This window comes from Salmo trutta, chromosome 33, assembly GCF_901001165.1.
Source record: "Salmo trutta chromosome 33, fSalTru1.1, whole genome shotgun sequence".
In the NCBI taxonomy this organism is placed as follows: Eukaryota; Metazoa; Chordata; class Actinopteri; order Salmoniformes; family Salmonidae; genus Salmo; species Salmo trutta.
This window is the reverse complement of record NC_042989.1, coordinates 8,821,007-8,893,095: the sequence shown is the minus strand read 5'-3', so window position 1 is coordinate 8,893,095 and position 72,089 is coordinate 8,821,007. Positions and strand designations below refer to the sequence as shown.

Here is a 72,089-nt window from a genome sequence, read left to right as displayed (position 1 = left end):
ACTTTTGAAGTAGCCTAATCAAATTAAAACATTGTGATTAGTTGTGTTTATGCCACACTCAAAAGGTAATACATTTAAAAAAGTTAAATTACAAATATTTAGGCTATATTGAAGCACTAGGTTCGATATATAGCTGTTTGCATTAGAAAGGAGGCAGAACGCGTTAAGCTTTTCTGAATAACTGGGCCTGCTAGGAACATAGGCCTATGTGGACGACGTGGGAGAATTATGAACGACAACAGACAGCACATCAGTATCAGAAGTAAAAATACAGTCTGGCGTGCCTTTCTGTAATCTGTCGAGTAGACCCACAACTGCTCCAAATGGAATGAATGCAATAACAGGGATTTTGCGCCATTATTCAAATGACATTTTCACTGCAGTTTACAGTCTTTTGTGCTCACTTGAAAACACGAATGCAATTATTCATTGGATTGTGGGGTTGTAGGATAATTTGATTGTCCCTAAACAAGATCAATAGGGGAGCTTTTTGAGCTGTGTGTCTTCACTGTTCTTTCATGCATAATGATGCACCTGGCCACTCCGGTGCCTATCAGCTATTCCTCTATCTTGTGAATTTATATATATTTTTAATAATAATGAATTCCAATGCGCATTTGAAGATGTTAGAACAGCAAAATCACTAGTCCATGTCAATCTACTATCCCCCATAGTAGAAATGTTTACCTATTCTATTGGGCACACTGTTAAACATTTCCTGTCAAATTTACAGTAACTTACTGGCAGAAGTTGGCCAATAAGTTACTGTTCTTTATTTTCCAGTACATCTACTGTAATCCATTTTATGGTAATCCATTTTACGGTACCAACATTTTTACTGTAATCTAATTTACAGTATATTACTGGAAGCGTCATATTACCCAGTGTTCTTTGTAAGTTTTAATTTTTGGTCATTTAGCGGCACTCTGGTCCTTAGCAACTTACAATCTGTGCATTTAACCAAGGTTGATAAAAAAAATGATTTCACAGTCATAGCAAGTAAAATCTCAAGTAAATATTCGCAAGTAAATATTCAACCATTAAAAGGTTTAAGACCCGCTACCACACTGATCTATTCCCTATATACATTTAATTGTTAGCGAACTATTACCCCATATCACTTAAATTGGTATAGCCACTTACAAGGCACGCCTTAAAATATGTTAATGAGCCAGCGATTCTCCTCCCACAATATTTAAAAAAATATAGTATGTGCAGTAAATATAGAAAAACAGAAATACAGTATTTTAGTGTTGAATTGTATTGAAAATAAAATCAGCAATTGCCAATAGTGAATATTTAATTACACACTGAGTATACAAAACATTAAGAACACCTGCTCTTTCCATGACAGACTGACCAGGTGAATCCAGGTGAAAGATATGATCCCTTATTGATGTCACTTATTACTGTTAAATCCACTTCAATCAGTGTATATGAAGGGGAGCAGACTGGTTAAAGAAGGATTTTTAAGTCTTGAAACAATTGAGACATGGATTGCGCATGTGTGCTATTCAGCGGGTGAATGGGCAAGACAAAAGATTTAAGTGGCTTTGAACAGGGTACAGTAGTAGGTGCCAGGTACACCGCTTTGTGTCAAGAAATGCAACGCTGCTGGGAAGTGTGGGAAGCATTGGAATCAACATTGGCCAGCATCCCTGTGGAACGCTTTCGTCACCTTGTAGAGTGAAATGTAGTATGGTACTGTATTCTGAATTACAGTAAATTACTGGCAGCAATTGGCCAGTAAGTTACTGTAGAGTTTCATTACAAGGTTTCGGTGAGGTTTAACGGCTGTTGCATTATCCCTCCCAACTGAACTATAGTATAAATCCATTACACTTTATGATACAAAATGGGAAAAGGGAAAAATACCTTACCAACTAAACCTACACTCATTAAAACCCATCACCTTATTCCACTACATTAACCCTGTCTGATTCTACCCCAGGCCAACAGCCTGAGAGGACAGGACAGTACCACTCAACACACCCTGTATCTCTTCTGAAGTCAAATCTTGTACGCCCAAATACTTCTCTGCAGCTGCCACCTAAACATCTATTTTCTGTGACTTACATTCCAACTTTGCGGTACAGTTGATAACCATTGCTATGAACGCTAAGAAGCCAACCAACTGAAACAGGTATCCCGCTGTCATGGCACTGATCTAGTATTCACAGGGATCATCTCAGAATCCCTCACCCTTTATGCACCCTCCTCTACTTTCTTCACTGCCTCAGCATAAGACATCTTCTGCACTACTCTGACCCTGGCCACCTCAACCTGCATCTCTCGCAACGGACACCTTCGATCCCCAGCAACATGGACACCCCTACAGTTGACCCACACATTTTTCCACTGAAACGACACATTTCTCTGTCCCATGTCCTCCTGCACACTTACCACATCTTGGAATCTCCCTCCTACACACTGCTTCAACATGCCCATAAACGTTGCATCTGAAACAGCGCAGTGGATTTACCACAAACAGGATAATTGATATATCCTAACATGACCTTGTCGGGAAAAGACTAAAGACTCTGACTCAAAACTCAAAAGGACTGATAGTGACTCCTCTGTTTCACCACGCTCACCACTGAGTTTGCATCGCACCAAACAGCGGGCGTCACAAACAACAGGAATCTTCAACTTCAATTGCTCCACCTCCACCTCCAGACTTAACGCTACCCCAGAAATCACTCCTTTCAATTTCAACTTCATGTTACCTTCACCGACTCAACAGCCTCTTTTCCACCCAACCTGAAACCACCCATGGATCAGCCAAAATCTCCCTCCCACTGGACCAAACGTATCTTTATCATAACCATGTCCATCAATGCAAGGCTCGGGCTCCTCACAACACCTTCTACCCCTTCTATTTCACCTCCAGAACTCAAACTGGCGTCCGGCTCACTCTGAACTTGACACCAATCTTCCTCAACATACCTTCTCCCTTGTTATTGCTAGCTTCAACAGATTCAAACCTATCCTCTGCCTCCCTCAGTATTTTCAACCTCCTTCCTCTTTCCCTCCAATCCTCCTCCTTTAACCAATTACCTTACTCCTTTTGAAAATATTAAACTTTTTCAAGCCAAAATCTTTTTAGCCTCCTTGAGAGACATGGTAAGTCCCTCCACTTCAGAACACTTTCTAGTTCTAACGTCATCTTCATATAATTCCTAAACTACAGTATATTACCGTATTCTGTGGGTACAGCATTCTAACTCATGGGTGCAACAAATACAGCCTCTTACAAGGCACGCCTTAAAATATGTTCATGAGTCAGAGACTTTCCACGCCCACAACATTTTCCTACAATGCAGCATAATTAATACTGTAAAGCACAATTATGGTATTTTACTGTGCATTCTACGGTAATCTATTGTATTCAGTTCATACACTATCATGCTGTTGATCAATACTGTAAGTTACTGATACAATTACAACAGCTAACAGTGCAGCTTCTCGTTCTGTGCAAAAAAAGAAATAGCCTAGCCCAAACAAACTCTCGAACAGTTGTGGGACGATAGATCCCAAATGTATACAACCAGTAGGCCTAGGCTACATTAAATAAAGTAATGAGGCTGATGCAACAGATGAGAATGTTTAGCTTTACATTTTTATCAACTATTTATTCATATTATAAGCGCAGCAATGTGCACAATGCAGTAAGCTACGCATGAATGTTCGCTCCATAATGCAATTAGAGAGAAAATAATTTGTCAAAAGTGCACTGCACATGCGAGCGGTTTCATGAGACAGAGATGAAACTATTCCTTAGAAATTTAGAAAGAGTGGAGATATAAAGATGCAACTACTAGCATGGGTTGCTAATATGACTAGGATTGTGCATTTTGGATAATGGACAAAGAAAGAAAGGTAATTTGAAAACCAATAGAATATTTACAGAAATAGGCTACTGGTTTCAATGGTATAGGGAAGTCTTTATAAAATAATTGCCTCCATGTTTGATCGTATTTTGTTTAGGCTACTTTGAAGAAAGGTAAATATGTCTCATAATCAGAGATGGGCAGTATTTCTATTACATGTATTTGAAATATGTTTTTTTAATTACCTCTGAATATTTTGTAATTTGTATTCAACAGGGCTGAACTACACTCCAATGTATTTTGTAACAAGATAGTTTAGAGGGATGTAATTTGTATTTAAAAATACAATATACTTTTCAATACCATTTTTTTTAAAGCGATTAACCATTTTGTGGCCCCTTTTCACCTTGCACTGACAATTGCAAAACATGCTGAGTATTATTCCAATGAACTCCACCCTGAAAGAAGGTTTTGTCTAGAAGGGATACAGCTTTTGTCAAAATTGACTTTTAGTAGTGGGTTTAAGAGAATTTATGCAACATATTCTAGTTTCTGGGCCCGAGTAGTAGGCAGTTTAATTTGGGTACGTTTTTCATCCGGCCGTGAAAATACTGGCCCCTATACCTTAACAGGTTAAGAGAATGAACGTGATGGTTAGGAGAATTAGGTTAAACTGGATCCCATCTAGACATGACCACGAAACAATGCCAATAATAATACCCAGTGTGCTTTGCAAGTTTTCACATATACATTTTCATTTTGGTCATGTAGCAGACAATTTTTTTTATTTTTCATTTTAACCTTTATTTAACTAGGCAAGTCATTAAGAACAAATTATTATTAACAATGATGGCCTACCCCGGCCAAACCCGGACGACGCTGGGCCAATTGTGCACCGCCCTATGGGACTCCCAATCCCGGCCGGATGTGATGTGATGCAGCCTGGATCATCCAGAGTGCATTCAACTAATGTAGATAAACAACAACATGTCACAGTCATAGCAAGTTAAACGTTTCTATAACCGTTACTGAGAATGTTGTTGCTATTCAGAGCTGGCTACTTGCAAATGTATTTCTGTATTTTAAAATACAAAATACCATTTTGTAATTTATTTTCATAGATTGACATTAATGGTATTGTAATTGTATATTGTATTTTGACAATTTTGCCCATCCCTGATCATAATATTTAGTAAAACATTCAGGTTTCAAACAATTTAAGTATGTTTTCAAAATGCATACTGCCTCTAGCTCATTGTAAAGTGGTATGTGACATGCTGAAGCCTGCCTACCATTATACAGTGCATTCGGAAAGTATTCAGACCCCTTGACTTTTTATACATTTTATTACTGTATAGCCTTATTCTAAAACGGATTTTAAAAAAAATAGCCTCATCAATATACACACAATACCCCATAATGACAAAGCATAAAACAGGTTATGAATTTTTGCTAATTTATTAAAAATAAAAAACAGAAATACCTTATTTACATAAGTATTCAGACCCTTTGCTATGAGACTCAAAATTGAGCTCAGGTGCACCGTGTTTCCATTGATCATCCTTGAGATGTTTCTACAACTTGGAGTCCATCTGTGGTAAATTCAATTGATTGGACATGATTTGGAAAAGCACACGCCTGTCTATATAAGGTCCCACAGTTGACAGTGCATGTCATAGCAAAAAGCAAGCCATGAGGTCGAAGGAATTGTCCGCAGAGCTCCGAGACAGGATTGTGTCGAGGCACAGATCTGGGGAACACCATTGCAAACACCATGCTCTACCAACTGAGCCACAGGGAGGCCAGTAATTGCAGTAATCCAGACGGGAGATGACAAGTGCCTGGATTAGGACCTGTGTAAGGCAGGGTCGTACTCTGCGAATGTTGTAGAGCATGAACCTACAGGATCGGGTCACCGCCTTGATGTTAGCTGAGAACGACAGGGTGTTGTCCAGGGTCACGCCAAGGCTCTTAGCACTCTGGGAGGAGTACACAATGGAGTTGTCAACCGTGATGGCGAGATCATGGAACGGGCAGTCCTTCCCCGGGAGGACTGGTGATCCGTCATCCACACTGATATGTCTGCCAGACATGCAGAGATGCGATTCGCCACCTGGTTATCAGAAGGGGGAAAGGAGAAGATTAATTGTGTGTCGTCTGCGTAGCAATGATAGGAGAGACCATGTGAGGATATGACAGAGCCAAGTGACTTGGTGTATAGCGAGAATAGGAGAGGGCCTAGAACTGAGCCCTGGGGGACACCAGTGGTGAGAGCACGTGGTGCGGAGACGGATTCTTGCCACGCCACCTGGTAGGAGCGACCTGTCAGGTAGGACGCAATCCAAGAGTGAGCCGCGCCGGAGATGCCCAACTCGGAGAGGGTGGAGAGGAGGATCTGATGGTTCACAGTATCAAAGGCAGCAGATAGGTCTAGAAGGATGAGAGCAGAGGAGAGAGAGTTAGCTTTAGCAGTGCGGAGAGCCTCCGTGACACAGAGAAGAGCAGTCTCAGTTGAATGGCCAGTCTTAAAACCTGACTGATTTGGATCAAGAAGGTCATTCTGAGAGAGATAGCAAGAGAGCTGGCCAAGGACGGCACGCTCAAGAGTTTTGGAGAGAAAAGAAAGAAGGGATACTGGTCTGTAGTTGTTGACATCGGAGGGATCGAGTGTAGGTTTTTTGAGAAGGGGTGCAACTCTCACTCTCTTGAAGACGGAATGGGAACTGCGCTTCAATTAACAGTTGAGAAATAAAAATAGAAGCTAATTTTAATCGTGGCTATCCAAACTGTTTTTAACATGTGATTTCATTTAGAATTGTTGCGCAACGATTGGGCTAATTAAAGCACATTTCACTCCAGCAGCAAACTGTAACAGCAGCTCTCTTGCTGTCTGACAGATTTTCTGCTTAAACTAGGCTTTGTATCTGTATGTTGTGCGTGTGTGATAAATAAGAATAATATAGCGCCTAACGAAAATACATATGCTCAAATTTAATTCCACTAAATTATGCAAATTAAACCGTAGACCGATAAGCATGACCGGTCAAATGCCTTTACATCTACTGGTATTTTCATCAATTAATAAGCTAAAAGCATTATTTTACAGTGGGATTTGTTTCTTCTCATGGACAATTGGCCGTGGCAATTTTTTTAGTTTTTTTTTTAATATGGGGTGGGGCGTGCGTGTGAGAGAGTGAGTGAGATACGTGCATTGCGGCATGTGTTTGTATGTGCATGTGTCCCTGCATGTATGCGTGTGTCTGTGCACCTAGCTACAGTATGAGTAGCCTACCTTGTGGAAATTGCTGCTAAAGTTGGAGCACAACGCCAGAGATGGAAACTCGAGTCTGAGACTTGTTATAAATATATCTGATAAGCTGGTCTATTGCGCAACACTTATCTGCTGATACAAAAGACACATTCTGTGTTGAACTGATACTAGCTATACACGCACACCCAGAAACAGATTGGCCGAATTAGACCTTACACAGCACTGATAAAACAGGAAATGACCTGATCACAGGGGTCAACGTCCAGTCTCGCAATAATATCTTGTGACTACAGAGATACACAGACAAGGACTCAGCACAAAGTACACACACACACACAAACCCATCCCAGAGGGCTGGGTCAGCGGAACAAAGAACACACTCATGGACCAATGGGGAGTCGATCCCGACCCGAGACCAGATCGTCACTCCACTCATCGACCAGTCAGGAGGACGAATCTACAAGACTCAACATACGTCATTACATTACAATCATGTTGTATAAAATAGATGCACACTATGTGTAGGCGCTCGCTTCCGCTAGTTCCATAAGAGCTAAAAGAACGAGTCCGTGCACGTTTTGCCAAATATCTTTGTCTCTTAATAAAGCTGCCTTACGATAATTGAATCCACCCGGTCCAGCGTCTTGACTTGGTCTCCTTCTCAAGTAACTGTTCATCAACAGACTCAGACTCAAGTCGCACTTAAGTCGCAAAGAAAATGACTTGCGACTTGACTTTGACTCGTGACCAATTGACTTGAGACTTGACTTGGACTCTAGATGAGAGACTCGTGAACAGTGCAAGTCAGTACTGGGATAAGTTTTTGTTGTGCATTCTGTCAGATAACATGGAACAGGCGGCATTGTAACAGAGAACGTAGCTTAATACAGAGGGCTGAAAAGCGTTCTAGAACGACTGCGTTCCGCAAAAAATATGCAGACAAGTACGTATCTATTTCAATATTTGATTGTGCGGACATTGTATGCTATTGCTCTATAGATCGGAACATTAAAACGCAAGCAAAAGTTAAGCTATCGTTTATCTTAAGTTAACTTTGTTAAGACAAGCAAAAGTTAGCTATCGTTTATCATAGTATGTGAAATCATGTCATATTTAAATAATATTACTTAAATTATATAATTATGACAGTCTGGCAACTAACTTGTCCAAAAAATAATGTAGGAAATGTCTGTTTATTTTTGTTATATTTTTTTAAGCGGACATGGTTTCACATTGACTGTTGACCTAGTGAAGCGTCTTAGTAAACTTAAAGAACAACTATTACGTTTTTTAAAATAAAAATAATAGGTTATCGGACTAGTCTAGGTGGAATTATTAAAAAGGAAAAATATTTATTACATTTTTCTGGCCACTATGATGAAAAAAGAAGACGTTTCTGCGCCCTCCGAAATGCAGTAAAAAAAAATGTGTGCCTATGATGTACGAGAAGGTAGACATCTGACTAGTGCCCGGAAATATTATGTCAGAGAGCAGTTATATAACCCTGCATACCACTGCTGGCTTGCTTCTGAAGCTAAGCAGGGTTGGTCCTGGTCAGTCCCTGGATGGGAGACCAGATGCTGCTGGAAGTGGTGTTGGAGGACCAGTAGGAAGCACTCTTTCCTCTGGTCTAAAAAAATATCCCAATGCCCCAGGGCAGTGTTTGGGGACACTGCCCTGTGTAGGGTGCTGACTTTTGGATGGATGTTAAAACGGATGTCCTGACTCTCTGAAGTCATTAAAGATCCCATGACACTTATTGTAAGAGTAGGGGTGTTAACACTGGTGTCCTGGCTAAATTTCCAATCTGGCCCTCAAACCATCACGGTCACCTATAATCCCCAGTTTACAATTGGCTCATTCATCCCCTGAAACTATTCCCCAGGTTGTTGCTGTAAACGAGAATGTGTTCTCAGTCAACTTACCTGGTAAAATAACGGATAAATAAAGTTAACTTTAGCTTTCAGCTATTAACAAGCTAAAATGTTAAACTTTTTTGTGTGTGGTGGTTGCTCCAAATCGTATGGACACAGAGTGTTTAGATTTCCGAGCACAACTTTTCAGGCTTGGGTGAGATTGTTGCAGGTGAAGAGGCTTGACTTCACTGCTGCCTCTGTGCAGCCCAAACACTCTGTGGTGTGTGTGGCGCACATTTCACGAATGAAGACTATGTGGCTAGTGACATGATTGAGTACAACATAGCATTCAGGACCAAGGATCGGTGCTACCTCATGATAGGGGTGCCGTGTCTGCACTCTTGTTCATCGTATGAAAGGACGCTTTGACCAGTGTTGCGAAAACTAACGTTATGAGATGAGGCATGTACATTTGAAGTCGGAAGTTTACATACATTTAAGTTGGAGTCATTAAAACTCGTTTTTCAACCACTCCACACATTTCTTGTGAACTATAGTTTTGGCAAGTCGGTTAGGACATCTACTTTGTGCATGACACAATAAATCTTTCCAACAATTCTTTACAGACAGACAATTTAACTTATCACAACGTATCACAATTCCAGTGGGTCAGAAGTTTACATACACTAAGTTGACTGTGCCTTTAAACAGATTGGAAAATTCCAGAAAACGATGTCATGGCTTTAGAAGCTTCTGATAGGCCAATTGACATCATTTGACATGTATTACTGTCGAAACTTTCTTGAAAGGTTAAGAGGTGGGTTGTCAGATAGCTAGGCCTACTTATTAGCAGAGCTTATTAAATGACATCTCTGCGATATGCATATCACTCTGAGACGTAATATACTTTCTGTTATAGCCTGGTCCTAGGAAGTAACTTAGTATAAAATGAGAGTTCGAAGCATGAAACTTCTTTCCACTGAAAAATCCCATAGACCATATATAATTCGTTTGTGTCCTTGTACTTCCATCTCAAGTCAGCAACAACTATCCATCATGTTGTTCATCTGCAGGTTCACTGAATTCTGCAAAGCAAAGGTGGCCAGCACAGGGACAGAAGGACAGAGCAGCATTGACTCATTCTTGACCACCACAGGTGTCCATGTGTACAGCCAGGGCCACCCCAGGCAGAAGACCATAACAGAGGCTATACTCCAAGACCTGATCATTTCCTGCAACCTGCCTATGTCCTTAGTGGACAACCCCCACTTTAGGCATTTCGTATCAGTGGTAGTTGACAACTATAGACCAGTAGGTAGGCCCACAGGACCAGGCGCCTACATGACTTAACACTGAACAAAGAGGCTACAATCAAAAGTGCCCTAGAGAAGACAGAATCAGTGTCTGTCACTAGATATATGGACTGGCAGCCCCATGAGGGGCTCCATGGGAGTAATGGCCATGGAAGAGAAAATAACTCACAGACTGGAGTCAGTTCTGTTGAGCTGTGATAGATTCACAGGGTCACACACTGGGGAAAGGATCAGTGATACATTTGAAGTAATATTTGGTCATTTTGGCATAAAACATCAATTAGATTATATCATATGTGATAATGCTGTAAATATGAAAAAGGCCTTCACAGTTTGTTTCTCCAAAGCAAGCAATGAATGATGATGTGGATAACCCCAGCCTATGGGAAGAATTTGGTGAAGAGTACATTGCTGATGTTGAAGCTATCCAAACCAACTGCAGGCAGCAGCGCTTACAGTGCTTTTCCCATTCATTACAACTGGCAATTAGAGATGGACTAAAGGAAACAAAAATCATAAACAGTGTGATGGCTAAGGTAACTAAACTTTGCAGCTTACTAAATACTACCTGTGGTCTGAAAGAAGCATTTGAAGCTGAGTTCAGAGCCAATCGTGTCTACCAGCTAGAATTCCATCCTCCGGCTTGTTAAAGTAGTCACCAATCTGAATCAACAGAGTCAATACTCTACTTGAGGCCCAAGGACACAAGGAGTTCTGCTTTATCCCCAAGGGAACGGAGCCAGCTATTGGAGCTAGTGGACATTTTGGACCCTTTTGTCCAGGCCTCCGACCTTACTCAGGGGGAGAAAGTGGTGACTCTCAGTGCTGCCCTTCCTTGTGTACTGTTACTCAACTATCATCTGCAAAGTATACTGAGCACAAGTCGTCACCTAGTCAGTCTAGGAAAAGCACTGCAGCGGTCACTCAAACGGCGATTTCAGGGGCTGTTTGTGAATGTCAGAACTGAGCACTCGGATGACAGGCAACAAAACCTCCATTTGGTGACAATGTATACATAATGGCTGCGCTGCTGGACCCATCTTTCTGTCTGTTCTGGCTTGATCATTATGTCCTCATACCACATGAAGATAAAGCTGAATTGAAGGAGAGTCTGATTGGTAGGCACAATGCATTGCAACATGCAACATTTTCTATGTCACTTTTTTTTTATGTATACTGTTATATTCTTGATCATATACATCATTTAATGAATTTTTTTTCAGACCTTGTTTTGGCTGAGGCACGGAAAGTCACCGTTAAGGAGAACAGTAGTGGTGAAGAAGAAGAACAACCACCTGCCAAAACCTCCAGAATGTTCTCTGGCTACCGCAACAAGATCAGCAAGAAGAAAGGAGACATACAGTCATCTGTCAGAGCAGAGATTATTCGCTACATTCAAGTATCTTCTGATGAAAATGATGTTGATTGCTTGGATTTTTGGAGAATCCATGCAAAAGACTTTCCAAGGCTCAAGCACGTAGCAATGACAGGTTTGGCTGTGCCTGCCATCTGTGCCCCAGTGGAGAGAGTGTTTAGTCATGGAGGCCTCATCATTTACCCTGATAATGCCAGGCTCAGTGCAAGAACGCTGACAAACTTGATCTTTCTGAAATGTAACCTGTCTGCAACAGAAATGTTCTCTGTCTTAGGGCAAGGGATGTAATTTGCTACTTGTGACAGGAAATTGTATTTCTGTTAAGTGTCCAGGTCAGTAAGTATATTTTAGGGATAAAGGTCATTACGTTTGATATATAGGACACTTTATTAGTGCAGTTATTGAACAGCAGTTGTCAGTCATTTTGGTTGACGTTCTGTCACACCCTGATCTGTTTCACCTGTCCTTGTGATTGTCTCCACCCCCTCCAGCTGTCGCTTATTCTCCCCAGTGTATTTATCCCTGTGTTTCCTGTCTCTCTGTTCCAGTTTGTCTTGTATGTTTGTCAAGTCAACCAGTGTGGTTTTTCCCTGTACTCCTTCTTCTCTTCTCTTCTCTTCTCTTCTCTTCTCTTCTCTTCTCCTCCCGGTTTTGACCTTTGCCTGTTTTCTGGACTCCATTCCTGCCTGTCTGACCATTCTGCCTGCTCTGACCTCGAGCCTGCCTGCCCTTCTGAACTGGTTTTGACCTTTTACCTGTACACAACCATTCTCTTGCCTACCACTTTTTGGATTAATAAACGTTTAAGACTCAAACCATCTGCCTCCTGTGTCTGCACCTGGGTCTTGCCTTGTGCCCTTATAACACTCATACTTGTAATTTATCTTCCATCACCAACAGATTTTCTGTTTGTGTGACAGAATGAAGTGAAATATAGACAATGTCTGCCAAACAAAATTTTTTTATGTTACCTGCAAAAAAAATGTGTATATGACCCCCTTTCAAGCAGCCTCTTATTTACCACTTATTGTAAGTAGACCCCTTTTATACATATCAGTGGGTGACTGGCAAATTGGGAGGGGTGGGTGGGGGTGTTAAACCATGGGGGCTGTGTGCAGTTCAAATTAGTGAGGTGTTAAACAATGGAAGTGTTAAAGAATTTACCTGCAAAAAAGCTGAGAACTATTCCCACAGACCTGAAACCTGTATTTTGGTTACAGGGTCTGAAAATGCAGTAATCATGACTAGGTCTTTTATTTGTCCATGTTTTTTACCCCCTATGCCTTTCAGATATACGAAAAAGCTGGTATAAAAATGCAGGCATGTTAAATTAGTGGGATTTTGGTCTGTGTATGAATGGGGTTTTTGAAACTCCTATCAGATCAGTGGGTATTAATTTAAAGCTTCAAAGAATATGCTTATGTGAGGGTACAGTATGTGTTCGTTTTGCCTGCCACTCCTGCACTGGGAAGAATAGCATGAATGCTGCAGGGTGGGGTCCTGCATCATACAGTGTTTGATTCATCACCGGCCTCATTCTTAAAAGTAATATGAGAAAGGGGAACAGAATGTCAGACAAATCCTGGATCTTGTTCCTAATTTGTTCCCTTGTGTTCTATTAATTCAGTTTATGACGTTGAGGATTGGTTTAAATTCAGCCTGCCCATTCTCACAGGCCTGCTGTGGTTCATTGGTGATGCCTTGATAATGTTAAGGGATTAGCTGTAGGTTGCTATGTAGGTGGGTATAAACGTCACACCTAGTAACAAACATAAAGATCCTATATATCACAATGCTAACAAACCTCACCCTGAATCCATGGTAAACACAGAACAGATCTGTCACTCGGAGTGGGTTGTTGTTTGACTTCTACAAACAAGGGACACATTAGAAAAGTCTGCTTGACAACATTCCTGCACCCACACCCACAAGCCATAGAAACTGACCTTTGTGGTTGGGGCTGTCTGCAAACAGATCCTCCCAGAGGTGCAAACATGTGTACACATGGAGACTTTCCATGGAAACTTTTCCCTCATCATAACTAAAAAGTGAACAGATAACTGTAAGAATCTCACATTACCGTTATTTGATAGTTGTACAGTACAACTTGTACTATAAAAACATAATTCTCAAATCAACACATGCAAACCTGTGTCATGTTGTTGTACATACGTTTCATGCAGGTGGGAAAGTTGCTTCGTAGGGCAGGGATCATCAACTAGTTTCAGCCGCGGGACTATTTTTTTCTTGAGAGGATGGTCAGGGGGTCAGAATTTAACTACAAATTATTTGTAGATTGCAAATCGGCCACAAGAAGCCCAAACAGATATAACATTTGACTAAAACATAAACATTTCAAACCTTGCTTACATTTGTATACGTTCACATATATCTCTATATTATGCATGGGAATACTTTGGAACAGATTTCGAAAATTAAAATCACTTGGAGCTGATTCGCTGGTGTTTTTACAGTCTTTGATATACAACAATAAAAATAAAGAAATAAAACATTATTACATTTTTTTGCACAGAAAACTTGTGGGGCCTCATAAAATCCACCACGGTCCAAATTCGGCGCACGGGCCGCCAGTTGGGGAACCCTGCATTAGGGTGTGGTCTCCCATATAGGGATAAGGGAAATAAAGGCATGGCCTTGGGGGAAACCCTGTATAAATACGCCCTGACACGCAGCTTCTCCAATTCTAGTATATGTCTGCCATATGAAGGGAGTAGCGTGGTGACATCAATGCACAACAGGTATGTCTAGGAATTCAGTGTTCATGTGTCAGTTCCTTGTACTCTAACATGGAGATATTCATCTGCATTGATATACTGATTTGTCCTGAGGACTGAGTTTGGAAAACACTGTTTAGTGTGGTAGGTACTGGACCAAAATGGCTGAGAAATTTAGCCTCATGGTTCAATGTTGATGTGGCACTTGACCCACTATGCTGTTCTTTGCACATGTCATAATGCTGAGTCTACCTTTTTTAATTAGTGGCAATGCAAAATGGTATTTAACAAATGGTGGTTGGAGAGGTTTTAACAGACACCTGCCGTTCATGTGTTGTGATCCCAAACTTTACATGATGCACTGAACATTCCACTAAACTCTTAGCAGTTCTGACAATGATTGTTAGTCTCTCAACATCCTGTTGCTCTGTTTCATGTGCATGTTTTTCTATTGCAGTTCTTGTCTTCACACTGTCTTCAGTCTGATTATGTAATGGTGACAGCCTGTTAGGACTAAGTAGAGTTGAGACTTCCCCCCTCTCATCCTTATTGTAGTTAGGCTACACTGTACACACAGAATCCAGGAAGTAGGCTAATATTGAAATGTGTATATTGACGTGAATACCTTGGCTGGTTTACTTTTGAAATTAACTTAATGTGTGTAGGGGTGTTATGGCTTTGTCCCACTGTAGCTCAGTTGGTAGAGCATGGCGCTTGCAACGCCAGGGTTGTGGGTTTGTTTCCCACAGGGGGCCAGTATGTAAAAAAAGTTATAAAATGTATGCACTCTACTGTAAGTCGCTCTGGATAAGAGCGTCTGCTAAATGACTAAAATGTAATGGCTTTGTCTGCTGAAATAAACATGGCACCTCACTTCAAATAAAATTGTATTTGTCACGTGCTGAATACAACTACTGTAGACCTTACAGTGAGGCTTACTTAAAAGCCCTTAACCAACAATGCAGTTAAGAAATAAGTAGTAACAAGTAATTAAAGAGCAGCAGTAAAATAACAATAGCTAGGCTACATACAGGGAGTACTGGTACAGAGTTGGTGTGGGGGCACTGGTTAGCTGAGGTAAAATGTAGATTTAAAGTGACTAGGCATAGAGTAGCAGCAGTGTTGGGGGGGGCAATGCGAATAGTCTGGGTAACCAGATTTCCAGACTCAAAGTAGGTCTGGTCTGACATGTGTGGGGTGAGGATAGGATGGGTCTTGGGTTGCAAAATGCTGGTAACCTTCCTAAAAATCCATGGTTTGAGAAGTCTTGGTTGGTGACTTCCCAGATGTCATGCTTATTGATGTCATTCCAGGAGTGTTCCAACCAGGATTTCTGAAGTGGGGGAAAAAGAGAATTTGGGGCAAGTTACTGGAATTCAGCAACACAAAGGGTGTCTCCCTGTTTGATATGGTCTGACATGAAGGCATTCTTACAATGCTGTCCAGAAAGCGGTACTCCTTATCAGTAATGTATACACAGTGCACAAAACATTAATGCCTTCCTAATAGTTTCACCCCTTTTGCCCTTAGAACAGCCTCATTTGTTGGGGGCATGGACTCCACGGTGTTGCAAGTGTTCCACAGGGATGCTTCCCACAGTTGTAAAGTTGGCTGGATGTCCTTAGGGTGGTGGAACATTGATACATGGGAAACTGAGTGGAAAAATCCAGCAGCATTGTAGTGCTTGACACTCAAACTGGTGTGCCTGGCACCTACTGTACCTCATTCAAAAGCACAAATATTTTCTTGCCCATTTGTTTGTGCCATTCAGAGGGCAATCTCTTTTTAATAGGGTGGAGCAGCTTTAAAATTGCAGATTGTGGCTTCTATCAATGCAATTGTCTGCATTTCCAAACCACCATAATTTTTCACAAGTATAATCCTTGTCTCATGACTTAAATCCTCCTTTAGCCTGTCTCCTCCCCTTCATCTACACTGAAGTGACTATAACATGTGACATCAAATAAGGATCATGGCTTTCACCTAGTCAGTTTATCATGCAAATCTTTTGTACACAGTATCTGTCATAGCTATGTGAGAAGACTGGTATGGTTCCAAAGATTGAGTTGGGTGGTGGATAAAGTTTAATGTAGACTAACATATATTTAAGTGTACTTTCTCTCAAGACCTGCAGTTGCAGTATTTAAAACATACAATTCATATTTCTCACCCTCTTTTTCAGATAAAATGAATGTAAGTAGTTTTCTTAATTCTGTCATTTGTTTAGTGCAGGAATAATCATGCATCTTAAATAAATCAGGGAAGTGCCTTGAAACAGTAAACGTGTGCATATCACCAATCCTCTCTTCCCCTTGCTCCCCTGTAGCTGTCAGATGCTCTGGGTGGTGGACCGGGCTCTCCAGGCCAGAACAACCTGCAGGGTGGTGGGGGCATGTGGCCTGGTGGACAACCCAACCAACCAACATGGCCAGGACAGCCTGGTGTTCAACCGGCTTGGCCTGGTCAGCAGCAACCAGGCCAGCCCACCCCCATGTGGCCTGGACAACAACCAAACCCTTCCCAACCCTCATGGCCGGGGCAACAATATGGAGGTGGAGTACAGCCCAGCCAGCCAACCTGGCCCGGACAACCAGGGCGAGGACCGCCCAGCCAGCCAACATGGCCAGGGCAGCCTAGCCAACCTACTGCTCCTCAACATCAATCACTGGTAAGGGAAGACGTTTAATCCTGAAGATATTGGTTATGATTTGAAAAACCAAGAGCAAGGTTCATTATTGTTGTGGCAGACAGCGATCAAGACCTCTACTCTGATATTTGTGTAAGCCTGTCTGAATGAAAGGGCTTTTATTATTATTCTTTTCTCTTCTCAACGGACCCATTTTATTTCCTTTACAGAAAGTGCCATATGATCAGAACCTGCCAAACGGATGCTATGACAATATGGTCATCACCATTAACGGGACAATTAACCACAATGCCAAAATGTCAGTATTCACATCAAAATATAGTTATAATTTAGTGTACTTGTGAACATCTCCATTGCAGTCATTTCCACATGATTCTGAATGTTACTATGATTTCAGTCTTGTAGCCAATTATAGGTACTTGATTGGCATACCCCCTTGACATGTCTGCAAACCTCTTCTACTGTAGCCTGGGTACCAGTCTGTTGCTGTAATCTTGTCATATCAAACATGTCTGGCATGACAAGGGGTTAAAATGATTGCACAAACCAGTTTGGAACCAGGCTACGCTCAAGATCAAATATGGTTCTTTTGTTTGTCAGAATGTGACTCATAAGTATCTACCTCGTGATGTAGAAAGAGACTAATGGGAGGATTTGCATTGATAATCAAGCAGTGGCTAGTTTTTTAAAAAAAAAGTGGAATTTAAATCTTTGAACAAGGTTGGCAGACAGTAGCCTAATCCCAACAGGGCATCGTGACACATTATTTATAATTCTCAACTGATTACATTTTCAGTCATGTAATGACAATGGGTGAGGTATGAACAAATTATGAATTCAGTGCCAGATAATACCTACCACAAATCACTAAAGTCAAGAGCACTAACTACGGCCATAGTCTTGGAGCCCATCCATCACCATGGAAACATCTGAGGGCTGATGAGATGGCTTGCACAACATGCATTCCTCATAAAACATAATGCTGTTTGACTTATAATAGACACTAGTTAAACGCATTTGTCTTTCACAAAATCCTCGCTCCACCATGTTATTTGCCTGGTCACAGATCTGATTGTGCGCTAAACTCTATTGGTCATTGTCAAGACAAACTAAATAGTTTATGGAAATGAGACAAGGAGTTGTCATTATAGCACAGACTGGCACATAAGCTACCATGCTCTTATTTAATGTAAATGTCAGGGTAATCTTGACTAATGTTACGATCTCCTTTTAGGTTCACATTGAACCTGACCAAAGGGAATGACATTGCCATGCACATTAACCCTCGCTTTGATGACCAGGGCAAGAAAACGATTGTGAGGAACAGTCTGATTGGCAGTAAATGGGGCAAAGAGGAGAGGGAACACAACCACTTCCCTTTCACTCAGGGCCAGCCTTTTGAGGTAAGGGATCTACATTCCTGTTCACTTCATGTGAACCAATCAGTTCTGCAACTATGATGGTTGGGGTCATTGAAAATGAGTTGTGCACTATATAGGGAATAGGGTGCCATTTAGGACAGACTTGGACACCCCTGTATTGATTAGATTTTTTTCAGTTGTCATTTTAGGTTTATTTATGAATGTTGTATGATCAGTATAGTGACATTCATTTCATATCAACAGTCTTTGATTTTGCATAATAGTTTGGTCCTGTGTTTTTCCAGATGAAAATCATGTGCACTAACAATGAGTTCAGGGTGGCAGTGAACAACTCGCACCTCCTGGAGTACAAACACCGCATCCGTGACCTCGACTCAATCAAACACCTGGGTATCTACAATGACGTCACCCTCACGTCTGTGGAGATCGATAACTTTAATATCTAGCAGGTTTGGTTCCAGCCATAGAAATAGAATGACTAGCATGGCCTAGCCTCAAGTTATTTCTATGATTCAAAAGACTTCCCTTGTCTTTAAACAGAAGTACAGTAGCTTGACTCAAGCTTTAAGCCACTAGGACTCACATTCTGTACTAGGCCAGTCTGTTCTCTGTTAAAATATATTTTGAGAAGTGAAATTCCCTTACGGCAAATTCATATACTTTGGTCTTCAAGTAATTTGTGTAAACTGGTAATGTATAGACTGTATGCAATAAATGTGGTGTTGGCATATTTTTTCTCCATGTAGACACTACAGGATGTCTTGAGTGATTGTATAATGCATCCCACTAGGTGGCAGAGTTGATACGTAAATGTTTGAGAACCACAAGTCTAGTATTTGGATAGGCTGGGGGAAAAAACTCATTGTAGCCTACCTGTACACAGTGGAACTTAAACACCTAGGCTATTACTTTACATTAGTAAATGATGCACTGTCAGTCAAATCCTTTTAACCCTGCAAACATGAGCAAGTTTCTAGACTTTGCTTGTTGGTCAAGTGGTGATTTATCTTCAGCACTTAATGTTTACTTGGAGGAAAGGGTCTCTGAGCAATATTGTTGACGATCGTCTCAAGTGACGCACTGACTTTACAGAAGGAGTACGTTGACAAAATCAACACTGCATCTTTTCACTAGCCACTAAACAAAATATGCTATTTATACCACTGAAATTTCTGCTTTGATTAACTTATTTCAGTTCTCTATTTACAGACTAAGGAGTGCTGTGTCTGTCATTAGTGTTTCTCATGTTTAGTGATGTGTTGTCACAATGTGGCATAACTTGTAAAACACTCCTAGAACTCTCACAATGGCTTTTAATTTGTGATCACAAACATTACAGCCCTTGCTGCCCTCCACGGCAATGAACCCCTTGGATCACTTAAGATGAGACTGCCAAGATGCAGTTAGACATGCCACATCATAGGGACTTTGCCCCCGCCGGCTCTTAATCTACCAGCCAAACCACATCTAACTACCCCCCCCCCCAAAAAAAACTGACAGTGTCAAGTAGACAGGGGCAAATGGGTGTGTTGACTGTAGAGGCAGTCATGGCTACACTGACTTCAACTGCGTGGCTCATATCTCCAGGAGAGGGTGTGACCAGTCTGTGGAGCAAATGTTTACAATATGAAGTGTACAATAATACACAGCTCCATGGTACCTTAAGTTGATGTACACTTGAGATACACACAGGTGTTTTAAGAATGCTTCCTTGACAAAGGTACTCGCAGGCACACTGATCTGTAGGGCTAGGCTACACACAATGAAAATGGGTTATCCTCACAGGAAGCTTGTCTCGAGTTCAAAGCGTGTATGTCTTCTAAAATAAGATGGCACCTTGCCTCCGGTATATGATTCAATAATGAGTATAAAGATTGATCAAAGCCACTGGAGGGGAAACATTGACAGATCACATTCCTCTCTACAGCAGGTTACCAGAGGAAGCTGGCACATGCTTACCTGACACAATGTGTTGTGGCCTGTGGGAAACAAGTAGTGCATCCCAAATGGCACCCTGTTCCCTATATAGTGCACTACTTTTGGACTTCAGAGTCCTATTGGCCCTTGTCAAAAGTAGTGCACTATAAAGAGAACAGGGTGCCATTAAGGGACCCAAACAAAGACACCTTAGTATCCTGAAGTCAGGTCACTGATACATTTTTCATGATGGAAACTATGGACAGTCTCGATGGAAACTGAAAACGGATGAATTATTAAATGACACTTATGCCCATGTATAAACTGCTGTGAACTTCATAAAGGTTGGAACATTAAATTGCTCTCAAATCGTTTTTGTACCTGCTTTATGGAATGGCTTAATATGGATTTCAGAACTTGTGATGTGTCCTATAATTTTGGCTCAACTAATCTATTTTAAAAATGTCTAATTTGTTTCCTCAAGTGAGCCTAGGCCTATTCCCAAAATGTAAATGACCTATAAAAGTGATCAATATTTGTTCAACTTTTCATGAAAGATTACTGTATGTTCAATGGAAAGAAGTGTAGTAGGACGATCAACCAACGTGAGTCGAGGTGCAACCAAAAAGTGCTGACTCACCATGTATGTTCAATGGCTGAGTATAATTTTGTCTGTAATTTGCTTATGCATGAAGTTCCGAATGTTCTTTGATCTTTTTGCGCGCGCATGATCGTTTGGCGGACGCTTTGAATAAGCAAGCCAAGCACGTCAGAACGCTGCGTGGACGTCCCCCGCGAGTAGTTTTGTAGTAGTGACTGGTTAGCTATCCAGCAACTGTGATTAACGACGTTCGCACCAATACGGCCGAAATGAGAACGATGTGACTCATTTATTTCATAGTTATTAAGACCGTATGGATACGGTTATAATTTCTTGTAAGGATTCTGCTGAACAGTGAAGACGGCGCTGCTTTGCCCCGCAAGTGCTCCTAACAAGAGGATTGGAGACATTTCATTTCCGTTTTTTCTCAGCAGCAGGTCAGCTTGAACCTTTGCTTTGGTACTCTAACTATGGCTAAAATAGGTAGCTAACTACATGGATTAATAATAACAAATTCTAGCTAATATTGTTCAACTGAGTTGACACATTGCTGTGCGTAAAATGTCTCGTCAAGCTGCCTCGCTAAATTAGTCAGAACAGAAATTGTGTAGCTAACGTTAGATGACTAGTAACTAACGTTAGCATTGTTAATAGCTGAGGTGGGTGGCGTGGAAGACTGCTCTGCATTTCACTTTAATATGATAAGGTAATTGGTTAGTTAAATATGTCCACACAACGTTAACTAGCTAACGTTCTGGACTTGTTTTGTACGGAATTAGCATTACCATTATAAGTTTCTCACCATGGCATAGGTAGTTAGCTGCTACACCCTTGATTCAAGGCTTGACTGCGATGTTGTGTTCCTGTACATTGGTGGAAAAGGCCTTTTTCAATTGGATCAACCGTTTGTTATAAACGTTGACATCTCGTTTTGCTTAAATTTAACGAACTAATTTATAGCTATCATTAACTAGTTAGCTATTTATCAATCACCTTGGTAACTTCCACCTTGTTTTGGCAATACGTTAGCAAGCTAACAGCTAGCTAGCTAACGTTAGTAAGTCTCGGCACAGGCAGCACAACAAGCTCACACATTTGTTAGCCAATTCGAACGATGGAAACACGGATGGTCGTTTTGTAAACATGAATGTGGCAATGTGTGAAAATATCTTAATTTGCTGTTGTGTGTCGCGGTGTTGCTAAATAGTCAAACAGCTAATTTCCTAAGTTATTAATTTATTAACATGGTTAATACTAATCAATGTGATAACATGCCATTCTAAAATAGGCACGTTTGTATGTCGATACCCACGTATCATGATTTGCAAATGTGTCATTTCGCAAACTTGTATCGTGTGGAAAAATTGAACGGTAGCAAAGTTGTAACTTGACATTCAATGCGATTTGCAAACATGCAACTCGATTTGAGGATGAATAGACCCTTTTCCAGTACTAACGTCACGCAGAGATGCGGACGACGCTTGGCTGCAGTAAGATCGCCATCTGCGCCCATTCAACACAGTCTATATGTACGTTATTATTACTAAACAAAGTAACTTTTTGGGGTTCTCATACGCTTACAATTATGTTTTGATTCTTGCTTTAACAGTCGCTAAGATTATAGTTGGTTGTGATCTTTGCAAAGTAACTATTTTGGATGCAGCAGTTGTTAGCTAGAATGCTAACGCGCATTGATATAGGCTGTACCAAACGCTAGCCAAAGAGCCATTTTACTGGTAGTGTTTAACAAAAAAAGTAATGCAGTTGATTTGCGATGATGAAACAAACATTATATTAAGCATGACATTCATACAAGCCTTGAAATCCAATTATAATCCAAAAGTAGTGTGAAATGCACTCAAAGGCATTTTGGCGTTCTATAACTCCCCTTGTTCTGCCACCAACTTCCACACATCGCAGTCCTGCGGCAATGTTTGTAAAAACACAGAAAGAGGTCTATGCAACTCATTAATAACTAAACTTGCGAATCTTTTAAATAATACCTGTTGCCCATGTCGAATATGCTTGCTCAGAGTTTTGACACGAATGTGAGGTCTAACCAAATTTTTTGTAGTTTGAAATTCACTGAGGGACCTTACAGATAATTGTTTGTGTGGGGTGCAGAGATGAGGTAGTTATTAAAAAAATTATGTTAAACACTATTGCACACAGTCCATGCAATTTATGTAACGCAATGTTTCTTTCCCCCCCCCCTTAAACTTAGAAGGCAAATAATTTATCACAAACCAAATATAAGTGTTGATATTAGTTATTACTTCAACATTAGTGCGTTTTTGATCAATTTCTAATACATTTAAGACTTTTTCTAGTAGATTTCTAAGACCCCTTTTCTATCTGTTTGACCAGAAATCAAAGCCTTTGCTTATTTCAAATGTTTAGGATGGGAAATGGTAGAAAAATGTATGCCTTAATTTCTCAAATATACTCTTAGCTTTCATTTGACACCCAATTTGACATGTTCTTATGAACTTCACATGTTGGCGCTCATATGGGTCCTTTATGTGGAAATGTCCATCTTTAATAGGAGTGAAGAACTTTCGATAACAGTTGTGCTTTAAAATGCATCACTTCCCATTTAAACTGTGAGTCTTAAAATGACAATCTTTTGAAGAAGTAAACAGCTGCTTGTTGTGAAGTGCTAAAGGTTATGGCACACGTGATTAGTTCTATACACTTGTTTGTCCTGCAAATACGCTTTTAGTCCAAACTTTGTACTTAGGCCTGGACTGTGATTTAACAAGTCAATTGTCTGAGAGGTGTTAAAGGGTATGTTTTTGCCATGTGGCATGTTCAGTGTCACAGCAGTGTTTTGCTAATTTGTACAGAGTGTAGTTACAAGATTTTCCTACAGTGCAGTACTCAAAATGGGTTGGATGATGAAGCCCAATAAGCCATTTGGCAAAAAGCATGTTCTTGAACAAAGTCGCCATGAGTTCTTGTGACAGATTTCTGTTGTACAATGATGCTGAAATCTTCCTATTTCTACCGATTTTCATGCTGCTGTCTACTGTGACTTGTAACTATTTATGATTTAATTCTTCATTCTGTTGGTTGTGGTTTGGGATGAGGATGTAGGCTTAGTGAGTGATTATTGAGCGAGTCATTCAGTGGTTAATTGTACAGCCAGAGAAGGCTTTGGCACTTCCAGGGAACTGAAGCAGATGTTTCAGGGTGGATGTTGTCTCCATCGATTTCAATATTGTACAGCAGCTCCATAACCTCTCAACTACTGTAAAACATTGGGAAAAAGACACAATAACAAACTTCAGCTGTGCGCAGTAGATCGCCTGCTGGGTGTCGACCAACGGTGGCAATTCAACATGTAGAATAGTTGGGAAAGTAACTAAAAATGAAGGCAGCTGTTCTGTGGTCAGGGGCGATAGGACAGCCACCCGCTGCTTTTAACCGTTCATCGGCAGTCTGTTTGGCCTTTTAGTCAGTCAACCCATCAGAAGAACCCATTAGCCTAACTGTCCAACATCAATCATCTCACATGTTAGGCCTATAGGCCCAAATGTGTGCAAATGCACAATGATTTATGCTTTAAAGGGACGCTGACCTTAATGGTTTGGCCTTGTTTTTTTTCCTTGCTCATTAAGTGCTTGCGGCCATGACTGAAGCCAAACGTGAGTTGTCTTGGGGGTGTGGTTTGATGTGAGTGTGTCTTTGCCATTCAATCACAACAAACCAAGGGCAGTACAGTTGTGAGTAGTGACAGCGAGGTAAGCAAAACTAGCTTTGCTATTGTAGAGAAGTTTAGGACTTCTTCTGTCCTGACTCACCATATCAAGATGGTCAATTTAATTCAGTTCAATGCGTTGGCTAAAGCCTGCGCTGACCTGTATTTAGGCAAGCTGACAGCAGCTAGCTAGTATAGCTTGGGCATAGTTGCAGCCGGCTAGCCTAACTAGCGGATTTATTTGAAATCCCAGTTATGCCAAAATCGCAACAACCAGTGTCTGAAATGTTCACATACGGTAACAACTGCAAGTTCACTGCCCTGTCTTCAGTCTGCTATCCAACAAAGCAATATTCTATAGCTAACTGGCTAGTTTTTGTCTCCTTACGTCTGCTAGTAGATATTTTCCAGGCGACAAATCCCAGAACTACTAATCTCCCTACAGGTTTAGGCTACATGTGGACATTGCACAAACATCACCCAGCTTGAGTGTCGATGTGCTTATTGGCAAACAATCAATGGGTGTGTTTGTTACATTCAAAACATTTTCTGCTGTAATTATCACATTGATGTGCTTATAAACGCCTACACTTTACCTAGCAAATCAAAATAAGTTGTGTAGAGTACAACATCAGCTGTCTAACCAGAACTATTATGCCATTATACATCTATGGTCTAAGGATTTGGCTGTCAAACCAGTAACCACACAATGACATTCGCAGCTCTCTGGGTAAAGTTGTCTTCAATTCTCCAGTGGGTGTGCATGAAGTCCCTTCCATCTATTACAGGTGCAGTCAGTTGTCAGGAGGGGTGGAGTGCATAACACTCCATCCTGGATATGGCAGCATTTTGCTTCAACTCATGAGTCCAGCAGGCAGTCCAATAACTACAGGCAGATGTGAGATGCAAGAGGATTGCACTATTTTCATACTGTAGGCTATACTGACCAATTCAAAGCTTCCCCCAGGAGAGTCCAATTGCTGAACTTACAGTGCTGTGAAAAAGTAATTGCCCCCTTTCAGATTTTCTCTCTTTGCATTTTTTTGACACTGAATGTTATCAGATCTTCAGCCAAAAACGAATATTAAAGGAACCTGAGTGAACAAATAACACATTTGGATACTTATTTCATTTAACTCTTTACACTCGTACCCTTATACGGGTTGAAAATGGCAGTTGGACACTAACAAGTGCCTACATTGAAACGTAGTGGCTCTACAGTAACATGCTATACATGTCAGAGCTCAAATTTTCTGGTTCACAGCGCAGTATTGGTTTTGACTGACTGTTCTGAACTTGAGCACCGCAAGCGACAAGAAGTTGCCCCCATCCTTCCTGCTAATTGGGCAACTTTGCAAATGTTTAGTCTGAGTGATGGAAACGCTGTAAATAAAGATGACTCAATGTATTTTGAAAGATGAGACATTGAGGATTATGTTAAATACCGCTTTGTCATACAAGCAAGCCAATGTGCACTTTACATTTCCATATCATAAAACTCCTGTAATATACAGTATCAACGTTTATTAGGTCTGTCCCTGACAACAACAACAAAAAATCAAAGTCAACCGAGAGTAGTCTGTTCTTTCACCCAAGTGTTTATTTGACATATATACACTCTGTTTTAATAAAATCACTTATATGCACTGAGCTTGTCTGATGCTTTAAGTGCACTGTTTGATGAAATAATTAAGACACAAATGACTAGAGGGAGTCTGACAAGTGTATTTGATCGGGCTCAGACTTGCTGCGCTGTAAAAAAAGAGAAAAGACAGTGAGTGCCTGTGACTAGCACCTGTTCTCTCTCTCCTCCCTGCTGCAGCAACCACAGAACATCAAGTGTTTTTTGTTTTGTGCAATCCATGTTGCTGAAACTGCAGCATAATTACAGCCGTTTCTGGCTTAAGTTCTGTTACTCAAATCCTTTATTTGTTTAGGAAAAACATGCCCTATTCTCTCGCCTGACCTACAGCCTATGATAATCACATCAATAAATTGGTTATAACAAACTCCAACACCGTAACACATGTGACAGCAAAACGGGTGAATGTTTACTGGTTGCTCAGGAGGGAAAGGGGAAGTCAGATGTGTGGAATAAATTTGACTTAGTTGTGAAAACTACTGGACATCTAGAAAAATAAGGTAGGTAAGGAGCAAGTGCTGCGCGCATAATTGTGCCAAATAGGTGCTGTTAGATAGAAATAATATTGTAGACCATTTTGGAACAGTATAAACAACACTAAATCAATTCTAAGCGTACCTTTTTTTTGTGAAGCCTTTATTACAGCAAAGACTAAAAACAGTCGCATGCAATTGCTGACATGGAACGTCTTATTTTTTTGTTTAGTCAAATTATTCAAGGCTCCCTTGTTTTATTTTAAAACTAAAATGCTTGATTGCATTTCAAATCATGAATGACTCGTATGCTGTCTGATGACATGAATGATCGATAAATTGTAAGCAATACCAGAGGCTGTTCTAATGGAAAACAAGTGTAAAGCCTTTATAACAGCATGACAAAAATTCAAAGGGAAAGGGGGATACCTAGTCAGTTGTCCAACTGAAATGTTTCTTCTGCATTTAACCCAACCCCTATGAATCAGAGAGGTGCGGGGGGCTGCCTTAATCGACATCCACATCTTCGGCGCCCGTGGAACAGTGGGTTAACTGCCTTGCTCAGGGGCAGAATGACAAAACAGCCGAAATTGCTTTATCCGACATGTTGTGGTTGACTATGTTTAACATAGAAAGAGCGGGTGTTCTTAATGTTTTGTATACTCAGTGTATGTGGATGACTTATAAAGTCAGGTACGTTTAACACTTAGGCTATTGATTATAGACCTAATTAAGTTGTTTTCCTCTCCACTTTTCTTAGACAGTTAAGGCAAGGGCTGTTTTCTCGTCTCCTCACACCGCTCCTGCCTCCACCGCATTGTCCTCAACACCAATATGCTAGTTAACTTTGCTATTGTGCATAAACACTGTAGCAACATGGTCTAGGAAAAGGCAGCAATTCAACAGTGCACTGTTTCAGAACCGCGGACAGCGACCGCTATCCGACGCGGAAGGAAGTGAATTTGTTATAAAATAATATTTGTATTTGTGTTGCACCGTTGTTCTTACATAATATAACCATATACAATTTCAGTAGCACGTTTTGGAGTGATGGACTGTGCCATCCACACGGCCTCCCCAATGGATTAGTCCACTCGGACAAGTACGAATCAGACTGTTTTGTGTACCATGAAAAAAATTGAGTATGCAACTGGCTAAAGGAATCTCGATCAACCAACAGCATATCGACCAAACAGTCAAGCAGTCGACTAGATGGTGTCAGCCCTTTTCTGATCACTGTGTTGTCATATCCTGGGTTGTTCTGAGCAGAATGAGCCTATGCTTGTCGTATTGGGAAGAAATTTGGTGGGGAACACACTTCTGCGTGCTCTCGTGACGCAATTCTATGCGCACCAAAATTACCATCTGCTTCTCTGAATTGCCTTGTGAAAGCCTAAACACTGTGAAATCGTTTTTTGTAACTTAGCTAGCCATGTTGGCAATAGAACACGCTTTGAAATGATACCCACCTGACCAGATTGCGATTTATAACAGACCATTTTTGGAATGCATAAAGGCGGGGATGCAGGGCTGTGCCCCCCCCCCCCCCCCCCCCCACCAAAAGAAAAAACACAAGTCTGCTTGCTCTAGTTCTTCAACAGCACAGCTAGGAGAGCTCAAAATAGCACGCTATAATTGAAGGCTTTTTGAGTCATAAAAGTGCATTGAAATGACATAGGAAGTGTGCACACTTTGGAGAGGTGTGGGGCCACTTAGAGACACCAGTTAGACCTCTCACTCAAACCCTTGACTTATGCTGCACCTTCCCCAAATAACCATGAATATTCATATGTTGCTGAATGTATCCAGAGTATTTTAAGATTTCTTTATCATCAAATGTGGCATAAATGTAAAATGCACATAAAATCAACCGTGTAATGTTTGCATTCAGTCTTGTCAGATTAACTGTTTTGTCCTCACCTTTAGTTTTATCCAATCTCCAAACTGTGACCTTGTAATTGTTACCATGGTTATGCATGTGCATTTCATATTTCTTCTGGAAGAAACATTTCTATTTATCCCTATTCATATAGGCCAATTCTCACGAGTGTGAAGGGTTAATTAAGAAAGGTATGCAACACCCAATGCCTCTGTGTGAAAAAGTAATTGCCCCCTTACACTAAATAACTGGTTGTCACCTTTAGCTGCAATGACTGCAACCAAACACTTCCTGTTGTTGTTGTTCAGCCTCTCACATCGCTGTGGAGGAATCTTGGCCCACTTTTCCATGCAGAACTACTTTAACTCAGTGACATTTGTGGGCTTTTAAGCATAAACTGCTCATTTCAGGTCCTGCCACAACATCTCAATGGGGTTCAGGTCTGGACTTTGACTAGGCCATTTCAAAACTTTAAATATTTAGTTTTTCAGTCATTCTGATGTAGACTTGCTTGTGTTTTGGAGCGTTGTCTTGCTGCATGACCCAGATGTGTTTCAGCTCAATGGCGGATGGCCTGATTCTCTCCTTTTAGAATTCTCTTGATACAGAGCAGAATTCATGGTGACTTTAGTAGTGACCGGGAGTGCAGATCCTGAGGCAGCAAAGCATCCCCAAACCATCACACTACTACTGTGCTTGAACATTGGTGAGGTTCTTACTCTGAAATGCAGTGTTTGGTTTTCGCCATTCATAACTGGACCCATGTTTGCCTAAAAGCACCTGGATGATCTTCAAGACTCCAGGGAAGAATGTTCTATGGAGAGATGAGTCAAAAGTGGAACTTTTTGACATGGGTTATGTCTGGCGAAAAACCAAACACTGATCATAATTCTTCCACAACCATGTGAAAGACTGATCGACAACTACAGGAAGCGTTTTCGTTGCAGAAATTGCAGCTAAATGTGGCACAATCAGTTATTTGTATTTATTATGGATCCCCGTTAACTGCTGCCAAGTCAGCATCTACTCTTCCTGGGGTCCATCAAAATTTAAAGCCGTTATACATTTTTAAAAACATTACAACATATTTTACCTGTGTGTGTGAATAGTGTGTATGTTATTGTGTGTTTTGTATTCATGTTTGTGTTGCTTTTTCTTTTTTTTAAATCAAATTTTACTGCTTGCATCAGTTACTTGATGTAGTCATGACTTTATGTAGTACTGTACGCCTCCCATAGTCTGTTCTGGACTTTGGGACTGTGAAGAGATGTCTTGTGGGGTATGCATGAGTGCCAGTAGTTCAAACCGACAGTTCGGTGCGTTCAACATGTCAATAATTCTCACAAATACAAGTAGTGGTGAAGTCAATTTCTCCTCCACTTTGAGCCAGGAGAGATTGATATACATATTATTGTTAGCTCTCTATGTACATCCAAGGGCCAGCAGTGCTGCCCTGTTCTGAGCCAATTGCAAATTTCCTAAGTCCCTCTTTGTGGCATTTGACCACACAACTGAACAGTAGTCCAGGTGCTACAAAACTAGGGCCTGTAGGACCTGCCTTTTTGATTGTGCTGTTAAGAATGCAGAGCAGCGCTTTATTATGGACAGACTTCTCCCTATCCTAGCTACTGTTGTATCAATATGTTTTGACCATGACAGTTTACAATCCAGTGTTACTCCAAGCAGTTTAGTCTCAATTAACACACTAATTACAATGTTTAGTGAATGATTTGTCCCAAATACAATGCTTTCAGTTTTGGAAATACTTAGTGCTGACTTATGCCTTGCCTCCCATTCTGAAACAAACTGCAGCTCTTTAAGTGTTGTAGTGATTTCAGTCACTGTGGTAGCTGACGTATAGTGTTGAGTCATCCGCATACATAGACACATTGACTTTACTCAATGTTGTTAGTAAAGATTGAAACAAGGGGCCTAGACAGCTGCCCTGGGGAATTCCTTATTCTACCTGGATTTTGTTGGAGAGGCTTCCATTAAAGAACACCATCTGTTCCGTTAGACCGATAACTCTCTATCCAGAATATAGCAGAGGGTGTAAAGCCATGACACAAGTTTTTGCCGCAACAGACTATGATCAATAATGTCAAAAGCCACGCTTAAGTCTAAAAACGCCCCCCACAATCTTTTTATCATCAATTTCTCTCAGCCAGTCAGTCATTTGTGTAAATGCTGTGCTTGTTGAATGTCCTTCCCTATAAGCGTGCTGAATGTCTGACAATGCTATTTTACAGTAAACAAATTGAATCTGGTCAAACACAATTTCTTCCAAAGTTCTACATAGCGTTGGTAACAGGCTAATTGGTCGGCTATTTGAGCCAGTGAAGGGGGCTTTAGTATCCTTAGGTAGGGGAATAACTTTTGTTTCCCTCCAGACTTGAGGGCACACACTTTCTAGTAGGCTTAAATTGAAGTTATGGAAAATAGGAGTGGCAATATCATCTGCTATTATCCTCAGTAATTGTCCATCCAAGTTGTCAGATCCCGGTGGCTTGTCATTGGTGATAGAAAACAATATTCACTTCACAGAATTCAAAATTAGAATTCTTGTTTTTTCATAATTTGGTCAGATATACTTGGATGTGTAGTGTCAGCGTTTATTGCTGGCATGTCATGGCTAAGTTTGCTAATCTTGCCAATGGGTTTTGTGATGAATGAGCCATCTGATTCAATGAATGATGGAGCGGAGATTGCCTTTTTGCCCAAAATTTCATTTAAGGTGATCCAAAGCTTTTTACTATCATTCTTTGTAATTTATCTTTGTTTCATAGTGTAGTTCTTTTTATACAGATTAGTCGCATGATTTCTCAATTTGCAGTACGTTTGCCTATCGGTTGTGCGGCCACACCTATTTGCCATTTTATTTTGCATCATCCCAACCATACCATTTTTACCATACCATTTTTAAATTCCTCATCAATCCACGGGGATTTAAGTTTTTACAGTTATTTTCTTAATGGGTGCATGCTTATTAGTAACTGGGATAAGCAATTTCATGTGTCAAGTGCAGGGTCTGGTTGCGCCTCATTACACACCACGGACCAACAAATATTCTTTACATCAACAACCTAGGAATGGCTACAAAACTTATTGTATGACCTCTTATACACTTTGGTTTTTCTAGATATAGCTACTATATTGTGATCACAACATCCAATGGATTTGGATACTGCTTTAGACCACATTTCTGCAGCATTAGTAAAGATGTGATCAATACATGTGGAGGATTTCATTCCTGTGCTGTTTGTAACTACCCTGGTACGTTGATTGATAACCTGAACCAGGTTGCAGGCACTAGTTAGTCAGACGCTTTCTCTTGAGTGGGCACCCTGATGAAAGCCTGTCAATATTTACATCACCCAGAAAATTATACCTCTATTGATATAATTTACATTATCAAGCATTTTTCACGTTATCCAGATACTGACTGTTAGCACTTGGTGATCTGTAACAGCTTCCCACCCGAATGGGTTTCAGGTGAAGCAGATGAACCTGTAGCCATATTACTTCAGCAGTATTTAACATGAGATCCTCTCTAAGCTTTACAGGAATGTGGTTCTGAATATAACAGCCACACCTCCACCTTTTTGGCATTTCTGTCTTTTATGTAGATCTTAACCATGTATTGCTACCACTGTATTATCTAAGTGAGCTTCAGATATTGTCAGAATATGAATGTCATCTGTTACTAGCAAATTATTGATTTCATGAACCTTGTTTCTTAAGCTGCGTTATTAACGTGGGCTATTTTTAGTACTTTTCTGGGATGCTTGATTGTTTTTATTGCTTAGTAGAGGTAGACATGCTCAGATTATTTATGTTAGTGCAGGGTGCGCTGCACACAGTGGACATCCTGCTTGGGCACATCACCTCAGTGCTAATAGTATTACTCTGGTTCATAGGCATATGATTACCGCATACAATAGCTGTAGGATCAGCAAAGGCATTCAGGGCAGTAAGAGGGACATACAATAAGCTACATTGTATTCCAACGCACCTGGGATAATGTACTTTTGCTGAAGCATTGTGACGCAATGGTAGGGAATAAATGAGCTGGGCTTGGGTCATTAAGTCATTGTCTCAACGCAGCCTTGTAATGCTGTGAAAGGATCCAGCAAACCCAAGTTATTTGGGCCAGATATTATGGGGCGTTTGGTGTCAAGTAGTGACCCAATCAGATCTTTAAAATCCATCTTCAGCTGTTCTGAGCTGCCCTTCATAATGTCATTCAACCCCACATGAACCATGACAGTTTCAGCCCCCGGTGCCTCAGGAAGCAACCTGATGATATCCTGAACTGTAATGGGGCAATTACTTTTTCACAAAGGGGCATTGGGTTAATTTTGTTTATATACAGTCGTGGCCAAAAGTTGAGAATGACACATTCATTTTCACCAAGTTTGCTGCTTCAGTTTCTTTAGATATTTTTGTTAGATGTTACTATGGAATACTGAAGTATAATGCCTGACTGATGGCAGCCCATTCTTGCATAATCAATGCTTGGGGTTTGTCAGAATTTGTGGGGTTTTGTTTGTCCACCTGCCTCTTGAGGATTGACCACAAGTTCTCAATGGGATTAAGGTCTGGAAGAGTTTCCTGACCATGGACCCAAAATATCAATGTTTTGTTCCCCGAGCCACTTAGTTATCACTTTTGCCTTATGGCAAGGTGCTCCATCATGCTGGAAAAGGCATTGTTTGTCACCAAACTGTTCCTGGATGGTTGGGAGAAGTTGCTCTCAGAGGATGTGTTGATACCATTCTTTATTCATGGCTGTGTTCTTAGGCAAAATTGTGAGTGAGCCCACTCCCTTGGCTGAGAAGCAGCCCCACACATGAATGGTCTCAGGATGCTTTACTGTTGGCATGACACAGGACTGATGGTAACGCTCACCTTGTCTTCTCCGGACAAGCTTTTTTCCAGATGCCCCAAACAATCGGAAAGGGGATTCATCAGAGAAAATGGCTTTACCCCAGACCTCAGCAGTCCAATCCATGTACCTTTTGCAGAATATCAGTCTGTCCCTGATGTTTGTCCTGGAGAGAAGTGGCTTCTTTGCTGCCCTTCTTGACACCAGGCCATCCTCCAAAAGTCTTTGCCTCACTGTGCGTGCAGATGCACTCACACCTGCCTGCTACCATTCCTGAGCAAGCTCTGTACTGGTGGTTCCCCAATGCCGCAGCTGAATCAACTTTAGGAGACGGTCCTGGCGCTTGCTGGACTTTCTTGGGCGCCCTGAAGCCTTCTTCACAACAATTGAACCGCTCTCCTTGAAATTCTTGATGATCCGATAAATGGTTGATTTAGGTGCAATCTTACTGGCAGCAATATCCTTGCCTGTGAAGCCATTTTTGTGCAAAGCAATGATGACGGCACGTGTTTCCTTGCACGTAACCGTGGTTGACAGAGGAAGAACAATGATTCCAAGCACCACCCTCCTTTTGAAGCTTCCAGTCTGTTATTCGAACTCAATCAGCATGACAGAGTGATCTCCAGCCCTGTCCTTGTCAACACTCACATGATGTCATCTGGTCCTTTTGTGGCAGGGCTGAAATGCAGTGGAAATGTTTTTTGGGGATTTAGTTCATTTGCATGGCGAAGAGGGACTTTGCAATTCATCTGATCACTCTTTATAACATTCTGGAGTATATGCAAATTGCCATCATACAAACTGAGGCAGCAGACGTTGTGAGAATTAGTATTTGTGTCTTTCTCAACTTTAGGCCACGACTGGTGCAGTATTTTCGGAAGGAAGAATGTATTATGAGAAAAAGTGAGCTGGCAATTTCTAGCGTTTTGAGTACATTTTCTGACCAATGCATGCTATATTTGGATCGGTTTTGGGGTCCACGGACCGATGCATCTTAAACATTTGAATTGGGGGCTGATGCATATCGGCGAATTGTTACATCCTTAGTAAATATCATATCCAACATCCTTCCTCCTAACTACTTTTCTATGTCAGAATTGCCAGAACAATTGGAGATACCAAAAATATTTTGGGCCTTCCTGGTATGGAATCATCCAATATTGGCATTGCGCAGCAGTTGTGTAGGTTAGGCTAGATATATCCTACATGCATATAGGTTTAGTGTGCTTGCACATTGGGTAAATATGTATTTTTCGCAATTCATCTGGAGTAGATGTAGCCCATGCGTTGCATCCTTTCTATGAACAATTAATGAGAACCTCTTTAGTGTGTAGTCAAGTGCGGCTGTCTGAAAGTTCCGCCTGTTGGGGTGAATTGGCCTATTCCTCCCACCAAGGCAGCCTGACAACTGGACAGCCCACAGTGTCAAACATGTTTGTCCACTCTGTTAGGACTCACATAGCACTACCAGAGAGAGAGATGTGTTCAACACCGGTGTTTCCTACATGGCAAAAACAAGCTGTTGATTGCCTTTGAATTCAATTGGAGTGGGTGAGGCGGGCCAGGCCTGCGAGTGCAACAGGTTATGACAAGCTTTTGTCTTTTAGATAAGTGGCTTTTAATCCTGTTCTGTTCTCACTGTTCTCTCGCTGCTCTGTCGTCTTTACTCCCAGGCAGCTTTCCACCTGAGCCCCAATAATTCACTCTTGACAACTTGCGAAAAGCTGCGTTTTTTTTTTAAATAAAAAAAACATTTGGTTGACCTATTACTAAGTTGACACCAAAGGAAATTGACTTTTTGTAATACAAATGATTGAGTTTGAATAATTAGTGTTCGTGCTGTATGAGTTGTGGCCTTGCCTGCTGATTGTCCTTTACATTTCAAAGTGGCTGTTCTATACCCATACAGCAATTATTATTTATTTATTTTATTTTTTTGCATTGTGCTGTGAATGCACGCTCCTACATGCTCTTTGTTCCTCAGTGCATTCCATTATTGGTCTTCTCATACTGAGTTATTTTGGTCAATGCTAAAGTTGGAAGCATGCTTTGACGTTAGGCTACACACAATTGCAATAATGCAATGGCAGAGAGAGTTTGTTTTGCGACATGCAGACAGACCAACTGTATGGTGGACTTTTAGATTACTGTAATGCATGAAATGCCGTAGCATAGGAGAACTGTGAATGAGTGGTGTGCGACTGTATGAAAGGGCTTGATAGGAAGGAATTCGCTAAGCCTAAAATAACTGGGAAGGGTGTTTTGTACAAGATTTGTTGAAAGCCTATATCCATTTTCTCACTTGAGTGGGGAAAAATGAAGTTGCCCAGTCTTGACTTGCTCTGTCTTGTAGCTTAGGTCCTGTGTGTCCTTTGTCTGCACTCCAGCAACATGTTGTGGTTGTTTCCATTCCCCTTTATGAGTCTCTATCCAATGGGCAGGGTGAGATTGCCGGGTGTGCTGCTGTATGTTGTTGCTATTCCTGGTCTGGTGGTGTGGTGTCAGAGCTGAAGCCTTTTGCTTGGCAAAGGAGGAAGAGAGACACTTCTTGCTGTGCACACTAGCTACTCATCATAGCGCTTCACAGCCCCCCCCCCCGCCAAAAGTAGGCTAATTACTGAATAGGTGTGAACTTCTGAGTAGAGGTGTGGAATTCAAGACCAGCCCTGTTAGGTAAGAGGTCCTCGGTTTGTGTAGGCCTGCGATGGTCTGTTATTGATGGACTACACGTGTAACCTGTGTAACTGGAGCATTGACAGATTTCTATTTCAATGTTGAATAGCCTAATCTTCAGAAATATGGATATTTTTGGTTTGAACTTTTGAAGGATCTGATTCCAGTAGTCAAATTGTGTGTTGGCTTGCCTAATATTTTGCTATTTTAGATTGACCTTACTGAGCTAATGGCTTTATTGGCCCAGGCCCCAGCTAGCTGGTAGCTACTGATCAGATAACTGAAATGTTGCCAACGGAAGTGTTGTTGAGACTGTGGCTCTGAGTCTCAATGGCCATGACAGAATCATGTTGCTATGAGAGATCACCCTCAAATCGATGGTCTTGTGTGCCATGTCACTGTTCAGACAAGACAGCACTTGTTACAGTTCGTCAGTGCTGCGCAGCGTGGGTGTGTGGACTGTTGAGAGTATCATGGATGTCTCTTTACTTGATTTGTTATGCGTTTTGTGTTCTACCCAGGCTACTTGCACAACTTTTACTGGTCAGTCAGTGGTCAGAATGCCCTATTGATATAGTTACATATCGGGATATTACTTTTGACCATATATATCGTATTAACTATTGCTATAATATTTCTGTGCAAGTTGGCTCGCTCTTTCTTGTCCCTCTGCAGCAGACATATGGTGAGCAATATGTTTGAAACATCAACTCGCAATATGTATACTCTGAACAGATTGTAACCGCAACATGCAATCATTTCAAATATTTTAATGACTTATATGAGGAAGTCAGTCAATTGAAATGAGTTCATTAGGCCCTAATCTATGGATTTCACATGACTGGGAATACAGATGCACCACATGACGTATGTGGTCTCCTGCTCGTCTGAACATCTCATGCCAAAATCATGGGCATTAATATGGCGTTAGTCCCCCCCTTTTGATGCTATAATAGCCTCCACTCTTTTGGGAAGGATTTCCACTGGATTGCTGCGGGGACTTCCATTCAGCCACAAGCGTATTAGTGAGGTCGGGCACTGATGTTGGGCGACTAGGCCTGGCATGCAGTCGCCCTTCCAATTTGTCCCAAAGGTATTCGATGGGGTTGAAGTCAGGGCTCTGTGCAGGCCAGTCAAGTTCTTCCACGCCAATCTCGACAAACCATTTCTGTATGGAAAATGTTATTGTATGCTGTAGCGTTAAGATTTCCATACACTGGAATTGTTTATTTTTATTTTAACTAGACAAACGAAGGGGCCTAGCCCGAAGCATAAACAGCCCCAGACCATTATTCCCCCTCCACCAAACTTTACAGTTGGCACTATGCATTTTGGCAGCTAGCGTTCTTCTGGCATCCGCCAAACCCAGATTAGTCCGTCGGAATGCCAGATGGTGAAGCGTGATTCATCACTCCAGAGAACACGTTTCTACTGCTCCTGAGTCCAATGTTAGTGAGCTTTACACCACACCAGCCTACGCTTGGTAATGCGTATGGTGATCTTAGGCTTGTGTGCGGCTGCTCGGCCATGGAAACCCATTTCATGAAGTTCCCGACAAACAGTTGTGCTGACGTTGCTTCCAGATGCAGTTTGGAACTTAGTAGTGAGTGTTGCAACCTAGGACAGACAATTTTTACGCTCTATGTACTCAGCAGTCCCATTCTGTGAGCGTGTGTGGTCTACCACTGTATTCGTTTCTCCGTAGCATATGTTTGCCCATACCATAACTCCACCGCCACTAAAGGGCACTCTGTTCACACCATTGACCTCAAACTGCTCGCCCATACACGCTCGCTGCCATCTGCAAGGTACACTTCTCCAGCATGACAGTGGCCATCGAAGGTGAGCATTTGCCCACTGACGTCAGTATCGGCGCCAAACTGCAGTCTGGTGAAGACCATAGTGAGGATGTCGAGCACCCAGATGAGCTTCCCTGACAGTTTGCACAACCAAAGAATTTTCATAAACTCTGTTTCATCAGCTGTCTGGGTGGCTGGTCTCAGACGATCCCGCAGGTGAAGAAGCCGGATGTGAAGGTCCTGGCCTGGCATGGTTACACATGGTCTGCGTTTGTGAGGCCGGTTGGACATACTGCCAAATTCTCTAAAATTATGTTGGAGGCGGCTTATGGTAGAGGAACATCTGTGGCATTTTTGTTCAGTGTAGAATTGCGATACTTAGGTGCCGATGCGATATGTATTGTGACAATATCGTATCGTGAGGTCCCTGGCAATTCCCAGCTCTGCTATTGACTGGAGTCATGAGCTGTGAAGTGCATTAAGTGTTTGAACTAATTTAAGAGTTGTTTTGGTAATGATGGATTTATACCAAGGGGGCAGAAAAGCATGTTTTGTTAGCGTGGTCTCATCTATTAAACTAAGCTTCTTTCTCTCTCTGGACTGGTTGGTTTCCTGATTTATTGTTGGATATACTTTAAGGTACCAGCCTATATTAGAAAATCCCCTCAATTTCAGCAGCTGGACTCCATAGCACTTTTAGCGCTTGTCAAGCAAGTGCTTGGTAATGGAAATAGCTTTGTATAAGAATTGCAGCGTGCAGCCCCACCCGTCCTTTTCCTGACTGTGTTTAAAGTGCTATTGTATTAGGATGGAAACTCCTCAGTAAGTTCAGGTAAAGGAAGTGCCTTATGAAAGGAAAGGGTAGCCCATAGAAAAAGAATCACTAGAAAGTGCATCCCGATTCAAGTCAATGGGTATCTAATGGATGGACCCAGAGCATTTTAAAAATGACTAATTTATTATATTTCTATGTTGTAGCTATGCATCATGGATAGGGACATGGTGCAGCAGCATCAGAATTTGGTCTCGTCTAGAAGCTGCTACTGATGAAATTGGAGAGGCTGTGCTCTGTGGGCTTCTTTGTCATTCAGGGTGTCCTCTTATCGACCTAGTCATGGGACTGGAGCATTGGCTTGGCACAGGTTTGTTTGTGTATGACGGGGCAAATGTAGTTGAGTGGAGTAGCAGGAGAGAATCTAAAACCTATAATCATATAATACTATACTCTTGAATAATGCAACGATTCACAAGCAAAGGATTTGTTTTGTTCGTACACACGTTAGATTTAACTTGCAAGACAATAGCACAGCTATCTAGATACAGCTAGTACGTTAGCATATCAAACATGAATGTTTACTACCTCACATACGACTATAAAAGTACAGTGATGTTATCAGGGGTTATTCTGAAGTTATTTTACAATCGTTTCATTCTGAACAGAACCACAGTTGAGATTCCACAGGGAGAGTTCACCCAAATTACAAAATTACATCCAAAATGACACATTGGTGTCATTTTAAGCAGTCTATGGACTGCTTAAAGGGTTGGAGGAAATCCATGCTTTGGTTTTGTTTCCAAATGCTAACGTTTTAGCATTTTTGGACAGAGATCCCGTTCAAGTCTTGGTACTGATTTAGTAGCATTTTTCATGCATCATGTCCAAGTAATCTGAAAGTAACTCAAATTGATTTTGAAGCTCATTAAAGTAATTTACAGATGATTTGAACATGATGTGCAAAAAATGCTAATATCGGTCCCATGACTTGAATGGGATTTGTTCTGCGTGCATTTCGAAATGGTGCCAGGGAAACTTAACCAAAGCATGGATTTATGTCATACCTTGTCAAGAGTGCTTACAAGGTAAGAAAAAAGATAACAATTTGTAATTTGGGTGTACTATCCCTGTTGCTACGGTAACAATTTCATAATGTAACATGCTATTAACCTCTGGTATCATTGGGACGCTGGAGTCCCACCTCAACAACAGCCAGTGAAATTGCAGGGCGCCAAATTCAAACAACAGAAATCCCATAATTAAAATTCCTCAAACATACAAGTATTATGCACAATTTTAAAGATAAACTTCTTGTTAATCCAACCACAGTGTCCAATTTCAAAAAGGCTTTACGGCGAAAGCACACCATGAGATTTATGTTAGGACAGCGCCTAGCCATAAGAAATCATAGACATTTCACAGCCAAGGAAAGGACTCACAAAAGTCAAAAAACATTTTGACATTTTGATACAGCCTCATAAGAGAATAAAAAAAGGAATAGATGGCTAAATAGTTGCTATTTACTAACCTTTGATCTTCATCTGGTGGCACTCCCAGGACTCCATATTACACAAATGTCCCTCTTTATGTCCAAAAACCTCAGTTTTGTTGGTGCGTTTAGTTCAGTAATCCAAAGGCACAAAGCGTGCTCTCACACCCAGACGAAAAGTCAAAAAAGTACAATATAAGTTGGTAGAAACATATCAAAAGATGTTTAAAATCAATCCTCAAGTTGTTTTTGTCATAAATAATCAATATTTCAACCGGACAAAAGCTTCGTCAATAGAAAAGGAGAAACAAGAAAGGCTCCCGATCATGCGCTGGCTTCATGTCTGGAAATTTCCACTGTCCACTCATTGAAAGTGCTGTATCTCCCTCATTTTTTAGAGTAAAAGCCTGAAACAATGCCTAAAGACTGGCCACATGTAGAAGAAGCCATAGAGATTGTGAACTGGGTCCTAAGTCTTTGTATGGAGGATAGGCTTTCAATGGAAAAACAGCCTTTCAAAATAATAGTACTTCCTGGATGGATTTTCCTTAGGTTTTCGCCTGCCATATCAGTTCTGTTATACTCACAGACATTATTTTAACAGTTTTGGAAACTTTAGAGTGTTTTCTATCCAAATCTACCAATTATATGCATATCCTAGCTTCTGGGCCTGAGTAGCAAGCAGTTTAATTTGGGCATGCTTTTCATCCAAAATTCCGAATGCTGCCCCCTACCCTAGTGAAGTTAACTGCAATTTCAGATAACTCAATAAAACAAGTCTTAAATATAATGAAAATGTCTACGCATTTTTTGCCATTTCAAAAACATTGCTCTGCTATTTAAGTTTTTTACTGTAGGAATGTTGGGCTCAAGGAGACAATTCTGTTTACACTTCCCTGCTTGGAGATGGGCATCTATTGGGCGAATGTCATGGGTGGCCTCTGGAGGTAGCTTTTGAGATGAGTTTACATTACAGTAATGTCTCTCGAGAATGATTCGATACCTCTCGAAGATCCTTAATCCTTGGATTGACCTGTGCATCAATCTAAGTAACATAAAAAAAGAGCTTTGTTGCATTGGCTGCATCTCAATCCGGCTATGTCGGCCTTCCTCATTTGCAGTGGAAGGTGGCCGAGCTACAGTGGTGTTTGTCAGACCATGAGACATCCCGAAAAATCGTTTTTGCCTACAAACTAATATGACCACTCTATGGAAAGATGAGACCCTCGCGAACACAATGGTGTCCTCCGTTTTCCTCCACGGAAGTCAGTATAGTTAATGTGCCAGCTTTTGTTTGTAGCGTCCGACCCTTTTGGGCTACAAATGAGTGACGCCACTGTAGAAAGGGGAGTCTCTCACGAACACTATGGTAGGCCTAGGCGGTATTTTGGAAATAGCCATGGGTTGGTATTTCTATGCCGTCAATATCGTTAACTATTTCTTTAACAATACATTTTTATTTTTGAAGCATTTTAAGTAAATACCTGCAGTCAACTTGTGCAACGCGTTAGGGGATAAAGCAGATTGCGTTCTTATTTTACGTTATGAAGCTTACTTAGTTCCCCAGCACATTTGAGCCAGTCAACTGTTTGTAAATAGTAACAGGAGAAAGTTGGAGCAGGTGAATCCAGCTGTGCATTAACAGGGGTCGCCTTTTATATTGAAGGTCATGTTTTTTTATTGCTTCAATACAGGGATCAGGTGATGTGCAACTATAGTTTTCCTTCACAGAAAATACATTAGTGCAATACATTTGACATAAAATACTTTCGTTTTCATCAGATGAGAACTGAAGTGTAACACAATTTGGCTTGCAGCCGCACAAGTAAATGAGCTTCGAATGAAAAGGCGAGGTGTTTTTTGCAAAAATTATGCATCGCCATCATCTTTCTAATGTTTAGGCCTATCATAGAAAGAATGTAGACAGCTATACTACCGTTCAAAAGTTTGGGGTCACTTATAAATGGCACTTTTTTTGTCCATTTTTAAAATGACATCAAATTGATCAGAAATACAGTGTAGATATTGTTAATGTTGTAAATGACTATTTGTAGCTGGAAACGGCAGATTTTTTATGGAATATCTACATAGATGTACAGAGGACTATTATCAGCAAACATCACTCCTGTGTTCCAATGGCACGTTGTGTTAACTAATCCAAGTTTATCATTTTAAAAGGCTAATTGATCATTAGAAAACCCTTTTGCAATTATGTTAGCACAGCTGAAAACTGTTGTGCTGACTTAAAGAAGCAATAAAACTGGCCTTCTTTAGACTAGTTGAGTATCTGGAGCATCAGAATTTGTTGGTTTGATTACAGGCTCAAAATGGCCAGAAACAAAGGACTTTCTTCTGAAACTCGTCAGTCTATTCTTGTTCTGAGAAATGAAGGCTATTCCATGCGAGAAATTGCCAAGAAACTAAAGATCTCGTTCAACGCGGTGTACTACTCCCATCACAGAACAGCACAAACTGGCTCTAACCAGAATAGGAGTGGGAGGCCCCGGTGCACAACTGAGCAAGAGGACAAGTACATGAGTGTCTAGTTTGAGAAACAGATGCATCACAAGTCCTCAACTGTCAGTTTCAATAAATAGTACCCGCAAAACACCAGTCTCAACGTCAACAGTGAAGAGGCGCCTCCGGGTTGCTGAGTTGCAAAGAAAAAGCCATATCTCAGACTGGCCAATAAAAAGAAAAGATTAAGATTGGAAAAAGAACAGACACTGGACAGAGGAACTCTGCCTAGAAGGGCAGCATCCCGGAGTCGCTTCTTCACTGTTGACGTTGAGACAGGTGTTTTGCGGGTGCTAGACTCTGTTAACACCACCCCTTGTTTAACTTGCTATCGAAGTGGCTCATTTATATTTTTTTACCTTTATTTAACTAGGTAAGTCCGTTAACCTCTAGGGCCGGCGGGACGAAATCGTCCCACCTACGTAACAGCCAGTAGAATCCTGTGGCGCGTTATTCAAATACCTTAGAAATGCTATTACTTCAATTTCTCAAACATATGACTATTTTGCAGCATTTTAAAGACAAGACTCTCGTTAATCTAACCACACTGTCCGATTTCAAAAAGGCTTTACAACGAAAGCAAAACATTAGATTATGTCAGCAGAGTACCCAGCCAGAAATAATCAGACACCCATTTTTCAAGCTAGCATATAATGTCACATAAACCCAGAAGACAGCTAAATGCAGCACTAACCTTTGATGATCTTCATCAGATGACAACCCTAGGACATTATGTTATACATGCATGTTTTGTTCAATCAAGTTCATATTTATATCAAAAACCAGCTTTTTACATTAGCATGTGACGTTCAGAACTAGCATACCCCCCGCAAACTTCCGGCGAATTTACTAACAATTTACTAAATTACTCACGATAAACGTTCACAAAAAGCATAACAATTATTTTAAGAATTATAGATACAGAACTCCTCTATGCACTCGATATGTCCGATTTTTAAAATGGCTCATTTTGCAATATTCTAAGTAGATAGCCCGGCATCACAGGGCTAGCTATTTAGACACCCAGCAAGTTTAGCCTTCACCAAACTCCGATTTACTATTAGAAAAGTTTGATTACCTTTGGTGTTCTTCGTCAGAATGCACTCCCAGGACTTCTACTTCAATAACAAATGTTGGTTTGGTCCCAAATAATCCATAGTTATGTTCAAACAGCGGCATTTTGTTTGTGCGTTCAAGACACTATCCGAATGGTAAATAAGGGTCATGCGCACGGCGCATTTCGTGACAAAAAACATCTAAATATTCTATTACCGTACTTCGAAGCATGTCAACCGCTGTTTAAAATCAATTTTTATGCCATTTTTCTCATAAAAAAGCGATAATATTCCGACCGGGAATCTGCAATTAGGTAAACAGACGAAAGAAAATAAAGCACAGGGTCTCCTCGGGCACACGCCTAAGCCCATTGTCCTCTGATCGGCCACTTGTCAAAGGCGATAATGTGTTTCAGCCAGAGGCTGCCTCGATATCGTTCAGCTTTTTCCCGGGCTCTGAGAGCCTATGGGAGCCGTAGGAAGTGTCACGTTACAGCAAAGATCCTCAGTCTTCAATAAACAGAGGCAAGAAGAACAACACCTTGTCAGACAGGCCACTTCCTGGTCAGAATCTTCTCAGGTTTTTGCCTGCCAAATGAGTTCTGTTATACTCACAGACACCATTCAAACAGTTTTAGAAACTTTAGGGTGTTTTCTATCCAAAGCCAATAATTGTATGCATATTCTAGTTACTGGGCAGGAGTAGTAACCAGATTAAATCGGGTACGTTTTTTTATCCGGCCGTGTAAATACTGCCCCCTATCCACAACAGGTTAAGAGCAAATTCTTATTTTAAAATGACGGCCAAACCCTCCCCTTACCTGGACGATGCTGGGCCAAATATGTGTCGTGGTCTGTTGTGATACAGCCCGGGATTAAACCATTGTCTGTAGTGATGCTTCTAGCACTGAGATGCAGTGCCTTAGACTGCTGCACCACTCAGGAGGCCCCTGTCGGGTTTGAGAAGTCAACGCCCTTTGGATTAGTTATTTGTACAGCTGCCACTGCTATCTTGATTTCCTTGTGTGTTTTTTCTCCTCTCCATCTCAGCCAGTCTGCTCCTCCCCCCTCTTCTCCAAGCAAAACAGGCAGGCCCATTACCCTAGCGACTCCAGATTCCACACAGACACAGCGTGTACTGCTGCAGGAGAGCCAGTACTGCATGCGTCAACTTTTGTTCATTTACATAATCTCATGTTCACAATTGCTTGTAAATGTCCAAAAATTACATTCAGTAGCTCTATATGTATAACTTTATGAGCTGGATTGCCTGTCTTTGCAATTTGTTTTTCATTTCACTATTACTTGAGCAAATTTTGTTAGCATTCTGAGCTTTTTTGCGTTTTTTTGGACGCCCACTTGTGTACTTGCTCTATGACCCCCATAAGTGTCACGGGACTCGTCTGAAGGTAACCCATACAATTGAATGGAAGTATGGAGGTAGTTTTGTCCCTACAAAAATAAGGGGTTAAATATGTGTTCAAAACAAGATAAATATTTCCTGATCTTTCTTACATCTTCTAGATATGAAACACTTCAAAACCTTATTCCTTACGATACATTGTTTTTACTGTGTTGTTTGCCGTTTATTAATGCGTTTCTATGGGCTATAGTAGTAAAGGCCAAATTCAATATTTAAGCAAACATTTTTTAAAAGAAGCAAATAATCAAATGGCTGTATGACCATCTTAAAACAATTCTATATGTTGGCTGAGTAGAACCCCCCCCCCCCCGCTTTGATTAGAGTTAACCTCACAATCTATGTGAAAAGAGTGTGTGTGTGTGTGTGTTTGACCAGTTTAATCGTGCTGATTTGCTGTGCTGTACACGGAAGGCTTGGAAGAATTTGTGTGCATTTTACTTGCTTTAGTTTTACTCTCCTGCATGCATACACCCACACTCATACACTAGTGCTGTGCCGCAGGCAGGCAGGCCACAATGGGCAACAGAGAAGTGCTGGGTTGTGAGAACTCGCTAAAGAGAAAACGCCTCTGGAGAAGAATGTTGAGGAACCAAATAGATCAGTGCCTCTCAAAAATAAAAATGCTATGTGAAATGGCCAAAGGCCTAGTTCCAGTTTTAATTTATTCTGGGTTGGTAATTCTATATTAATGCAATGATATTTGTAGTATATCCATCCAAGATGGCATAGCAGTCAGACGTGTGTGTGTGTGTGTGTGTGTGTATATATATATATATATATATATATATATAATGTGTATGTATATATATATATAATGTGTATGTATATATATATATGTATATTTTTTTTTTCTTTTTTTTTTCTTCTAAAAACTCAACTTCAAAACACTCTCCTGCAACCAGCCTCACATTGTTAAAAAAAAGAAGGAATTATTCACCTCATCTGAAATCCACAACAGAAGCTAGCCAGTTCACCTCTTTCGTGTCGTCTGAGATTCCCAACGATTGGAAAGCAGCTGCTTCAAAGGGGGGGGGGGGACGGACTCTTGACCCAAACTGAGGGGAGGACACTCTTGACCCAAACTGCTACAGACCTATATCCATCTTACCCTGCCTTTCTAAGGTCTTCGAAAGCCAAGTCAACAAACAGATTACCGACCATTTTCGAATCCCACCGCACCTTCTCCGCTATGCAATCTGGTTTCAGAGCTGGTCATGGGCGCACCTCAGCCACGCTCGAGGTCCTAAACGATATCTTAACCGCCATCGATAAGAAACAATACTGTGCAGCTGTATTCATTGACCTGGCCAAGGCTTTCGACTCTGTCAATCACCACATCCTCATTGGCAGACTCAATAGTCTTGGTTTCTCAAATGATTGCCTTGCCTGGTTCACCAACTACTTCTCTGATAGAGTTCAGTGTGTCAAATCGGAGGGCCTGTTGTCCGGACCTCTGGCAGTCTCTATGGGGGTGCCACAGGGTTCAATTCTTGGGCTGACTCTCTTCTCTGTATACATCAATGATGTCGCTCTTGCTGCAGGTGAGTCTTTGATCCACCTCTACGCAGACGACACCATTCTGTATACTTCTGGCCCTTCTTTGGACACTGTGTTAACAACCTTCCAGTCGAGCGTCAATGCCATACAACTCTCCGGAACTCTCCTTCCGTGGCCTCCAACTGCTCTTAAATACAAGTAAAACTAAATGCATGCTCTTCATCTGATCGCTGCCCACACCTGCCCGCTCGTCCAGCATCACTACTCTGGACAGTTCTGACTTAGAATATGTGGACAACTACAAATACCTAGGTGTCTGGTTAGACTGTAAACTCCTTCCAGACTCACATCAAACATCTCCAATCCAAAGTTAAATCTAGAATTGGCTTCCTATTTTGCAACAAAGCATCCTTCACTCATGCTGCCAAACATACCCTCGTAAAACTGACCATCCTACCGATCCTCGACTTCGGCGATGTCATTTACAAAATAACCTCCAATACCCTACTCAATAAATTGGATGCAGTCTATCACAGTGCCATCTGTTTTGTCACCAAAGCCCCATATACTACCCACCACTGCAACCTGTACGCTCTTGTTGGCTGGCCCTCGCTTCATACTCGTCGCCAAATCCACTGGCTCCAGGTCATCTACAAGACCCTGCTAGGTAAAGTCCCCCCTTATCTCAGCTCGCTGGTCACCATAACAGCACCCACCTGTAGCACGCGCTCTAGCAGGTATATCTCTCTGGTCACCCCCAAAGCCAATTCCTCCTTCGGCCGCCTCTCCTTCCAGTTCTCTGCTGCCAATGACTGGAACGAACTACAACAATCTCTAAAACTGGAAACACTTATCTCCCTCGCTAGCTTTAAGCACCAGCTGTCAGAGCAGCTCACAGATTACTGCACCTGTACATAGCCCATCTATAATTTAGCCCAAACAACTACCTCTTCCCCTACTGTATTTATTTTGCTTCTTTGCACCCCATTATTTCTATTTCTACTTTGCACTTTCTTCCACTGCAAATCTACCATTCCAGTGTTTTACTTGCTATATTGTATGTACTTCACCACCATGGCCTTTTTTTTGCCTTTACCTCCCTTATCTCACCTCATTTGCTCACTTTGTATATAGACTTATTTTTCTACTGTATTATTGACTGTATGTTTGTTTTACTCCATGTGTAACTCTGTATGTGTCAAACTGCTTTGCTTTATCTTGGCCAGGTCGCAATTGTAAATGAGAACTTGTTCTCAACTTGCCTACCTGGTTAAATAAAGGTGAAATAAAAAATATTTTGATTGTGCATTTTCAGCATGTGTGGTTTTGTTAGCAAGATCAGGGCCTGTATCCACAAAGCTTATCGGAGTAAGAGTGCTGTTCCAGGATCAGTTTAGCCTTTAAGATCATGCTGAATAAGATTATATGGACAGGTCCTTTATCAGCACTTCTACTCAGATTATTTGTCTTAATCACTTTGATTTCATTATCTTATTCATTATGATTTAGAAGGCAAAGCCGATCTCAGCTCAGCACTCTTAATCTGAGAAGCGGATAAGTAGGCCTTTTCATTTCAATTCAGTAGCTGCTGGAAAAACGTGTCTTTAGTTTGTAAAATGGGGACACTTTACATATGCAAGACAAAAAGTAGGCCTAGTGTGTTCTCACCCTTTTCTCCTCACTTGTTCATCGTCTGTGCACGGCGAAGGATTCTGTGTCTCACTGAAAATGAGGTCATATTAATGTGAAATAGGTATAACTGATGCGCACCACTGTAAGGTGATGAGGAGCAAGTGGTGGCTGTGCACTCGTGGCTCTCATTCGCGCCACTGCTCGCTCTGTGTGCTACAAATATACACTGTCCAGTTTAAGTACACCTAGTATCGGGTCGGACCCCACACCTACTCATTCAAGGGTTTTTATTTTCTTTTTACTATTTTCTACATTGTAGAATAATAGTGAAGACATCAACACTATGAAATACATGTAGTAACCAAAAAATGCTTAAACAAATAAATATATTTCAGATTGTTCAAATAGCCACCTTTTTGCCTTGATAGCTTTGCACACTCTTGGCTTTCTCTCAACCAGCTTCATGAGGTAGTCACCTGGAATGCATTTCAGTTAACAGGTGTGCCTTGTTAAAAGTGAATTTGGAATTTCTTTCCTCAATGCGTTTGAGCCAATCAGTTGTGTTGTGACAAGGTAGGTGTGGTATACAGAAGATAGCCCTATTTGGTTAAAAACCAAGTCCATATTATGGCAAGAACAGTTCAAATAAGCAAAGAGAAACAACAGTCCATTACTTTAAGACATGAATTTATACACACACGTAAAGGGATGAATATGTACATATAAATATATGGATGAGCGATAGGCAAGATGCAGTAGATGGTATAGAATACAGTAATAACATATGAGATGAGTAATGTAGGATATGTAGACATTATTGAAGTGACGTTATTTAAAGTGACTAGTGATACATTTAACAAATTAATTTAATAAAAGCTATTAGTGGCCAAAGATTTGAGTCTGTTGGCAGCATCCACTCTGTTAGTGATGGCTGTTTAACAGTCTGATGGCCTTGAAATGGAAGCTGTTTTTCAGTCTCTCGGTCCCAGCTTTGATGCACCTGTACTGACCTCGCCTTCTGGATGATAGCGGGGTGAACAGGCAGTGGCTCGGATGATTGTTGTCCTTGATCTTTTTGGCCTTCCTGTGACATCAGGTGCTCTAGGTTTCCTGGAGGGCAGGTAGTTTGCCCCCGGTGATGCGTTGTGCACACTGCACTACCCTCTGGAGAGCCCTGCGGTTGTGGGCGGCGCAGTTGCTATACCAGGCGGTGATACAGCCTGACAGGATGCTCTCGATTGTGCACCTGTAAAAGTTTGTTTTCGGTGACAAGCCAAATTTCTGTTGCGCCTTCACCACGCTGTCTGTGTGGGTGGACCATTTTCAGTTTGTCCGTGATGTGTACGCCAAGGAACTTTCCACCGTCTCCACTACCGTCCTCCGCGTGGGGGTATGCTCCCTCTGCTGTTTCCTGAAGTCCACGGTCATCTCCTTTGTTTTGTTGACGTTGAGTGAGAGGTTATTTTCCTGACACCACATTCCAAGGGCCCTCACCTCCTCCCTGTAGGCGGTCTCGACTTTGTTGGTAATCAAGCCTACCACTGTAGTGTTGTCTGATAACTTGATGATTGAGTTGGAGGTGTGCATGGCCACGCAGTCATGGTTGTACAGGGAGTGCAGGAGAGGGCTGAGAATACATCCTTGTGGGGCCCAAGTGTTGATGATCAGCGGAGTGGAGATGTTGTTTCCTACCCTCATCACCTGGGGGTGTCCCGTCAGAATGTCCAGGTTCCAGTTGCGCAGGGTGGGGTCGAGACTCAGGGTCTCGAGCTTTATGACGAGTTGGGAGGGTGCTATGGTGTTAAATGCTGAGCTGTAGTCAATGAAAAGCATTCGTACATAGGTATTCCTCTTGTCCAGATGGGATATGACATATGAGTTACCTCTACTGCAGTGGATGAGTTCATTAGAGTTACCAGCCTCAGAAATTTCAGCCCAAATAAATGCTTCACAGAGTTCAAGTAACAGACACATCTCAACATCAACTGTTCAGAGGAGACTGCGTGAATCAGGCCTTCATGGTCGATTTGCTGCAATGAAACCACTACTAAAGGACACCAATAAGAAGAACACTTGCTTGGGCCAAGAAACATGAGCAATGGACATTAGACCGGTGGAAATCTGTCCTTTTGGTCTGAGTCCAAATGTGAGATTTTTGGTTCCAACCGCCGTGTCTTTGTGAGACGCAGAGTAGTTGAATGGGTACTCTCCGCATGTGGTTCCCACCATGAAGCATGGAGGAGGTGTGATGGTGTCGGGGTGCTTTTCTGGTGACACTGTCAGTGATTTATTTAGAATTTAAGGTACACTGAACCAGCGACAGTCACCCAACACACCTCTAGGCTTTGTAAGGGCTAATCGACCAAGAAGGAGAGTGATGGAGTGCTGCATCAGATGACCTGGCCTCCACAATCACCCAACCTCAACCCAATTGCGATGGATTGGGATGAGTTGGACCGCAGAGTGAGGGGAAAAGCATCCAAAAAGTGCTCAGCGTATGTGGGAACTCCTTCAAGACTGTTGGAAAAGCATTCCAGGTGAGGTATTGGAGTGTCTTCCCTGTGGCTCAGTTGGTAGAGCATGGTGTTTGCAACGCCAGCATGGTGTGTGCAATGCCAGGGTTGTGGGTTCCCACGGGGGGCCAGTCCAAAAAAAATAAAAAATGCATGAAATGAAATGTATGCATTCACTACTGTAAGTCGCTCTGGATAAGAGCGTCTGCTAAAAGACTAAAATGTAAGCTGGTTGAGAGAATGCCAAGTGTGCAAAGCTGTCATCAAGGCAAAGGGTGGCTACTTCAAAGAATCTAAAATCTAAAATATACATTTTGATTTGTTAAATACTTTTTTGGGTTACATGATTCCATGTGTTATTTCATTGTTTTGATGTCTTCACTAATTCTACAATGTAGAAAATAGTTAAAAACCCATGAATGAGTAGGTGTTCTAAAACTTTTGACTGTGTGTGTATACATACATACATACATACATACATACATACATACATACATACATACATACATACAGTTGTAGTCGGAAGTTTACATACACTTAGGTTGGAGTCATTAACTTGTTCATCAACCACTCAACAAATTTCTTGTTAACAAACTATAGTTTTGGCAAGTCGGTTAGGACATCTACTTTGTGCACGACACAAGTAATTTTTCCAACAATTGTTTACAGACAGATTATTTCACTTAGAATTCACTGTATCACAATTCCAGTGGATCAGACGTTTAGACACTAAGTTGACTGTGCCTTTAAACAGCTTGGAAAATTCCACAAAATTATGTAATGGTTTCTGATAGGCTAATTGACATAATTTGAGTAAATTGGAGGTGCACCTGTGGATGTATTTCAAGGGCAACCTTCACTCAGTGCCTCTTTGCTTGAGAAAATGGGAAAATCAAAAGAAATCAGCCAAGACCTCAGAAAAAACATTGTAGGCCTCCAAGTCTGGTTCATCCTTGGGAGCAATTTCCAAACGCCTGAAGGTACCACGTTCATCTGTACGAACAACAGTACGCAAGTATAAACACCATGGGACCACGCAGCCGTCATACCTCTCAGGAAGGAGACACATTCTGTCTCCTAGAGATGAATGTACTTTGGTGCGAAAAGTGCAAATCAATCCCAGAACAACAGCGAACGACCTTGTGAAAATACTGAAGGAAACAAGTACCAAAGAATCTATATCCACAGTGAAACGAGTCCTATATTGCATAACCTGAAAGGCTGCTCCGCAAGGAAGAAGCCACTGCTCCAAAACCACCATTAAAAAAAAAAAAAAAAAAAAGGCCAGACTACGGTTTGCAACTGCACATGGGGACAAAGATTGTACTTTTTGGAGAAATGTCCTCTGGTCTGATGAAACAAAAATAGAACTGTTTGGCCATAATGACCATCGTTATGTTTGGAGGAAAAGGGGGAGGCTTGCTAGCCGAAGAACACCATCCCAACCGTGAAGCACGGGGGTGGCAGCATCATGTTGTGGGGGTGCTTTGCTGCAGGAGGGACTAGTGCACTTCACAAAATAGATGGCATCATGAGGAAAGAAAATGTGGACATATTGAAGCAACATCTCAAGACATCAGTCAGGAAGTTAAAACTTGGTCGCAAATGGACAATGACCCCAAGCATACTTCCAAAGTTGTGGAAAAATGGCTTAAAGACCACAAAGTCAAGGTATTGGAGTGGCCATCGCAAAGCCCTGACCTCAATCCTATAGAACATTTGTGGTCAGAACTGAAAAAGCGTGTGCGAGCATGGAGGCATACAAACCTGACTCAGTTACACCAGCTCTGTCAGGAGGAATGGGCCACAATTCACCCAACTTATTGTGGGAAGCTTGTGGAAGGCTACCTGAAACGTTTGACCCAAGTTAAACAATTTAAAGGCAATGCTACCAAATTCTAAGTGAGTATGTAAACTTCTGACCCACTGGGAATGTGATGAAAGAAATAAAAGCTGAAATTAATCATTCGCTCTACTATTATTCTGAAATTTCACATTTTTTAAATAAAGTAGTGATCCCAACTGACCTAAGATAGGGACTTTTTACTAGGATTAAATGTCATGATTTGTGAAACTGAGTTCAAATGTATTTGGCTAAGGTATGTTGACTTCCGACTTCAATTGTACGTGCATGCATATGTACAGTGCATTTGAAATTATTCAGACCCCTTGACTTTTTCCACGTTATGTTACAGCCTTATTCTAAAATGGATGAAACCGTTTTTCCCCTTCAAAGATCTACACTTACTCCCCCATAATGACAAAGCAAAAAAACATGTTTTACTAATGTACCCCAAAAGAATTACAAGTTTTCAGACCCTTTGCTCAGTACTTTGTTGAAGCAACTTTTGGCAGGGTTTACTGCCTCGACTCTTCTTGGGTATGGCGCTACAAGCTTGGCAGGCCTGTATTTGGGTAGTTTCTCCCAATCCTCTCAAGCTCTGTTAGGTTGGATGGCGAGCATTGCTGCATAGCTATTTTCAGTTCTCTCCAGAGATGTTCGATTGGGTTCAAGTCTGGGCTCTGTCTGGGCCGCTCAAGGACATTGAGACTTGTCCCGAAGCCACTCCTGTGTTGTCTTGGCTGTGTGCTAAGGGTCGTTGGTTGTCCTGTTAGACTGGGGCGAAGGTTCACCTTCCGAGGTCCTGGTTTTCATCAATGATCTCTCTGTACTTTGCTCCATTAGTCTTTCCCGCGATCCTGACTAGTCTCCCACTCCCTGCCACTGAAAATGTATCCACAGCATGATGCTGCCACCATCAAGCTTCATCTTAGGGATGGTGCCAGGTCTCCTCCGTATACGTGACGCTTGGCATTCAGACCAAAGAGTTCAATCTTGGTTTTATCAGACCAGAGAATATTGTTTCTCATGGTCTGAGAGTCCTTTAGGTGCCTTTTGGCAAACTCCAAGTGGGCTGTCATGTGCCTTTTACTGAGTAGTGGCTTCTGTCTAGCAACTCTACCATAAAGGCCTGATTGGGGGAGTGCTGCAGAGATGGTTGTCCTTCTGGAAGGTTCTCCCATCTCCACAGAGGAACTCTGGAGCTCTGTCAGAATGACCATCGGGTTCTTGGTCACCTCCCTGACCAAGTCCCTTCTCCCCCAATTGGTCAGTTTGGCTGTGCGACCAGCTCTAGGAAGAGTCTTGGTGGTTCCTAACTTTTCCCTTTAAGTATGATGGAGGCCACTGTGTTCTTGGGGACCCTCAATGCTGCAGAAATGTTTTCGTACCCTTCCCCAGATCTGTGCCTCGACACCATCCTGTATCTGAGCTCTAAGGACAATTCCTTTGACCTCATGGCTTGGTTTTTGCTCTGACATGCACTGTCAACTGTGGGACCTCTTTTCGACAGGTGTGTGCCTTTCCAAATCATGTCCAATCAAATTAAATTTACCGCAGGTGGATGATCAATGGGAACAGGATGCACCTGAGTGTAACCAAACATTTAGGATTTGAACCGCCCTGTCCAGCCACGCTGGCAGGGACAGTCTATGAAGAAAAGAAGGTTCATATGATTGTGCACATCCTCAACTTGAGAATTCTGGTGCTGGGCTAATAAATAATGCTGATATGAAGGAATGAGTCGGGTAGTCTAATCATCATTGTGTACCATGAGATGCTAGCCTGTCCCTCAGTGATTGACTGACTTGTGTTTTAGCTAGCCAAGTGTATGATAAGCAGAGCAGGCTTCCCTTCCCCTCAGTCCCCTGGCTGGCCACTGTTCCACTGTTCTCAAAGCAGCTTTTGTTCAGTCTTATCTGGTCTTCATGGCTGACATATCTCTTTCAAAACAAACTCGGGGCTTGTTTTTCCTCAGCCAGCGAATGAGAATGGGGGAAGGATTCAAGGTTCTCCAAATGGTACGCTGTTCCCTATATAGTGCACTACTTTTAGAGCAGGGCCATATGGACCCTGGTCAAAAGTAGTGCACTAATGGGGAGTAGATAGGGTGCCGTTTGGGATGCAGCATTGAAGGGAGCGTGTTTCCACTTCAGTGTTGGCTCAGTTTGAAATGAAGCTATGTACAGTTTATCAGTCTGAATAGTTGCAAGCAAGTTTTGGTTTCATATCTGACTTATAAGTTGAAGGTGGAAAATGATTTGATGTAATGGCACATGTTTGTTTAGGCTATCTGTGGTTGACTTGTTGCAGAGCAGTGGTGTATTTTTAGATTTATTGGATAGTGTTGGAAATGAGGCATAAGATAATGGAAACTAAGGTGGTTAAACCACAAACACAACATTGTAAACCTTGTAAAGGCATATGGTTGTTTTTGCCTTTTGTCTGTTTTTGTTAGACCGTGCCAGGTCTGGCTTGCTTTACGTAAGCCATACATTCAGAGGAACAACTTTGTGGAAAGAAATGTTTTTGTGAATATTTGTCCATATGTTTCTTGTATATTAACTTGTTGCCACCTGTCAATCTCAGCCAGGCAGCATTTCAAGAAGTGTTGGATTTTGATTCGGCCCTGGGCTTTTTGACTTATGCAGTTCTGCAGATCATTGTTCCTGGGAGGCCAGGGTGATTAACCCATTATAATGGTTGGCTAATTGAATTGTCATTATATCGGCATAAGATCCCCCCCCCCCCCCCCCCACAGGGTTCTCCTCAAAGAATGTAAGAGGGGTGCTGAACCACCTTGTGGACTGGCTGCGCCACTCTAAATGGTTTTCTATTTCAAATGTTTTACTTTTTGTTATCATATAAGGCAATCTTTTGCAGGAAATGGCAGTTAGAAGTGTTAAATCCTGGGGAGAACCCTGCACCGCACGCACGCGCGCACACACACACAGCCATGTTCCATTTAAGTGCTTTCTTCTATGTGCGAGGTGGTCTGGAACTGAGCTGTGTAATTAACTGTACATCGTGTCTGTTTCCCTGCAGTGTGGTGGATGGGACCCTGAGTTGTGCGGTCATCAGATCGTGGCCTGCAGGGGGTTGTGGGAGACACACGTCCGTCACCACACTGGACTGGAGGGAGGAGCTGAATGCCTGAGCGATGTGAATCTACGAGTTACTGCAAAGCTACCGCCTCCTCTCACAGCGAACATAGGAAACCACCACCCAACCTGCTGCTGTCAGCCTGGAGGTAAGAGACAAGATACAAACACACACTGGAAGTAAGCTTCTCCTATCTCGCCGAGTCCCCCCCTCACTCACAAATCACCACTCTACCTACCTACTTGCATACCTCAGAGGTGAGTTAAAGGGACAGCGCACTCAAATTATAAAATGACTTACTTGGTTCCTATGTTAAAAGCAGCTTATGGACAAGACTAGAATCCATGCTTTGTTTGGGTTGGTTTACCTAGTCACTACTACTAACATTAGCATTGAACTAGGCTTACCTGTTCAGCATGGCATTATTATTAGAGCCACCCATATTGAGCTAAAATTCCTGTTCAGGAGGGTGCAAGGTTAGTGTTTCGGATAGAAATACATAATGTATAATCAATAGGCCTATGTAGAATATGGGATTGTCAGCTCTACTCATAAAGTTTCTATTTGCAACCAAAGTTGTGACTGTTTTACTTGACTGAATAACACCTGTTGTACTACTCTGTGGGACAGTGCCTGCCAGCCAGGTGAATGATGGTTTAAGTACTGGGATTATTTAGTATGACTTTCCCATAACGATGTTGCAAAACACATTTATGAGTTTATTATCCCCCCTGCTTACCTCGTGTCTGTAAATGAAGGCCCATTTGTTTATGCCAAACTACAGACACGTGTGGAGGCCCGTGCTGTGCTTCAGGCTGACTCAGCCCCAGATGCTGCGTTTTTAAATACTTTTTTCAAATAATTTCATAATTCATAATCTGTGCTTGATTGCGTTTGCCTGGGTTAATGGACAAATAGAATAGTCACAAAACTTTTTGTACTCCGGGCCGGCCGGCAAACAAGTATTTCATCGATTTCAAATAGCATTTGAACCCAGGTGTGCGCTCCAGTAGCCCCCTGCCTCGCCTCAGGAAGAACATGTGATGTTGCACATAATTGCAGCATGCAGGCGCAGCCTCAGACTGCTTGCTCGTGTGTTTCCCAAATGACACCCTATCCCTATAGAGTGCTTTGGCACTACATAAGGAATAGGGTGCCATTTAGAACACAGCCCTCGTGTGACTTCATTCCTTGACTTTTGAAGTTGGATCAGTTCCCTGGCAACCTCCTATGGAGAAGAAGTTATGGACTCTTGAAGGAGGGAGGGGAATAGAGGAGAAAAGAATGAGGTTGTTACATTGAAGCTGCTCTCTCTAGCGGAGTCCAGGCGTGAGCTCACCTCATCAGAGCCCATGACTGCCCCTCCAGTCCACATAGGGCCAGCTCTGTTGTGCCTTTCACTTCAGACAGTTTTTAGTTTTTTTACATAACGCTAAATTGTACTTTTCCCTGAAATTGCCATTAGCACTGATGTGTGTTTTGGCGCTGGCACCAGGTATTGAGGAAAGTATGACTTGCAGGAGGGTGGTGTTTGTGTAATGGGCTCATCCCAAATGTCACTCTATTCCCTATATAGTGCACTTCTTTTGACCAGAGCCCTATATAGGCTATAGGGTGGCATTTGAGACGCAGTCTCAGTGTGGGGTCTTGAGCACTGCTGGGAAGGGGAAATAGTCTCTGTTGGCCAGGTTGTGTAATAATGAGTAACAGTCAAACTTGGCATGCCACACCAAGGGGCTGTTTAGGAGGGTGCAACCACAATATTGCAGAACATTCACATATAAATGTATTTTATAGAACAAAAATGTGGAATAGAGTAGTTACAGCATCTATATTCATTTACTTTTCTTTTTGCAACATTTATGTTTCACCTCACTGATTATAATACAACCCTGGAGTGTGGATCTCTGAACAAAATGGCTGATGCTAGTGACATTAGTGTAGCATGTTGTTGTCTGAGCTTCAATGACCTTTTGGTAACGTCAGCTAATGGCTAACTGATATGAATCAGTTAGAGTCCAAGAACCATGCCTGCCATTATTGTCCATGAATGATTTGTTTTTCAAAATTCCATGTCTTTGTTCATTGAGATTGTAAAAAAAAAAAGTGGTATAAAAGTATAATGAATTATAATTGTTATTACAGGTGTAGTTGTTGCCACGGCTGTATAATGTGAGCCTACTCAGTTGTTGATGTTGGTGCCACACTTTCCCCTTTTCAGTCAACACGTGCACACACACTAGAGCAGTGAAAACACGGTCTGGTGGTGGAGAGGAGAGTCACTGGGGCTACTGCAGGCCTTTCAAGGACACACAGCTCGCTGTTATTCTCCCTCCCTTGGCACACCGCTTTACATGCTCTCCAGCTAGCCAATTACTAGATGAAGCCACCCCACCCCTAGAGAGCAGTGTGTGTGTGTCCCAAATGGCACCCTATTATATACCCTATGGGTCCTGGCCAAAAGTAGTGCACTTTATATACAGTTCCTTCGGGAAATATTCAGACCCCTTGACTTTTTCCACATTATGTTAGGTTATAGACTTTTTTTCCCTCATAATCTACACAAAATACCCCATAATGACAAAGCAAAAACAGTTAAAAAAAATATATATATATATAAAAAATAAAAAATAATAAAAAAATTTTTTTTACATAAGTGTTCAGACCCTTTACTCAGTTTACAGCCTTTTGTCTTCTTGGGTATGACGCTACAAGCTTGGCACATCTGTATTTGGGGAGTTTCTCTCATTCTTCTCTGCAGATCCTCTCAAGCTCTGTTAGGTTGGATGGGGAGTGTTGTTGCACAGTTATTTTCAGGTCTCTCCAGAGATGTTCGATTGGGTTCAAGTCCGGGCTCTGGCTGGGCCACTCGAGGACATTCCGAGACTTGTCCCGATGCCACTCCTGCATTGTCTTGGCTGTATGCTTAGGGTCGTTGTCTTGTTGGAAGGTGAACCTTTGCCCCAATCTGAGGTCCTGAGCGCTCTGGAGCAGGTATTCATCAAGGATCTCTCTGTACTTTGCTCCATTCATCTTTCCCTCGTTCCTGACTAGTCTCCCAGTCCCTGCCGCTGAAAAACATCCCCACAGCATGATGCCATCAGCATGCTTCACCGTAGGGATGGTGCCAGGTTTCCTCCAGACGTGATGCTTGGCATTCAGGCCAAAGATTTCAATCTTGGTTTCATCAGACCAGAGAATGTTTATCATGGTCTGCGAGTCTTTAGGTGCCTTTTTGGCAAACTTCAAGCTGGCTGTCGTGCTTTTTTTACTGAGGAGTGGCTTCCGTCTGGCCGCTCTACCATAAAGGCCTGATTGGTAGAGTTCTGCAGAGAGAGTTGTCCTTCTGGTAGGTTCTCCCATCTCCACAGATGAACTCTGGAACTCTGTCAGCATGACCATCGGGTTCTTGGTCACCTCCCTGACCAAGGCCCTTCTCCCCCGATTGCTCGGTTTGTCCGGCGGCCAGCTCTAGGAAGAGTCTTGGTGGTTCCAAACTTCCTCCATTTTAAGAATGATGGATGCCATTGTGTTCTTGGGGATCTTCAATGCTGCAGAACATTTTTGGTATACTTCTCCAGATCTGTGCCTCGACACAATCCTGTCTCGAAGCTCTACGGACAATTCCATCGACCTCATGGCATGGTTTTTGCTCTGACATGCACTGTTAACTGTGGGACCTTTTATATAGACAGGTGTGCCTTTTTTTAGTAGTGGTTTCTTTACAGCATTTCAACCATGAAGGTCTGATTCAGTCTCTTCTGCTGCAGAGTACAAGTTCATTAGTTACCAGCCTCAGAAGACGCATCTCAACATCAACTGTTCAGAGGAAACTGTGTGAATCAGGCCTTCATGGTCAAATTGCTGCAAAGAAACCACAACTAAAGGATACCAATAAGAGACTTTCTTGGGCTAAGAAACACGAGCAATGGACATTAGACCGGTGGAAATCTGTCCTTTTGGTCTGAGTCTAAATTTGAGATTTTTGGTTCCAACCGCCGTGTTGTCTTTGAGACGCAGAGTAGGTCAATGGATGATCTTCACATGTGTGGTTCCCATTGTGAAGTGTGGAGGTGTGATGGTATGGGGGTGCTTTGCTGGTGACACTGTCTGTGATTTATTTAGAATTCAAGGCACACTTAACTAGCATGGCTACCACAGCATTCTGCAGCGATACGCCATCCCACCTGGTTTGCACTTAGTGGGATTATCATTTGTTTTTCACCCGACCTCAGCCCAATTGAGATGGTTTGGGATGAGTGGTACCCGCAGAGTGAAGGAAAAACAGCCAAAAGTGCTCAGCCTATGTGGGGACTCCAAGACTGTTGGAAAAGCATTCCAGGTGAAACTGGTTGAGAGAATGCCAAGCTGTCAAAGGGTGGCTACTTTGAAGAATCTCAAATATAAAGTATATTTAGATTTTTTATTTTTAACACTTTTTGGTTTCTACGTGATTTCATGTGTTATTTCATAGTTATGTCTTCAGTATTATTCTACAATGTAGAAAATAGTAAAATAAAGAAAAACCCTTGAATAAGTAGGTGTGCCCAAACTTTTGACTGGTTGTGTGTATTATATAGAAAAGCTATTTGAGATGCAGCCAGTGCCTTTGCTGTGCCCTTGTCGCCCCCCTCCCCTGCATGCCTCCCTGATTTGGTCACCTCAGGTGCCCCCCACCTCCACCCTACACTCCCACATTTATCAGAGCTCCAGGGCAGCAGTGAATAATGCCTTATATGTACTGCCGTCTGTCCTGTCCCACTGCGGCTACTTGAAGTCCTCTGTGTCGTTGATGGAGAGTGTGTGTGTGTGTGTGTGTGTGTCAGGGGCTGCATCAGCTGACAGGACTTGTGTAAGGGCCCAGCTGTGTCTGAACTTAGGCTCTGTTCCCATTATGTCAGAGCAGAGGGAGGGGGACTGGAGGAATAGCAGCGGGAGGGAGGCTGTGCTGGGGGAACAATGGAGGGAGGGTGGCTGGGCTGGGGGAACAGCAACCCTTGTTTTTGCCATAATCAGATTCAGTGTGACACAGCTTTCCATCCCCAAGACACCACATGTCCCAAATTGCACCCTATTCCCTTTTTAATGCAGTACTTTTGACCAAGGTCTAGGGATCTGGTAGTGCACGATGTCTAAGGAAGTTGTGAGGTTTTGCTCGCCTGAGGTAGAGGATCTCATGATAAGCAGTAAACCACACTATCTACCTAGGGAGTTCATCTGTATTTTTTTGTAGCCATCTACATACCACCAGAGACCGATGCTGGCACTAAGCCCGCACTCAATGAGATGTATTCCGCCATAAGCAAAAAGGAAAACGCTCATCCAGAGGCAGCTCTCCTAGTTGCCGTGGATTTTAATGCAGGGAAACTTAAATCAGTTTGACCTAATTTCTATCAATGTTAAATGTGCAACCAGAGGGGAAAAAACTCAAGACCACCTTTACTCCACACACAGATGTGTACAAAGCTCTCCCTCACCCTCCATTTGGCAAATCTGACCATAATTATATCCTCTTGATTCCTGCTTACATGCCAAAATTAAAGCAGGAAGCACCAGGGACTGTCAATAAAAAAGTGGTCAGATGGAACAGATGCAAAGGTACAGGACAGTTTTTTGCTAGCACAGACTGGAATAGGTTCTGAGATTCTTCCGATGGCATTGAGGAGTACGCCACATCAGTCGCTGGCTTCATCAGTAAGTGCATTGATGACGTCGTCCCCACAGTGACTGTACGTACATGCAATGGATTACAGGCAACATCCACACTGAGCTAAAGGGTAGAGCTGCCGCTTTCAAGGAGCGGGACTCTAACCTGGAAGCTTATAAGAAATCCCGCTATGCCCTCTGAACCATCAAATAGGCAAAGCGTCAGTACAGGACTAAGGTCAAATCGTACAACACTGGCTCCAACGCTTGTCAAATGTAGCAGGGCTTGCAAACTATTAGACTACAAAGGAAAGCACAGCCGAGAGCTCGCCCAGTGACAGGAGCCTACCAGACGAGCTAAATTACTTCTATGCTCGCTTCGAGGCAAGTAACACTGAAACATGCATGAGAGCATCAGCTGTTCCAGACGACTGTGATCAAGCTCTCCGCAGCCGTTGTAAGACCTTTTAAACAGGTCAATATTCACAAGGCCGCAGGGTCAGACGGATTACCAGGACGTGCACTCCGAGCATGCGCTGACCAACTGGCAAGTGTCTTCACTGACATTTTCAACCTGTCCCTGACCGAGTCTGTAATACCAACATGTTTCAAGCAGACCACCATAGTCCCTGTGCCCAAGAACACAAAGGTAACCTGCCTAAATGATTACCAACACGTAGCACTCACATCTGTAGCTATGAAGTGCTTTGAAAGGCTTGTCATGGCTCACATCAACACCATTATCCCAAAAACCCTAGACCTACTCCAATTTGCATACCTCCCCAACAGATCCACAAATGATGCACGCAGATCCTCAACACGGGGGCCCCTCAGGGGTGCGTGCTCAGTCCCCTCCTGTACTCCCTGTTCACTCATAACTGCACAGCCAGGCACGACTCCAACGCCATCATTTAAGTTTGCCGATGACAAAACAGTGGTAGGCCTGAACACCGACAACGATGAGACAGCCTATAAGGAGGAGGTCAAAGACCTGACCGTGTGGTGCGAAGACAACAACCTCTCCCTCCACATGATCAAAACAAAGGAGATGATTGTGGACTACATGAAAAAGAGGACCGAGCACGCCCCCATTCTCATTGACGGAGCTGTAGTGGAGCAGGTTGAGAGTGCCTTTGCATTCCTTGGCGCCCACATCGCCAACAAACTAACATGGTCCAAGCACCCCAAGACAGTCGTGAAGAGGGCACGGCAAAACCCATTCCCCCTCAGGAGACTGAAAAGATTTGGCATGGGTCCTCAAATCCTCAAAAGGTTCTACAGCTGCACCATCGAGAGCATCCTGACGGGTTGCATCACTGCCTGGTATGGCAACTGCTCGGCCTCCGACCGCAAGACACTACAAAGGGTATTGCCTACAGCCCAGTACATCACTGTGCCAAGCTTCCTGCCATTCAGGACGTCTATACCAGGCAGTGTCAGGAAGGCCCAAATAATTGTCAGACTCCAGCCAACCTAGTCATAGACTGTTCTCTCTGCTACCGCACGGCAAGCGGTACCGGACCACCAAGTCTAGGTTCAAGAGGCTTCTAAACATCTTCTACCCCCAAGTCATAAGACTCCTGAAGATTTAGTCAAAGGGCTACCCCAGACAATTTGCATTGCCCCCCCTCCCCCACATTTACGCAGCTGCTACTCTGTTATTATCTATGCCTAGTCACTTTAACTCTACCTAAATGTACATATTACCTCGACTAACCGGTGCCCCCACACATTGACTCTGTACTGGTACCACCTGTATATAGCCTCGCTATTGTTATTTTACGGCTGCTCTTTAATTATTTGTTTTATTTCTTACTTGAAGGTATTTTTCTTAACTGCACTGTTGGTTAAGCATTTCACTAAGGTCGTAGTCGGCACGTGATAGATATAAATAAATAAATAAATATATATATATATATATATATATATATATATATATGGGAAGCAGACTGTTTATGCAGTGTGAACCAATGGGATCACCTGGGTTTGAGCCCCTCCATCCAAGGCAAGGATCGAGTGCTGCCTCTCCCTGCCTGCCTGATCAATAGGATGAAAGTGATATCATAGATAAGCACCAAAAGTACCCAATGCACAATCGACACTAAACCCTACTCCAGTGTAAAGTAAGCTATGTAGTTTAAGGCAAGCTCAGCGCATTTCCACTGTTAGCATTTTCGCAAGGAAGGTTTTGCCAGAGGAATATACACTGAGTGTACAAAACATTGTGTGCCATTCAGATGGTGAATGGGCAATTCAAAATTTTTCAGTGCCTTTGAACAGGGTATAGTAGTAGGTGCCAGATGCACCGGTTTGAGTGGCAAGAACTGCAACGCAGCTGGGTTTTTCACGCTCAACAGTTTCCCGTGTGTATCATGAATGGTCCACCACCCAAAGGACATCCAGCCAACTTGACACAACTGTGGGAAGCGCTGGAGTCAACGTGGGCCAGTATCACTGTGGAACGCTTTCGATACCTTCTAGTCCATGCCCCAACGAATTGAGGCTGTTCTGAGGGCAAAAGGGGGTGCAACTCAATATTAGGAAGGTGTTTCTAATGTTTTGTACACTTGGTGTATGTTGGCCGGTGCAGGCAGGGCAAATCTTCCCCTTCTGGCCGTCTGCCTCTCCATGCTAAGTGCAGAAACATGTTCTTCAGTTTCTATTTCAGGGGTTCCCTGAGACATTTGAGTTGATGAATATTGCGTACAGATGACTTAAATTCTGGCAAGGGAATCTGTAGAATAAGTTGCGGGATAATACAATACTATGTATGTTCTTAACCATTTGTAACATGGGCCTGGGAGGCTCACAGGGATATTGGTATCCACAGTTCTCTACCAATTATCACATTTTCAACACAATACCGCTTGTATTACAATTGTTTTAGTGGGAATTAGCTTAAACTACAAAATGTTCTCTCCGATACCAAATGTGTTACCACTATTAGCACAAATGAATGGTGGTCTCATCAGTTTAATGCAATGGCAGTAGGCCTAATGCAGTGGAAATGTTTGTAGGGTACTTGGCGTGCATGGGGAATGGAGAACAGTGGTTCAACGTGATTAGAGAGCTCACACCGTTACATACTGTTCAATAGGCCTAAATACCCAATGAATAAATGTTTAAGAAAAACGGCATCGTTCAAGAGAAGAAAAAAGGGTGGTTGCGGATGGGTTATTAGCAATTGGGTGAACAAACAGCTGACCAGCGCGTCATTAGTCCCCTCCCGGGTCCAAAAAGTTTGGGAACCCCTGCTCTGTGTTGCAATAAGTACCCTATACCCTACATATTGTGCCATTTGGAATGCACCTCTTGTTTTCTTCTGTAGCTGACCTGAGGCCCAGTAGTCTGAGCATAGATAGAGGGTTATAGTTCTGGTTGTCCCACTCCCAACTGCGTTTGTTGATAATATATTTGCTGCATTGGCTAAATATTCAGGGCGTGTCGGATAGAAATAGAATAACTAGAGCTGACTTCATTTGCTATTCTGCCTTCTATGAATGTTCTCCAACCTTGCATCCTCCTGAACAGGCCCCTGTTTAGGCTGTCATAACACATGCACCACAATAACGCATTGACTCCTTCTCTTCCAGGGCTGCAGCCATGCACCTCAAGCCATACCCCAAACTGCAGAAGAAAGAGTTCCACCTGGAGTCCAGTCAGGACAGCCAGAGGGGCCTTCACCATATGAGCCAGCAGGGGGCCCTGTCTCTGAGGACAGAGTGGGGGGTCCGTCCAGCCCTGGTGGGCTCGTCTAGCAGCGGGCTCGGCCCGGGCACGGCCCGCTCCCCCCTTAGTGTCATATCCACCAACACCCTGTGCTGCAGTGACAACAGTAATAGTACCCATGGCAACAGTGGTAGTGGGCTGCAGACCTCAAGGCTGAGTGGGTCTGGGGGAAATGTATTCCACAGTAGTACAACCTGGGCCCGGAGGAAAACCTCCGAGACCTCCTACACCACCACCTCGTCCCTGCTGCTTCTCCTCCCCACCTCCTCTACAGGCTCAGGGGGATCTGAGAACCAGGAGGCCTCCCTCAGCGTCTCCTACCAGGGGGAGGACGGAGAGGGACCGCTGGACATCTGGGCCGTCATCAAGCCCGGCAACACCAAGGAGAAAATCGCCATCTTCGCCTCGCCCCAGTGCCGCGGCGGCCTCGTGAATGGTGGCGGTGGAGGAGAGCCGGTCAGGGAGGCGCGTGAGGGAGACTCGGTGAGCAGCATCTCAGTGAGGACGGTGTCTGTGAAGATGAAAAGCTGTTGGGAGGAAGAGGGTGGCTCTGTGGCCAAGCGCAGGAGGAGGTCAGGGCATCGGGGCCACCACCAGGACAGAGACCGACAGTCACCCAGAGCCCTAGAGAGACAGAGCCCACTGAGTCCCACCAAGAACTGCCCCGAAGAGGTGACCCTTGGCGAGAGCCCTAGAGTGCCTGAGTGTGGGGTTGTAGGGGTGGGTGGGGAGCAGGTATGTAGGGTAGAGGGCGAGGAGGGGAGTGAGACTGGGACGGGTAAGGCTCTCTCTGTGGGGGAGTTGGTGGCCGCCTTGGAGCAGAGAGCCAGCGACAAGCAAGGGGACTCTAAGCCTGTCTCTCTGCGGAGCTCCACTAGCATTACCTTATCCAGGGGGCTGTCACTGACCCAAGAGCCCCAGCAGCCCAAAGCCCCAGACCAGAGCCCCCAGGGGACAGATGAGGAGGCAGAGTGTGTAAAGGTGTCGGACATGGTGGCCAAGCTGGAGTCAGAGTGCCTGAAGCGCCGGAGTGTTCCAAGGGAAGGGTCCGGATCCGGGTCCGGAGGAGAGCTGTCGCGCAACAACAGCCTGCGGAGGAGGGTGGGCCGGGTGTTACTGGCAGGAGCAGACGCCTGCTCCATCTCAGCCCAGCCACCTCCGTCTCCCACCGGGCCCCAGCACGGACTAGAGGAGACCACGGGGGTGCAGCACCTCCACGCTAGTCCCTCTGAGGGCCGTCCCTCTGTTAGCACCATCCACATGGACAAACTAGTTCCCAGCAGCTGCCATGAAGCTTCCTACTGGGCTTCCCGTTCCTCTGACCCAGCTTCTCCGTCTCACAGTGTGGAATCTGGGTGTGGAGCCTCTGGGTGTGGAGCCTCCGTCCGTGCTGTCAGAGAGCCAGAGGAGACGTGTGAGGCCCAGGGACAGCAGGAGGGGAGCAGGGTCATTGAGGCTGGGCAGGATCTGTACTTCCAGCTCCAGTCAGAGCGGGCCAGCAGCAGTCTACAGAGTGAGGAGCCCCTCCCAGGCATGCTGTTCTTCTCACACCCTCTGCCCTCACAGCCGGCGCTAGAACAACACACACTCCCACACCCAGACAGTACTTGCACCCAGGACACTGAGTCCAGCCCTAAACTCACCAGAGACTTAGCGGAAACCTCCAAGACTCAGCCCTGCGACCCTGCTATCACCTCCCTCCTCCCTGAAACCATATCGCACAGTGAGAACTGGGCCAAAGAGGAGGACGAGGAGAGGGAGGAGGAGAAGGCGGTGAGTGAGGGAGAGGGGAGTGCTTTTAGCCAGTGCGAGACCGTGCCTTTCCCCCTGCGCCGCCTGGTGTCTCACGAGTTCCTGGAGATGCGCTTTAAGATCCAGCTGCTCCTGGAACCCCAGCAGTACATGGCCTTCCTGCCCCACCACATCATCGTTAAGATCTTCTGCCTGCTGCCCACAGAGAACCTGGCAGCGCTTAAGTGCACCTGCCACTACTTCAAGTTCCTCATTGAGAGCTACGGCGTTCAACCCGCGGACTCCCGCTGGGTGTGCGACCCCCGCTACAAAGACGATCCCTGCAAGCAGTGTAAAAAACGGTATGGGCGCGGGGATGTGTCCCTCTGCCGCTGGCACCACAAGCCCTACTGCCAGGCGCTGCCCTACGGCCCCGGGTACTGGATGTGTTGCCACGGTTCCCACAAAGACACGCCCGGCTGCAACGTCGGTCTCCATGACAACCGCTGGGTGCCCGCCTTCCATAGTATCAACATGCCAATCTATAAGAAACCCAGGGCGGTCACTGAGGAGTAGTGGAATAGACAATGGGAGAAAAAGTGACTTGACTTCTGTGTGCTTTACTTTGCCAATGAGGGCTTTGTGTGCGTGTCTGTGTTGCCATATGTGCATTTATTTGTGGGGAGTGTCTGACCGTAACCAGGTTGCTGGTACTGATGAGGAATCACTGGATCTCTTCCTTTACCCCTGACCCCTAACCACTGACCTCTAACCCCTCCTCAGGTCCTCTGAGATGGTCAGCACTTTAACCCTGGTCATAATTCTCAGTCTTCAAAGGATTCTGACAGGGTATTCTATTTACTTGCTTCAACGTGTTGGGTTAAAACATCTGATTCTGACCAGAGTGTGTTGAAGAGAGAAGCTTTGTTTCAGATTTCTCCCCAGTGTTGATGCTTAATATGTGTCTCCTTGCCCACAGCCATAATGTCTCCTTGCTTATGCATTAACCAATACGTTGGGATAGCTATTTTAGTCAAGGTAAGCCTATCAACGTTATGTAGTATACCCCACCCAGAAGTGTGATTTACTCAGTGTTAATGTGTTGTTGTCTAAGTGGATACATACATTGCTGCAGGTCCCCGGTTTATGCAAAATGTGAATCAACCCCATCCTATATCCCAACTCAACTGTATCAGTCTCCGGGTCAGAGAGGGAAAGGGTTTTGTCTGTCCTGTATCTGGTTTGATTGGAAAAAGTTTGTTCTGAGCCCAGTTGTGTTTACATTGTAGATAGTGCTACTGAGTCCTATATCAAAAACAAAGTGAAGAAGATTGACAAGCAGCACGAGTAGCTATGACTTGAATGCATTTATCTTCAGTTTGGTAAAAATGAAAAAAAGTTTATTTTGACCCCGTCATGTATATATTTATGAATTATTATTATTGGGTGTTTTACGATGGGTCCCAGATGTATAACCCATATACTTATTGGCCGTCCTCAGTGCATTATTCTCCACCATTTTTAATGTGCGTCTGAAATGGCACAGTATTCCCTATATAGTGCACTACTTTTGACCAGAGCAATAAGGCTGGTCAAAAGCAGTGCGCTATAAATGGAATAGAGTGCCATTTTGGACAAGTGCTCATCCCTCCTTTTTATGATGCTGATATTTCTTGAAGGGAAACATTTCTGGAGAAGTTCACCTGTGTGTCTCTTCTTTACAATGATTAACTGGACATGATCTAAAAACAAAAACAGGAAAACAATAAGGGTTGATTACAAAGGGGGAGAAAAAATGGTCTCTAAAAGTAATTTGCCCCCAGATATTTTAAAAAACAGTTTGTTGTATAATATTCCAGCTGTACTCTGTCTGCAAAGGCATTTTACTTCAATAAAGTGCATTCATTCTGAGGTTAACTGTCATAACCCACCTTTCCTTCTCGTGGTGTCTTTAAACTGAAAGTGTAAAGGTTACAACATAAAATGGAATATATTGTTCTTTACTGAAGATTCAGGGATATAGACTAAATGTATATTGAGGGTCTCCAGCCTTAAATGTCACCCATTTCTATTATTTATCACATCTTGTCATTGACATGCGTCAGTCAATGTCGTTCACAACTTAAGGTCTATACTGTAGAGCTGGTAGGCTTGCCTTTCATTGGGGTGAGGGGTATTGTTTGGGTCCAGGTGTGTTGGGGAAAGAGCACAAAGACACGCACAACAGATTTATAAAAGCAAAATAAATATGTATTCCTTGCTGTGTGAGAAATTACTTCCTAGAAGTTGATATTAATCATCTCAAACATTTGAGGGAAATTTCCCCCTTTGTCAACTTTAATACCAAAATGGCAGTCCTCCAACAAAGGGTCTGGATTGTCCACTTGAAAAGGCAAAGTGAGATGAGTATTCAATGTATCAATGGGTGCTAATATGAACACTAGCATGGAATTGTCTGTCATGTCAGTGCCTCCTGAAATGGTGTGTTCACATATGCATGCTCTTTCGTTTCTTTCTTCATTTGGGTGACCTTTTTGAATTCACAACAGACAGTAGGGGATGAATAAGACTTGGCAATAAAATGCATGAAAAGATCCTGTGGGTTGCCAGTGGTTTTGATTTGAGCATTAAGGATCATCTTCTAAATCCCAACTTGATACATTTGCTACTAGCTAGAGATCTCTATTTTAACCCTCGGTCCCAAGACCCCAGCAAAAACCTGCTTTTCATTTGTCTGCATGTCAAGCCCTTGTATTTAGCCTCACAATTAAGTGTTATACAATTTTATTTCAGCACAACCAGGGCAGCTACAAGGAGACAAAACAATTTAACAAACAGCTACATTCATGAGTTTTATTGACATGTGGATTTATATGAATGCTATAAGTACAGAAGTTGTTCTCTGGGAAATTAATATCCAACTAGTCAGCGACAACTGCTTATTACGGTATTATAGAGACTACAGTGCATTCAAAAAGTACAGTATTGACTTATTCATTTTGCTACGTTACAGCCTTAAGTGATTAAAACAAAATCCCCCTCATCAATTTACACACAATATCCCATAATGACAAAGTGAACAGGTTTTTAGAACAAATTCAAACACACCTTAGTATTCAGACCCTTTGCTATGAGACTCAGAATTGAGCTCTGATGCATCATCCCCCTTTCCTTTACCTGTTTCCATTGATCATCCTTAAGATGTTTCTAAAACTTGATTGGAGTCCACCTGTGGTAAATTCAATTGATTGGACATGCTTTGGAAAGGCACACACCTGTGTGTGTATATATAAGCTCTGATGGAGCTCCTCTGTACTGATGGGAGAAACTTCCAGAAGGACAACGATCTCTGCAGCATGCCACCAATCACGCCTTTATGGTATAGTGGCCAGATGGAAGCCACTCCTCAGTAAAAGGCACATGACAGCCTGCTTGGAGTTTGCCAAAAGGCACCTAAAGGACTCTGACCATGAGAAACAAGATCCTCTGGTCTGATGAAACCCAGATTGAACTCTTTGGCCTGAAGCATGGTGGTGGCAGCATGCCGTGGGGATGTTTTTCAGGAATGGGGAGACTAATAAGGATTGACGGAAAGATGAATGGCGCAAAGTACAGAGAGATTCTTGATTAAAACCTGCTCCAGAGCACTCAGGACCTCAGACTAGGGGCGAATCTTCACCTTCCAACAGGACAACGCAGGAGAGGCTTCGGGACAAGTCTCAGAATGTCCTTGTGTGGCCCAGCCAGAGCTCAGACTTGAACTCGATTGAATACCTCTGGAGAGACCTGAAAATAGCTGTGCAGCGACGCTCCCCATCCAACCTTAACAGAGCTTGAGAGGATCTGCGGAGAAGAATGGGAGAAACTCCCCAAATACAGGTGTGCCAAGCTTGTAGCGTCATACCCAAGAAGACTCAAGGCTGTAATCGCTGCCAAAGGTGCATCAACAAAGTACTAAATAAAGGAAATCCCACAGTGCATTCGGAGAGTATTCAGACCCCTTGACTTATAGTTATGACTCATTCTGTGGTACTCTACTGGCTAGGCTTGAATTTCCCTGCCAATAATATTTGAAAATATGTAGGTATATGATCACACTGGTAAGAGATCATTTGTTGTATTACTTGTGAGGCACAGCTGAGTGAGTATAATAAAAGTATTACTAGACTAATGGTCTGCATCTGATGGTCAGTCTGAGGGGAGGGAGGGTGGGAGCAGCGGTGAGGCTGCCTCTCATCCGACTCAACATCCCTCCACTGAGAAAAGGGGACACAGTCTTCCAGGTGATGGCGAAACTGAAGTCGCACTGCATTATTTCTGCCTCATGCACCAATTCATGTTCTTACTCCTATGATCAGAGAAAGTTAAATATTCCTTAATATTAAAAAGACAAGTTGCTACTAACAAGCTTATCAGAACACGTTGCTATACTCATCCATTGCAGCTGCAGTGCTGGTTGTAACGTGAGTGGAAGTTGGGAGAACGTGCATTCTATGGCTTATAAATGTGTTGACAGTTCTGAATAACAAACTTACTCATCAAAACAGCAGCTCTTTGCTGTATTCCTCGAGTCTCTCTAGTCATGGTTTTAAAGTTTAGAAATCTCAACTTTTCTGTGAGTTTGAGGTTTCTTTTTACAGTCTATGGCTCGACGAAACTGTGCAGACAGTGATCTGAACTATGTGATTGGCCAGCGGTTGGCCTATAGAGATGGGCCCTCACTGGATCAAAATATTTTATGATGGACAAGGTCCTGCGCGTAGAAAGGACTGGCTGACACAATCTAACGCTAGAGGGGGTCAGGAGATGGTAGAGTACAGTCCTACCACACTGTGCAGGACAACAATCCTGTCCCCATGAGTAGGGCAGACGTATCACATATGACGACGTGAGACTGAGGCTGAAGAGGATAATTCCTCAGCTCCCATGGACAAAGACAGAGTGAATGAAACATTGGAGTTGGTACCTGGTGAGCCAGAGTCTACAACAATGACGTCTCATTCCAAGAAGAATGAAGCTGGAAAAGTGGCTGAGACTAGTGACAATCATAATCCAATAGAAAACTGAGGTTAATAATGGACCCCGAAGGTGGTGCAACTCTCTGTGGAATACCAAAGGCAGCCAAACATCAATGCTGGCCTTCATTCAAACAAACCGGAATC

General features: G+C 42.7%; 2 protein-coding genes across 4 annotated transcripts; both read left to right on the top strand.

The window, feature by feature from the left end:
• The first annotated feature begins 14,310 nt into the window (after positions 1-14,310).
• On the top strand, positions 14,311-20,684 carry lgals3b (lectin, galactoside binding soluble 3b). The gene is made up of 6 exons (XM_029729701.1): positions 14,311-14,404; positions 16,563-16,573; positions 16,707-17,048; positions 17,237-17,325; positions 18,262-18,430; positions 18,694-20,684. Exons 2-6 carry the CDS (start codon positions 16,568-16,570, stop codon positions 18,853-18,855), a joined length of 768 nt encoding a protein of 255 aa, XP_029585561.1. The 5' UTR covers positions 14,311-14,404; positions 16,563-16,567; the 3' UTR covers positions 18,856-20,684.
• Positions 20,685-21,009: 325 nt separating this feature from the next.
• fbxo34 (F-box protein 34) lies at positions 21,010-69,521 on the top strand. 3 transcript variants are annotated; one of them, XM_029729698.1, is made up of 3 exons: positions 21,010-21,364; positions 55,765-55,969; positions 65,061-69,521. In XM_029729698.1, the coding sequence occupies exons 2-3, from the start codon at positions 55,869-55,871 to the stop codon at positions 67,501-67,503; spliced, it is 2,544 nt and encodes an 847-aa protein (XP_029585558.1). In that variant the 5' UTR covers positions 21,010-21,364; positions 55,765-55,868; the 3' UTR covers positions 67,504-69,521. The 3 variants fall into 3 exon arrangements, with proteins under 3 accessions (XP_029585558.1, XP_029585560.1, XP_029585559.1); XM_029729700.1 differs by lacking the exon at positions 21,010-21,364 and adding an exon at positions 21,387-21,633; XM_029729699.1 differs by lacking the exon at positions 21,010-21,364 and adding an exon at positions 21,673-22,456.
• Positions 69,522-72,089: the final 2,568 nt, after the last annotated feature.

What these genes read in the sequence shown, in the direction of transcription:
- lgals3b (XM_029729701.1), top strand. An exon ending in CTCCTCAACATCAATCACTG is followed by an intron (nt 17,049 to 17,236) that starts GTAAGGGAAGAC and finishes TTTCCTTTACAG; the next exon opens with AAAGTGCCATATGATCAGAA. An exon ending in CTCAGGGCCAGCCTTTTGAG is followed by an intron (nt 18,431 to 18,693) that starts GTAAGGGATCTA and finishes GTGTTTTTCCAG; the next exon opens with ATGAAAATCATGTGCACTAA.
- fbxo34 (XM_029729698.1), top strand. Translation starts at nt 55,869, where the DNA reads ATGCCTGAGCGATGTGAATCTACGAGTTACTGCAAAGCTACCGCCTCC. An exon ending in CTGCTGCTGTCAGCCTGGAG is followed by an intron (nt 55,970 to 65,060) that starts GTAAGAGACAAG and finishes CTTCTCTTCCAG; the next exon opens with GGCTGCAGCCATGCACCTCA.